The 69,476-nt window shown below is 32.0% G+C and overlaps 10 protein-coding genes across 22 annotated transcripts in view; 5 read left to right on the top strand and 5 right to left on the bottom strand.

Annotated features, from left to right (window-relative positions):
* LOC109796016 (uncharacterized) overlaps positions 1-5,097 on the bottom strand; it is an 11,785-nt gene extending 6,688 nt beyond the window's left edge. Inside the window, exons 1-6 of one of the 5 annotated variants that reach the window (XM_083060310.1) lie at positions 4,942-5,097; positions 3,800-4,211; positions 3,649-3,709; positions 3,130-3,373; positions 2,336-2,610; positions 1-46 (exon numbers count right to left, since the gene is read on the bottom strand). The exon at positions 1-46 is cut by the window's left edge and continues 107 nt beyond it. In XM_083060310.1, the coding sequence (XP_082916436.1) occupies positions 1-46; positions 2,336-2,610; positions 3,130-3,373; positions 3,649-3,709; positions 3,800-4,070 (897 nt within the window). In that variant the 5' untranslated portion in view covers positions 4,071-4,211; positions 4,942-5,097. Of the gene's footprint in view, positions 47-2,335; positions 2,611-3,129; positions 3,374-3,648; positions 4,212-4,941 lie in introns of all 5 variants that reach the window. The other 4 variants (XM_020355616.3, XM_020355617.3, XM_020355618.3 and 1 more) reach the window with 4 other exon arrangements.
* A 7,309-nt stretch (positions 5,098-12,406) lies between these two features.
* ACR12 (ACT domain-containing protein) lies at positions 12,407-19,203 on the top strand. Of its 2 annotated transcripts, none has more exons than XM_020355219.3 (10): positions 12,407-12,639; positions 13,557-13,611; positions 14,427-14,549; positions 15,211-15,305; positions 16,602-16,686; positions 16,853-16,912; positions 18,092-18,147; positions 18,299-18,404; positions 18,480-18,548; positions 18,851-19,203. In XM_020355219.3, exons 1-10 carry the CDS (start codon positions 12,509-12,511, stop codon positions 18,911-18,913), a joined length of 843 nt encoding a protein of 280 aa, XP_020210808.1. In that variant the 5' UTR covers positions 12,407-12,508; the 3' UTR covers positions 18,914-19,203. The 2 variants fall into 2 exon arrangements, with proteins under 2 accessions (XP_020210808.1, XP_020210807.1); XM_020355218.3 differs by having other exon boundaries at positions 12,407-12,645.
* Positions 19,204-20,331: 1,128 nt separating this feature from the next.
* LOC109797635 (uncharacterized) lies at positions 20,332-21,813 on the bottom strand. 2 transcript variants are annotated; one of them, XM_083060309.1, is made up of 2 exons: positions 21,551-21,813; positions 20,332-21,417 (listed from the first exon to the last, which is right to left on the bottom strand). In XM_083060309.1, exon 2 carries the CDS (start codon positions 21,410-21,412, stop codon positions 20,489-20,491), a length of 924 nt encoding a protein of 307 aa, XP_082916435.1. In that variant the 5' UTR covers positions 21,413-21,417; positions 21,551-21,813; the 3' UTR covers positions 20,332-20,488. The 2 variants fall into 2 exon arrangements, with proteins under 2 accessions (XP_082916435.1, XP_020213326.1); XM_020357737.3 differs by having other exon boundaries at positions 21,557-21,810.
* Positions 21,814-28,393: 6,580 nt separating this feature from the next.
* On the bottom strand, positions 28,394-39,436 carry TTN1 (ARM repeat superfamily protein). Of its 2 annotated transcripts, XM_020355893.3 has the most exons (17): positions 39,118-39,436; positions 38,496-39,043; positions 38,067-38,169; positions 37,654-37,830; positions 36,838-37,023; positions 35,299-35,415; positions 35,030-35,134; positions 34,164-34,334; positions 33,853-34,068; positions 33,435-33,633; positions 32,455-32,660; positions 32,109-32,333; positions 31,460-32,029; positions 31,108-31,377; positions 30,248-30,292; positions 29,217-29,402; positions 28,394-28,863 (listed from the first exon to the last, which is right to left on the bottom strand). In XM_020355893.3, exons 1-17 carry the CDS (start codon positions 39,295-39,297, stop codon positions 28,573-28,575), a joined length of 3,795 nt encoding a protein of 1,264 aa, XP_020211482.1. In that variant the 5' UTR covers positions 39,298-39,436; the 3' UTR covers positions 28,394-28,572. The 2 variants fall into 2 exon arrangements, with proteins under 2 accessions (XP_020211482.1, XP_020211483.1); XM_020355894.3 differs by lacking the exon at positions 36,838-37,023.
* A 1,392-nt stretch (positions 39,437-40,828) lies between these two features.
* LOC109797104 (uncharacterized) lies at positions 40,829-42,867 on the top strand. The gene is made up of 2 exons (XM_020357020.3): positions 40,829-41,449; positions 42,276-42,867. The coding sequence occupies exons 1-2, from the start codon at positions 40,912-40,914 to the stop codon at positions 42,452-42,454; spliced, it is 717 nt and encodes a 238-aa protein (XP_020212609.1). The 5' UTR covers positions 40,829-40,911; the 3' UTR covers positions 42,455-42,867.
* Positions 42,868-43,759: 892 nt separating this feature from the next.
* Positions 43,760-46,345, top strand: LOC109795673 (ferredoxin, root R-B1). 2 transcript variants are annotated; one of them, XM_020355161.2, is made up of 2 exons: positions 43,760-43,922; positions 45,663-46,345. In XM_020355161.2, the coding sequence occupies exon 2, from the start codon at positions 45,671-45,673 to the stop codon at positions 46,133-46,135; it is 465 nt and encodes a 154-aa protein (XP_020210750.1). In that variant the 5' UTR covers positions 43,760-43,922; positions 45,663-45,670; the 3' UTR covers positions 46,136-46,345. The 2 variants fall into 2 exon arrangements, with proteins under 2 accessions (XP_020210750.1, XP_020210751.1); XM_020355162.3 differs by lacking the exon at positions 43,760-43,922 and adding an exon at positions 43,992-44,267.
* A 3,146-nt stretch (positions 46,346-49,491) lies between these two features.
* On the top strand, positions 49,492-51,097 carry LOC109797839 (replication protein A 14 kDa subunit B). 2 transcript variants are annotated; one of them, XM_083060308.1, is made up of 4 exons: positions 49,492-49,646; positions 49,989-50,247; positions 50,426-50,445; positions 50,776-51,097. In XM_083060308.1, the coding sequence occupies exons 2-4, from the start codon at positions 49,992-49,994 to the stop codon at positions 50,806-50,808; spliced, it is 309 nt and encodes a 102-aa protein (XP_082916434.1). In that variant the 5' UTR covers positions 49,492-49,646; positions 49,989-49,991; the 3' UTR covers positions 50,809-51,097. The 2 variants fall into 2 exon arrangements, with proteins under 2 accessions (XP_082916434.1, XP_020213576.1); XM_020357987.3 differs by lacking the exon at positions 50,426-50,445 and having other exon boundaries at positions 49,493-49,646.
* Positions 51,098-53,353: 2,256 nt separating this feature from the next.
* Positions 53,354-55,622, top strand: LOC109797060 (uncharacterized). Of its 2 annotated transcripts, XR_014428030.1 has the most exons (4): positions 53,354-53,648; positions 54,828-55,190; positions 55,283-55,448; positions 55,560-55,622. XR_014428030.1 is itself a non-coding variant. In XM_029270755.2 (2 exons), exons 1-2 carry the CDS (start codon positions 53,555-53,557, stop codon positions 55,118-55,120), a joined length of 387 nt encoding a protein of 128 aa, XP_029126588.1. In that variant the 5' UTR covers positions 53,354-53,554; the 3' UTR covers positions 55,121-55,286. The 2 variants fall into 2 exon arrangements, 1 of the variants encoding a protein (XP_029126588.1); XM_029270755.2 differs by lacking the exon at positions 55,560-55,622 and having other exon boundaries at positions 54,828-55,286.
* Positions 55,623-55,637: 15 nt separating this feature from the next.
* On the bottom strand, positions 55,638-59,708 carry LOC109797059 (Polynucleotidyl transferase, ribonuclease H-like superfamily protein). Of its 3 annotated transcripts, XM_020356961.3 has the most exons (9): positions 59,426-59,706; positions 59,284-59,355; positions 58,955-59,078; positions 58,789-58,876; positions 58,360-58,497; positions 58,196-58,283; positions 57,990-58,110; positions 56,704-56,897; positions 55,638-55,929 (listed from the first exon to the last, which is right to left on the bottom strand). In XM_020356961.3, exons 1-8 carry the CDS (start codon positions 59,505-59,507, stop codon positions 56,717-56,719), a joined length of 894 nt encoding a protein of 297 aa, XP_020212550.1. In that variant the 5' UTR covers positions 59,508-59,706; the 3' UTR covers positions 55,638-55,929; positions 56,704-56,716. The 3 variants fall into 3 exon arrangements, with proteins under 3 accessions (XP_020212550.1, XP_020212549.1, XP_082916433.1); XM_020356960.3 differs by lacking the exon at positions 55,638-55,929 and having other exon boundaries at positions 56,512-56,897; positions 59,426-59,705; XM_083060307.1 differs by lacking the exon at positions 55,638-55,929 and having other exon boundaries at positions 56,754-56,910; positions 59,426-59,708.
* A 3,515-nt stretch (positions 59,709-63,223) lies between these two features.
* Positions 63,224-65,391, bottom strand: LOC109796866 (hemerythrin HHE cation-binding domain protein). The gene is made up of 3 exons (XM_020356696.3): positions 64,516-65,391; positions 64,219-64,373; positions 63,224-63,891 (listed from the first exon to the last, which is right to left on the bottom strand). Exons 1-3 carry the CDS (start codon positions 65,063-65,065, stop codon positions 63,637-63,639), a joined length of 960 nt encoding a protein of 319 aa, XP_020212285.1. The 5' UTR covers positions 65,066-65,391; the 3' UTR covers positions 63,224-63,636.
* Between the last annotated feature and the right edge of the window lie 4,085 nt (positions 65,392-69,476).

Genomic DNA, 69,476 nt, shown 5'->3' with positions numbered 1-69,476 from the left:
CAGGGAAGCACCATTGGGCTTGCTATTATTGCCAGAATATCCTGATCTGTGAGACAGAATGTTGCAAACAGTTTATTTTTTTGCTGTTTGTTAAGAGTAAATTGAGTGAGAAAATAAGCAAAAGCAGAAAATTAATGAGAGAATCTCAAGTGATATGTGAATTTCATTCACCAAATGAACACCAAACAGAGTCCTTATATTTACACATTCGTTTGAAGCCAAGTCTGGTGCAACAGACCGAGACTGTGAATCTGTGTAACAGAATCTGGTCAGTTGTAACAGATTAACAGACTGACATAACAGAATTGACTGTAACAGAAACTAAACCAACTAGTGTTGCTCATGTGTATGACATTCTCTAACACTGTTGTAGCCAAATGTACATTTTAAGATCATAAAACTCTTACATAGTTTTTGGTTGGAGGGTGGGGAGGAGGGATTTTTATAAACTTCTGTTGTTTGGTTCAATTTTTAGGAGGGGAGGGGAATAAAACTCCTCATCTAATTTTAGTTGGGTGACATCACACAGCAAACAACTCAGAAAAGTTGTAATAAAAATTAACTGCAGAAATGTCAATGGTTTCAAATAAGAGAATGCATGATGATGAGAGCATGACCAATAATAACTTGGCGGGAAGAAAAAAGGAAGATGAGTAAGTGATTCACTATGAATTAATATACTTTTTTCCCTATATATTAGCCATTGTGTGAGAAGGGTTTATTTCTTATCCTCCTCATTCATACTTATTTTCTTAAAAATTGGAGAAAAGGACCTGCAGGAAAGATACCACAACTAAAAAAGAGATGTAAATATACCTGCATGTTCTGACTTGATTATATATTGCCAACTCCCAATATATGGGATTGTTAGGGCAGATTATGGGTCTGTTTGCTTAAAACTTTTTTCCTATTAAATCGCTTCTTTCTAATAAAATAAACAATTTTTTACTATATATTGTGTTTGTCTAAACTTTTTTTTTTAAGAAACAGTTTTCTGCTTTTTTTAAGAAAAAATTATCTGCTTCTTAAAGAATCATGTTTTTTTAAAAGCACTTGTTTAGAAACACTTCTTTTTTAATTTTAAAGAAACGGACCCTATATGATGTGTAATTATGTTGATTAGAGTGACCACTCATATTTAAAACTCCTAATACAAATATATGTTTTGCGGCGCAACTCAAACATACATATCCATTCACTGGTTCTCCCTATCCCTCTCTTAATAGGGATCAAGTCACCATAGGCAACTCTTTGAGAATAGTTAGATGCCTAAGATCAGTCAACCATGAGATCAAAGCATTTTCATGTACACCCCATTGGTTGACATTAATAAAATTAGTAGCTATGCACCAAGAATACAAATGATATAAGGAAAGTTGTACGCATTGTCATCTTCAAAAAGAAAAAAAATAACATAACAAATGATTTTAAAAATGTCTAAATCCAAGGAAAGTTTAGAATTTAAAATATCTCTCTAAGTGCAAAATCAGACTCAGCAAAGCCCTAGTAGTAGCTAGTGTCTAACCATGTAGGTTGTTATTGTCTATTGCAACACTCATTCTAAATTCCTATTTTTGTAACACGATGAAAGTGATTTATCTACTCTAACTTGAGCAGACGTGTTGAAAGAGAAGCTATATCTTCTGTATTTATCACCATTTACTGAACATATATGCATGTTATCAGTATTGTACCATAATCTTACACTATAGGCAGCAGATAGCCTCTAAAGATACAATAAAATAACACTCACATGCTATACACTTGAGTAATGATTTTCAAAGAAATAAGGGTTCTCTCTCTAGATCCTTTTTCTCTTTCTACACAGTCCATGCCCTGAAAATTGAAAAATCCAATTATTCGTTCCCAAGCAAGATGCAGCAACCACAAAATAGATTGCATGCCATTTCCCAAATAATGAAAGGCGTAAAATGTACTAAGAAATGCTACAAATTACAGAAAACCAGTTATATACTATCATTAAATTCCCCTTAGAAATAAAATGTCCAGAAGCCAGTCCATCTCAAATATTACCCATTTTGTACCTTTCTACTCTTCTCCAATAAAGATATTTTTTATTTAGGAACTAATAACTGCAAAAACACATAATATTCTTTCAATATGATAAATTGACTTGACAAGTTGATATACACGCATAAACACAAAATATTCATATATTCAACATGATAAATTTACTTGATATGCATTAACATGTTCCATAACTGATTTTTACAGCTGATCAGAAGACTCAGAACTTCTTAAACCTCAGGAATCATCACTTTTTCTTGACAATATCAGAATTCAGATATCAATGCATTTCATAAATTTACGTTACCTCAAACCTTGGGCTTCAGAGACCTGCAGACCTGACTCATTAGCTAGCCTTAAAGGCGTAGCCTTTTTTAGCTCTCCTTCACCATCAATGGATCTGGCAACTGTACCCATGGAACGTTTTCTTCTAATTTTTCTATCCCATGTTTCTCCACCTGCAGGTAATTTTCGAATCTTCTCTTCAACAATATCACAACCTCTGCTACCATCCTTCATGTTGTCTCTATCCTTTCCAATGGCCAAAGACTGCCTTGCAAAGCTATTACTTAGTCCTTCAGCCTGGTATTTTTCCAACAAAATATATAGAGTAAATATGACTGTTTTGAAAAATGAAGTTATGATACGACAGAAGAATATGTAGTCATTAGGATTTAGGTAAAAAAATAAAATAAAATAAAAAAAGGAACATGGCAATGGCATAGTCAGTTTCCAAGAGATAAAAACCATTTGTAGTCAGCCATGTGTGTCCTTATTAAAATGACTAAGGTTGCAGCATTAAATATTCCAGTCTTCCACTCAGGTCAATCACCATAGTGTGTCATTCAGAGAAGCACACGCAACAAAAAGATATATATAGTTGTACAAGAATCATGAGAAGATTAACATCATGCTACCCTACCCAAATCTAATTCCTATGCACCAGAACAATTCCATTTTACTGTGATGTACAATTGGAATTCTATTCTCCTGATGAGTTTTACAATAAAAAGAAATGCAATAATACGTAATTGACATGTCATACAACCAGTGTTGCTACACAGGAAATGCAACAATTAATTAAAAACACCGGCTACAAACCCGTGTCTCAGCAACTGATGTGCGGATGCGCTTATTCAGAATGACATTCATAGGTCTGTCCTCTAGTCTTTGATTCACAAGCTCTGATGAGCTTCGATGAGTCTGATTTCCCATCTTTGAGAAGTGTGGTCCACCCGGCCTTTCATTCGGCAACAAATCATTCCGAAGTTGCTTCTTTAAGCTTACAGCCTCCCAACATTTGTTCAATTTGTCTAAGGATTCATCCAACCTTTTTGATCTATATCTGAGAGGAATCTTAAAACTTCAGAATAGTGGACTAATCAAGTGACAAACAAGTTCAGGAAATCAGTTTTTAAACAGTTCTGGACTATTTAGTCAAAATAAATTCCAAAAACAGGGGGAAAAACAATTAAAATGATAGGCATTCTGTTATATACGCTGAAAATGCAAGCTCTCTGTTACATAATTGATTAAAAATTATATTGAATGGGGAGAAAGATTAGATTGGTATGAATTGAAGAAAGAATTAATGGCATTGTATAAAGTTCCTCAAACTACCTAGCCCTGACAGAAGCCTCTTGAATACTTGCTTTGAAGCGTTTTAGTTCCTCTGTAGCCACTGGAGGGGGAGACTTCAGATTAGCAGTTCCAAAAGCATAATCTTCATGAGTATTTCCAGAAGATATCCCCAGAACTCGTCTTAACTCACCTGACCTAGTATATTTTTGATCTCCCATGGTTATTGGATCTAACATTAAGCATTGAGCAACAGAAGCCAAATCCCCTGCTGATGTAGAACTCCCCCGCGACAAATTAGCACCCGAAACAAACATCTGCCCCTCATTACCCTCACGGAAGCTGGCAGACCTCTCCAAAGTTCCATTTACCAAACTCTCTCTCTGCCCATTTGTAAAGCTCCCCCTGAAACCCAATTCCTCTGATTTAGCTGCACTTAAATCAAATCTAGTATTTCCCGCCATACGTCAATGTTAACTAAACCAACACATACATCGAGTATCTTCCACCATATTTTCTCTCAGCAACTCACACAGTAAAGGATCTCTTGACAGCAAGCCATTAAACCATAAAAAAGTACGAGTAATCAGATACTTGAAATGTATCTGCAATAAGTCAATAACCACGAACTATAATCAATACAGCATACAACTTCATGCAATCTCAACCCGCACTTAAGATGAGTGGGAGCATGTACACCTCAAAAAAAAAAAAAACGAGACCGAATACTTAATGCCACACCCACCCACGCTTCACCAGAATGGCCAAAAATTTCCACAACCCTTGCAGAAACAAACTGGTTTTTCTTACAAAATAAACTACATCACTGTACAAAAGCTGGGGAACCATAAAATATAAGCGGTTTTAACTTCGAGACACAATAGGAATTGGATGAAAATAAACCTTATTTGCTCAAATGATACATACATTATAATGCTATGCACCAACAGATAAACTAAAATTCCAGTAAACGAGTGCTATCGTGGTTCCTCGGCACACCAACGTTACTGAATATAACGCACATTGATGAAAACAAAGAAGCAAGAACAGTTCCAAGTTTGAACCAACGTAATGGAGCATGAGAAGACAACGGAATTCAGTTGAAAGTACGCGCGAGAAAAAGGTTTCGAAATTCAAAATTGTCAACCGAAAAGAAAACAAAATAAGCAGAAGCAAAGCGAGCGAAAAACATTTGCAACCTGAGAATCGAAATCCTAAAAATAAAAAAATAAAAAATAAAAAATTAGGGTTCGATAAAATGCAAAATTGGCACACTAAGGGGGAAGCAGATAAAGAATTGAAGGAAGAGAGAGTGAAAAAACGGCGAGAGAGTACCTGCATTGACCAGGGGATTGCGGAGGAGATCGAATTGTAGAGAGAGAAAGAGCATGAAGAAGAGAGGAGGTTGAGAGAGAGGCGTGGAGGAGAGAGAAAAGGTCCCGCAGGATTTATGAAATCAGGGCCCTTTATCCGATTTGGGGAATGCGGTCACCGTCAACTCCACTCCACGGTTGACAATCGTCTATCTCCCACAACTTATGTTGCCAAAATGTTTTATATTTACAAGTAAAATATTAGGTCCTTAACCTAAACAATTTTTAATATCGAATCATTAGCTTCGGTCAATTAATAAAAAAAATGTAGGATTTAGTCTCTTTTGTATTTTAAAAAATTAATCTGTTTAAATACAAGATTAGAAGTTCCACTTTGGTGATACTTAGTTAAATTAATAATAAGGTGTTTAGTTTAATTGATCAGACATGATATAACTTAATTGATTAGATAAGATATCTAAGGGATGTAAATTCTCTTTTACCAAGTTAAATTTTCATATATAAAAAAAATGCTATTGAATTAATAAGTTTTTTTTAAGTAACTTAATAAATTATATCAAATTTAAATCTTAGATATACAGTCGCATTAAATATGTAAATATAAATGAAGAATTTTATCAATTCAAATTAAATTGTAATGTTTTAAATAGATGACACATGTGGTATATATAAAAAAAAATGAATTTTTCAATGAAAATTATGATTTATATGTTTAATAGAAGCCAAAATTATACATATATTTAATAATAATATTGATAAACTAAAATTAATGATATCAATAATATTATTAGTATTATTAACATATTATGATAATTTAAAATTTAAAATAAATATAAAATGTACTAAAAATGTGATATAAATAATTTTAATTAAATTTTTAATTTATCTAAAAAAATCTAATAATATATATATACATATTATTTGTATAAATAAGTATTTTATTTAAATTAAAAAATTAAAAAATAAAATAATGGAGTTCTTTTAATACACGTGCTACAATAATGGTAATAAAAAGAGAGTAGAATCAATTTAAATTTTTGTATCAATATATTAAATATGATTTTATTTGAAAGGAAAGTTGTGATTATTAAATGAGAGATCGTAGAAATAAGTATGTATTAGCAAATAAAAGAAAGTTTCGATGATTAAATGATAAATGTAAAAAAGTGAAAATAAAAAAATAGTATTCACTTTATCTTATAATAATAAGTAAATATATATTATTTGACACATATATGAAAAGTACAGTATATATAATTAAAAAACAAAAAATATTATAAAATATCAATACACATGTAAAAAAATTTGACAAAAAGTATAAAATATTTAGTAATAAAAAATATAAGTATAATTTTTAATTTTCCTATATATATATATTACATACATACACGCGTTTGTATGTATAGTAGCATTCCAACCAGTTATGTTGGGACAATTTTATCTTTATATTTAAATATAGGAAATAATAGCATGATATCAAATAAAATAAAATTTTGAAGTAAAATATTTTTAATTATAGTAAAATTATTTATTTTAAATAAAATAAAAATGTAATACTAGTTTATTTTAAATTTAAGTATAAATTTTGTATTTAAGTCCATTTGAATTTAATAAATGAATTCAATTTAGGATTATCTTTTATTTTTAAATTATTCCAGAATATTTAAATTAATTTACAAATAAAAATTATTAAGCAGAAAATTTATTAAAAAAAAATAGAGTCAAATAAAAGTAACTAAAAAAGCAGTAGTTAATGACTAAAATATCTGATAAACCCTACGCTTTGAACTTTAAAATTTTATAAAACAAATAGAAAAAGATGATTTTAAAATAAAGATATTTATAGTTTATTTGTATTTTTCATTAAACGTGAAATTATTTTTTCTCTAAAAATATTAATATGAAAGGTGTGACTTTTTCCTAACAGCTTTAATATTAAAGTAATTTTAGGTAAATTGTTTATCCCTTAAATTAAGTTTAATTTTTCTCCTCTGCGCTTTCATAAAGAGTTGTCCTGTGTTTCATATTTTTATAGCGTTTTCATAAGATTTTCATTCAATTTACTATATTTTATATACAATTTTTATAAAGTTCAATTTTATGTATTATTAAAATAGAAAATTTTACATGATTAATTAATCAAATATCATCTTAAAATAATTTTTAAAGCATTACAAAACCTAGCAAATTCAACCTAGGTGACTATACGATATTAGATTTTAGGTAAATTGTTAATTTCAATGAAATAAAATGTGATTTAAGTAGAGTGACCTATTGGTATGAGTTAGAAACTTTAAAGTGACGCCTTATTAAATCAATGGTTTTTTAATTGTTCACGTATACATGACTTCTACGTGTAACCATTAACATTTTGTTACCAGAATAAAATAAAATAAAAACACTTTGGACAGTATACCGTAGAACCAAGTCAGAAAAAAAAATGGTCAATTTGATAAAAACACTGTGGAATGAACCCAAAAATGTGACCCGCAAGCCCTCATTAGGTTGTAAAAAGTAAAAAGTAGTAGATATTATAATTTTAACATTTTTTTTTAAGAAAAGGATATGTTCACGAGGTAATATAGTGTTTGATGCGTCAGCGAGTAATCATAATTGAATACGGTCTGGGAAAACTCAAAAATCCTACGATATTATTATTTTGATGGATAATTTAAATTGAGTAATTTAATTTTTAAATTTTTTTTTAAATATTTTAGGATAAAATATTTTTTTAGATGGAAAATTTATAGAAAAATTAAATAATTCTTTTGTAAAATCTCTCAAAATAATGGAGTTTCAAATTCTCAAAAAAGAAAAGGTAAGAATTTAGAATTTTTTATATATTTTTTTATCTCACTTATATATATTTTTTTATCTATTTCCTATTTCTTAATTATTGACTATTTAAAAATATTTTTTATTAAATATTATCTAATATTAATTTTTAAAATTATTTATTATTTAAAATTTGATAATATTTATTTTTATAAAACTTAATCTTAATATATATATAATCAACTTTACTCATAATGAAAATCAAATTATCATATTCAAACAAAGATTTTAAAATTAAAGAAATTTGAATTAATCTATCCAGACAAAACATCTGAAGAATGATGAAAATTGAAATATAAATAATACAAGTTTTAAGAATTTAAAATTTCTTAAATTTTTTAAATTCTTTATCAAAACACACCATAAATTTATCGAAATAATCAATAAATTGATTAACTTTTTTTAAGACATAAATCCAACAAATACGACAAACACTTGAATGAATAAGTTGTATATTAGATACTAGGTAAGCACAAATATGAAAGTGAGACAACCATGATTGAGAAATCTAATTATATAGTAAGATAGTTACATTTGTCTGAGTTACAAATTCCTCTCTATTCCAAGCTATAGTGAAACCATGCCAAATGAACCACAACTCTATCTTCGAAATGGAGCATTGCCCAAGTTTGGTGAAAAAGTCTAAGAGTTTTGAAAAGGCTTCTAAATTGGGGTATAAGCAAGTACAAGTAACTCACAAATCTGAACTATCCTACACCATCCCAATGAGTTTGAATTAATTGTTTTCAATGTTTGAGTCATACTCAATATAGTCCAATTAAAATTCGGTACTATACAAGTCAAATAATGAATTTTGTGTGTGTATATGTCTATCTCTCTCTCTATATATGATAATAAAAAGTTAGTGTGATCATTTATCTAGAATAATATACCTTGTTGCTCTTGTTCATTAATAAGTATTGTACTTTTTAGTTGATAACATTATAACAATATCATATTTATTTAAGATTTCATTTTGTATTGATATTGATTGTTTTAGTCAATAACGTGACAAATCAACAAATATATTTTAAATTTTAATTTGTATCATTATTTATTTTATTGATTGATAACAATATACAAATGATTTACATCTATTGTAAATTATTTTTAAAAAAATTTAAAATAATTTTTTTATCATGTTAACTCAATTAACCCAATCCTATCAAACAAGTTCATGATCCGGTTGAGTTTGATTGAATTCTAAAAAATAAAAATAATACACGAACTCGACTAAACCTAACTCGTTGAAGTTTGATCGGATCGAAAAACAAATTCATTTAAACATAATCTAACCCAACCTTTTTACACTCCTACTCCTATACAACATAAGGCCATTAAAAGCACTAGTCACTTTGGCCACAACGTTAGGAGGGGTATTACTATCTCCAAATATTAATAAAATGAAATACCAAATGATTTTTATTTGTTTTTTTTAAATTTACATATTTGATATATGCATTAAGAACTTTAAGTTCGATAATTGAATCGTTAAAATTTGATGTAAAACATGAGTTATTAAACGGAATAAGTCTAGGTAAACTTACTCATAGAGTAAACAATTTCATTCTCTTTAATATAATTTGAATATATTTATCATCATATTTACAATATTAACTTAACTATCTAATTTATTGTAAAAATATCAAAGTCATAATTACTTTATTAAAATATAATTATAATATCGTTTGGAGACTATAGTAACATTGAATTAAATTTCTAAGGGACCAAAGTGTCATTATGTTACAATTTCAAGGCTTACAATAATATTATGTTACACTTTTAAAAAATAAAATAAAAGTATTATAGTTTTATGTTGCGTGGTATATATATGTCACTAGACCCACCCAAGTCACTTCATATATAAACTATGTGTATACCATGTGACACTATTATGTACTAGACATTTTTGTTCAAGGAAATGAAACTTATTTAATGGAAATATTCAAATAAGTAACAAATTACAATTTTGATTTTTTTTAAAATTATATTAGAATTAGGGACTAATTTGAACAATATACAATAGGTGACTATTTACTTGTGTTAAAATTATTCAATGTTCTCATTACTAACTTTTTTAACCATTCATGAATATGTTTCTTTTAATCTTTTGTATATCATAAAATATTAATGCAGTCAAATAAATATTTTAAAATTTGTATTTTTAAGAAAAAATTAATAAATAATTACATTTTTTTAATAATTTTTTTTTATAAAAGTAAAATATTAATTTATAGAAATTATTAATTTTTATTTATAATTTTGCAGAAAATAATTGAAGAATATCCATTAAATTTATTAAATATTTGTACTTTTTTTATTCTTCTTATCTCATCCTTCTTTTTTCTTTTTATTTTTTCCCTCCCTGCTTCTTTCTACGCTATAATCAAATAACTATACCCACCCTTGAAGTCCTGTTTGATATGAGTGAAATGGCAAAGAAATCGAGTATATGGAGAAAAATAGATAAAAAATAATAATAAAAATTTGTTTGGTTGTAAAGAGATTTTTCAATTACTTTTTATTATTTATTTTTCTGCTAAAATGCGTGAAAGTTATAGTTGTTAAAATGAGTAGTTTGGTTTGTATGAACTAATTTACTTTGACTTACTTTAAAAATGGGTCAATTTGGTTCAATCTGTTGTTAATTTTCTTAAGATTTTCCTGGCCCGGCCCACTATGGGTTGGTGGGTTATACGGGTTAACCTACCAAACCAACAAAAAAAATTTAAAAAATTATCAACAAAATTTAAAATTTAGAATTAATTATAAATTAACATAATAATCATAAAATTGGTATCATTAATAGTCATAAGTCATAACTTATCATACAAAATTAAATACAAACTATGATGAAAGTCCAAAATAAAAAATTTCAATATCTCATTATACACAATTAACTATAATTCATAATCAAAATTTCAATTTAAAAAAAAAGTGGGCTGGTAGGTTGCTCGGCCTATCACGGGTTCAATCTGGGTAGACGGGTGAAAGTGGGTCGAGTTCAAATATACCCACTTACTATAATTTTTTTTATTTATTTTAACTCGACCCAACCCATTTTTAAGGTGGATCGAATTAGCTTACGGGTTACGGTTCATTCTGACGACTCTAGTAAAAATGTTATTAGAAAGTTATCATCAATGCATTATGTGATTTTTTTTATTATTTAAAATTGTTATAAAACGTACAATATGGTTTTTTTTCTCCATAAAACAACCGCAATTAATTTATTTTATTAAAAAAAATCATGTAAATCGACTTAAAAAGTATAATTGATTGAAACATAGTTGTATAGTAATAATTTTTTACTATAAAAATAGTTATATATACATATATTCAATTTCTCTTAAGTTAGGTAACCTAATTTTTATTTTATTTCTTATATATTTTGTAGATTTAGGATCCAGAGTCAACGAAATTTTAATGGATTCAATTTTTTTTTATTGGTATGATTCAAATATATAAAATTAAGAAGCATAAAATATAAGAATTTAGAATATTTATTTGTAACGAGTAAAAAATCAAATGTGTGAGTTGAGATATAAAAAATTAAGGGGGTTAAATGTTTTTTTTAGATATTTATGAATATATATTTTTTAAGTTGAGGGATGCATTTGTATAAGTTGACAATTTTATAGGTTTATCATCGTGTATTTTTTATTCACCTATTTCTTTTTTATTTTATTTTTCATCTATTTTCTTTATTTTTTTAACCAAATGGCTCCTTAACATTTTTTTAAATCAATCCACATTTAAAAACGGAAAATTGATTTTCATTTTTTAATCAAAACAAAAATATATTTTAAGTCTAAGAAAACACATAGTAGCTTCCTTCTATTGCATTTTGCTTTTATTAAGATCAGTAAGTATATGTTAACAAGTAGTTGTCGAATTTTAATTATTGTAAATACATATTATGATTCATAACATAACTCGGAGATTTTCGTCAGAGAAGGTAAAAATATTCGTATCCGTGAATATTTTCCAATGAAACCGATAATATATAACTTTAATAAAAATAATATTTTTTTAATCCTTTTAATCACTCTTAAATTATTATACAAATTACCTCACTTCCGGATTAATAATTCACTAATATATAATTACCCACCATCAGTGCCTTTTTCCCTACCGATAAATATCTACGGGTGAATAAAAGATGGATACTAAAATGGACATCACAATAATTTACCAAACAATAATACAATTTTCTCAATCAATTAACCCTTGGAAATAAAAAAAAAATATATTGAAAAGATAGTTATAATTTAAAAAAAAGCATTGGTTAATGGTGAAGGAATAATAATAGATCCGGATCCTCTGACTTTGAGATATTAAAGTTATGGTAACTTAACACATCTCAATCGTTGAATTTGTAATAATAGATCAGATTGTGACACGTGTACAAAATATATTTTAACTTAAATATACACGTGTCACAATCTGATCTACTATTACAAATCTAATGATTTAAATATGTAAAGTTACCCGAACTTTTCCCTCCAAAGTCAAGGATCTATTTTCCAATAATACATATGGTTCCGTTGGATCCGACGAACGGTCCCTCTCAAACTCGCGTCAGCAATGAGCACGTACCAACTGCTCTCACTATATTGTAATTTCAGTAGTGAGAAGCGAGAAGTGAGAAGCAATAAAAAAACAAAATCTTTGGTTTGCTTTGTTACTTTGAGCTCCATAATAACGTAATACACGCACCAACTTCCACTCTCATGGCTCTCACCAATGCTTTTCTCGCTCCCTCCTTCGCCCTCCACAGTGGTAGGGTTTCCGATCCGCGCTCCATTCCTCTCCTCGCTCCTCCCTTCCACGCCTTATTCCGCTCCCGAACCTCTTTCTCAAGGTCCAAGTGAGAATTCGTCTTCGCCGCACTTTTCTTTTTCCTATTTTATCTTCATTACTTTTTCAATCCAGTTATACCGATTTCTCAGGGACGGTTATAGCCATCTTTTCTCTTATTCCTTTGCGATTCCAGTGATGGAATGAAATTGGACTAGTACTGTTATCTTCAAAGAAATGAGTATAAAACGGATTTGTTAATTGACTTTTTTTTACTTCAATTAGAAGTTCGTTTTAAGTCCATTCTCAGAGGAACACAAATTTGAAGGAAAATGGATTCTTATGGAGTCAGTATTTAGTTGTGAGCTTATATTGTTATTGGATTGTGCCTGATTTTGTTCTGGATATTTCGGTTGACTTACTTGTGTTGTGTATAAATGCAGTATAAGTGTTTCGGGCGAGTAGTACAAGTGTCTGACTAATACTTAAAGTTGCATGGTTTCATCATTCATGTCCGTAGTTCTTTGTTTCTCATTGTCCGTTGATCTATTTTTCTGTTTGTTTTGGAAGAATTTCTATGCACCTCGTCAATGCCCCCCGTTCTTCAAATTCATATGCAGCTTTCAATTCGTGCTCTCTGTCAAATCCTGTAACAGTGAAAGTTTAAAGGACATTTACTCCTATTGATGGTAAACGCTAAATAGTATAGGTTTGGTAGCTCCAAAGTGGTTATCTCGATGCATTGTTGTGGTTGATCCCTTCCCTTATTCATTTCATTTGCATATGCTGAAAAATGGATGGTATTATTTGAGTGAGTCAAAGGTATTAAATCTGTTTTTTAAATCTTATTTGAGTGAGTCAAAGGTACCTCTAAAATTCTAGTTGCTTGTGAACCCAACTGCAACTTTAATATTCTTTAATGGAGTCACCATGATGTATCTATATGAATTGTCTCTTACTACTGGTTGAAATGTTATGCAGGAACGTTCTATATGCTTCTGCTTATGATTTGAATGCAGTTCATTCAGCTTCAGCGGTCAGTGATGTGCTTCTTGACACCATGTCATTCATGAATACCATTTTTTATTTTGCGCTTGAAAAGTAGGAGTAATAAGCATGGATTTGTTATTTGAGATTTAGAATCTTTGTTTATCCATACATTGCAAAATTTTGATCGATGAGGGACATAATTGCAAAAAAATAAAATAAAATTGAGGGACTATTGAAGGAGGAAAAAAATTAGTTTGGGGCTAAGGGTTCATTTGGAAGAGCTTTTTCACAATTTATTTGGACTAAACTTGTATCAAAAGCACTGTGTAAGTGTTTCAGAGAACTTATGATATGTTCACAAGCTGCTTATTATTTCAATAAGCTCTCCATAATAGCTTATGACAGATTATCTTTCCTGTAGTCTTCCCTTTATCAATCCTTCAATCAGTTGACATTTTGTTGGTCATAATCTTGTGATGATCATCTTTGTCTCATAAACATTTTATGTTATGTAGAATGTGATATGCAGGTCTGCAGCATTTTTTTTTCTGGGAAAATTTTGTCAAATGTGGATTATTAATATTTACTGGACTAGATGTACTACTGCAGTATGGTACAGTACCATTGCATCTGTAACACCTGTGTATTTTATAAATTAATGTTTTATTACATTCACCTTGTGTGTGTGCAGTGGTGTGTTTGTGCCGGTCTGATAGTGGCTTCTATAATTGACAAATGTATTTGCCAAGAATCTGAGCTTTTGTTAATTATTCCTTGCATATGTCCTCTGGATTTTGTATGCCATGCTTTTATGTACATATATTTTTTGAGATGTTTGATTGATTAATCCTTACTGTGCAGAAATCTGGTGACAATCCTGATGCTGTTCCTATGCCAATAGTTCTGATTGATCAAGACTCAGATTCTGAAGCAACAATTGTGCAGCTAAGCTTTGGTGATCGCCTTGGAGCACTTATTGACACGGTGAGTTTGGTTATTGGAAACTTAATTATGCAATCTCCAGTATATTTCAAACCAGTTGGATCTCTTTGATGGGTCATCTTTTAACTGTGATGTTGTTATTTAAGTGATGCCCTCACCATGTGTTTGTTAGAGAAGATTTATTCAATTCATGAAGGTCCTAAGGTTTTGCTTTATTTTATTACGTTTCCTCATTATACATCTTCGGATCTATTAAACCAAGTACACCTGATAAAGCAAATATAATTTGATGATAATTTATGTTGTCTTTGGAGTGGCTTTCTTTTGCCTTTCTTATCCTCCTTTTCTTCCTTATGTCATGGCTCCCTCAGTGAATGAGCCTCATTGGCTCATTTCTCCTTGTTATATAAAATTCACCTGAAAAGTACAGAGCAGTCTTTATAATCCATTATAGTTTAGTTTTTAAAGAAAGAAAAAAATTGGAAGTGTCATGAATGTGGGAAGGCTGACAATCAACAACTTGTAGTTTGAGATTATTATGTTGTAAAAGAGCATGTTCAGGTACCAGATCACTGTTCTTGCTATGTCACAAAAAGGCATCATTTATATAAAATTTTGTTATAGTCTTGAGCTTATTTTCTCTGCCTGCATCATTTTATAAATATTGTCAATAATTGATCTTTGTTTGTTCATATCAAGGCAGATGAAGGCATTAAAAGATTTGGGATTGGATGTTTTGAAGGGTACTGTCTCCACAGAGGGATTAGTCAAGCAAACGAAATTTTTCATTACACAGTCGTAAGTCTTCTTTGTCGTTTTCCTCCATTTTCTTTACCACTGTTCTTTCTTGAATACCATTTTCCGAAGAACATGGGTGAATTTGTTCTTAAACTGATAATTATTGTCATTCTTTGATAAATTAAGATATGGGCCAGTCTTTTTTGCCTTCAACTGAAGTTCCCCTTTATCTGTGAATCATTGTCATACTCTCTCCATGGAAATGTGCCTGGACTCAGGAGGATCATCCTGTAACTCACAATGGATCACTCCATGTTCTTATCCATACTTCAATACTTGTACTTGAGAAGAACTTTCCTCAGGTCCAGTCATTGGAAAGATTTCCTTGAGGTTAGATAGTTGGGAAGGTGCTTTCTTTTCCTTAGGTGGTCACATATCCCTAACTCGCCCTTATCTAGTTTCCCTTTGTATTATCTCTCTCTCCCTGTATTTTGGTGGCTGTGGCTCAAAGAATTGAGAAGCTTATGTGGGATACTTTTTAGTCTGTGGTTTAGTTGGGAAATTTGTTGTAGAACTTAACTGCTTTGACAGCCAACATGGCTTTTTCCTCCATGGAACAGTTCTCTATGACATCAAGTTATCCAAAGTGTTGTTAGCATTCTGATGGGAGGGATGGGAATTCTGTGGTTAATGCTTCGTATGGTAGCCCCTGGAAATATATATCTCAAGGTTATGCTTCTTTTAGATCTCATATTTCCTTGGCTTTGGGTGATGGTTTAAATTTTGGGAGGATCCTCCTTGATGCATTCCCTAGACTTTATTTTTTTCATTATATCTCTAGTTTGCCCAATGTTCCTGTAATTTAGTTTCATTCTTCATCTCACTCTGCTGCTTCCCAGATTTTTCACTTATTTAGAAATCTGCATGTCAGGGATTCTCTGAAATGCAGTTTCTTTTGGTGTTGCTAAATTCAATTATCTCTCTTAGAATTCAGATAAGAGGATATGTTCTTTTGATACTTGTGGTGTAAGTTGCACTTATTCTTCCACCATCAATAACTTTGTATAAAGTGTGATTTTTGTCGATCTAAATATTGAATTATAACTATATGTTACCTAGATTATTCATGCCAAGTATGGTAAAAATTGAACAATAATAAGATGATAAAATTATTCTTATTTTTCATATTTTCAAAAGTATATGTTATGCTAGTTTTGATGTACTTGAATGAGGTACCTTGAATATATGGAGCTAAGATATAACAATTCACTGATCATTGTTTGTCTATTTTGTTTTCACTACTTCATTAAAGAATTTTAGTCTTTACAAATTTATTTGTTGTTCATATTATCACAGAGATACTGGGCGCAAAGTTGAAGATCCTGATATGTTAGAAAGAATTCGACTTACCATTATTAACAATCTGTTGAAATATCACCCTGTAAGTTTTGTTGATACTTTCCTCTGGATTTCTGAGATGGTTACTTTATATATAAGCTTCCTTGTAATTAACAATTTCTTATAAACACAATTTTCCTGGTACTTTTTGCAACTCTTCAGTTTGCTTTTTTAGTTTTTCCTACTCACATTTTATAAAATTTGTGTAGGAATCCAGTGAACTACTAGCAATGGGTGAAGTGTTTGGCTTAAAGGCTCCGAAGAAGAAGGTGAATTGTACTCTTCCAGTTTTTCTTTCATTTTATTTTTGTTTCTTGTTTAAAATAAACATTACTTTTTTGAGGAAGACCTCCGTTTTGATATTTGTTTTCCTTTACCATTAAGGTTGGAAATATTTATAAAACATTTTCTAATTTATTTGGTAGTCCAAAGTTTTGTGTGCCTTGGTGAACTTTTAGGCCTCAAACTAAACTGTGACATTATATTTGAATTATTCAAGCATCCTTTGTTGGCATTTCATTTCCCAGTAGACGGCTCTGCCAAATTTGGTGTTAACATTTCTTCTGAAAAATAATTAGAATGTTGTTGTCGTTTTATTTTAAGGCAGTGAACAATGCTTTTTCTTTTCTCATTTGATTATTTGGTGATTTTTGTAGTTAAATTATTAAAACTATTGGGAGCTACCTCCTAATTTTGACCACCTAGAGACTGAACATTATACGGAACACAGACCAACTATGCTTATTTCTGTGTTTGTGTGCCTCTTTCAATTTGAAAAAGTGAGAATGCCTGCATTGGAAAAACATTTAGGTTTCTCTACTGCAATCTCGTCCAAGACATTACCTGATTACTTCTTTCAGTCTTGACTTATCAGATTCCTTGGCCACTATAGCTTTCTATATATGCGTTTCTATGTTTAATTATTTACAGACATTATTACTAGATGAACTATGTTGGGGCTGCAAAATTGGTATGCTGGAATGAAGAAGTTAAATAATATGTGACACTTAGGTTTTTGTCGACTTCTAGATCTTGTTTCTATCTTGATTTTTGGCGCATAGATTTTGTCACGTTGTAAATAGATTGGACTTGTACAAAAATATGCTTGGTTCTTTCTTTTTATATAGAAAAAGGGGTTTTGTCAACATTTGATGGGATAAAAATAGCTTTTATCACTAAATTTTTTTTATTAATTACTTAACAAAAGGAAAACATTAAATGCTTTTAAGATTTTTAAAAGATTAAATGTTTGTAGTTTTTCTGTTAGTTTCTGTTTTTATTCTCTAACGTGTTCTAACTCCTTAGGCCACTCTTTAAAACCCTAAAGAAAGCTTGGTACTATCAGATTTTGCATGTTACAAGTACTCAATTCAATGAAAGGATTTAATCGGTCCAATGCATAGTCTTAGTCTTGCGAATATCAACTTTAATGTTGCTGTTTTGTGCAGCTTGATGATCGTATCACAACTCATATACAAGTTAAGGAAGATGGGCCCAAGAGGAGGTTTGCATCTTATAACGAGAGGATATTGTAGTTTTTGAGCTTTTTATTACTTACATTGGACACCAAATCATGACTAATTAGCATCGTAAACAACCCAGTATGCAATAGGTGCATTATGTCATCTAATGCTTTTTAATTCAATATTTATCAGCTTGCTGTATATAGAGACAGCAGACAGGCCGGGATTGCTTGTTGAAATCATCAAAGTCATTGCAGATGTGAACATTGATGTTGAATCAGCTGAGATTGATACAGAAGTATCTTCCTCTTTATCTCTGTCCACCTATGTTTGCCTCAAGTAACCTTAAGTAACTTTATCCCCCTTTTCTCAGGGTTTGATTGCTAAGGATAAATTTCATGTCAGTTATGGCGGGGCAGCATTGAGCAGTTCGATGTCTCAGGTAATCCTTATCTTCAAAGAAACACAATTATAGTAGATGCTATCTATTTTGGGAATTAATTGTTTGTTTAATTATTGCATTGATTTTAAGTAAGGTCTTAAAAAACACTGAGACTGCAATTTTAACTGCAAATTATGTTGCATCAACTGCATTTGTGGGCAATTTTCTTCAATATAACTAGGACAAAATCACAATTTAGAATCTTGATTTTCAATAAGTTGCCTTGCCTTTTATCCCACACCAAGTCATTCTACTGAATTTAATTGCACAACAAACTCTTATTTGTGATTTTGAATGAACAGGTTTTGGTGAATTGTCTGCGTTATTACCTGCGGACGCCAGAGACAGATATTGATAGTTACTGAAGGAACGACTTTTACTTGTAAAATAAGCCAATCTAAGGGTTCTTGTACCAAATCGCCAGTGAGCTCGAGATCACCAAGAAGTCATATCTCAATTTTAAATATGGTAGCTTTACTGCTACCACATTATGAAATGAGTACGTGTTGCCTATGAAATGAATACCTGTAAACTAATTATGGAACGAATACGTGATGCCAATGGTATGTATGGATACCTTGAACTGACTGATCATCCGTTAAATCAGACGTGAAAGCTAAAAAATGGAAACATGAATTTTGCCTCATTTCCTACATGATTTCTGTGTTCATTATGATTTTATTCTATTTCCTACTTCACAAAACAATCTTCCCTCCCCTGTGGTTATCTTAACTGTGCTACAACATGTTTTTATATGGAAATTTTGTCAACTCAAGTTGCCTGGATAAAGAGAGTTGTTTGAAGACATCGATAATGACTACAATTTCAATATTGATATTGTTCTTTTCCTCTTTTTATTTTTATTGTAAAACATAGACATAGTGTTAGAAAAAACAAGAATTGGAGGCAACTTGACCTATTTGAATATTGTTTTAAAAAAATAAAAACCTGCTTAATAGCATCTGGTTTCATTTTTATTTTTTTTCTAGTTTTTCTTGTGAATGTCTCTTCATACCTTCCGCTCTACCATCTTCTTTCACCGTAGTTTTCAGCCAATGAATTGTAACGTAATCCACTCTGTTGTCCGCTCACTTCACCTTCATCTTTTTGTCACCTCTCTCTCTCTCTCTGTTTTCTCTTATCTTTCTTTCTTCATCTTTTCCATTCACCTGTTTATTCGTCTGAAGTTACTGCCAAACACCATTTAGCAGCCAACCATGACTCACCCTTCGTCGTCAAGAAAACTGGTCATTGTAAATGATGTAGACTAACTTCATAAAGTGGACTGCTGAATGAGATGGAGCATGACGAACTCTAGTGGAATGCGACCTGACATGCCGATGGCGATGTTGAGACCAAAGAACTTGAACTAAGTAAAAGAAGCAAGAATGTGGGAATGACATCATATTTATTAATGAAATGAACTTGTGGCTTTTAAATACCCTTTATACAATCCTAACCAAAAGCAAAATGGTACACATTTATATTACCAGGCATCATGGCTCAACCATCTCTTTTATCTCTACCGCTACTATTCATACCGATATAACTATCATTATCAATATTATCGACATGTCTACCATACAAACTCATTTAAATTAATTTAACCAAAAATAAACTAAAATCTAAAAACTGATTGTAAATACTTTCTAAAAAAATTTTTAAGTTAAAATTGAAAACCACCCGAATGTATCTTTAATTTGTCGATTTCCGTAGGTTTTAAGTAATAATAAAAGATACATTTGGTTAGTGAGCTTTAAATATTTACTTAGTGCTTTATCGATCAAGAGGAGAAAGATAAATTTAATTTTTATCCCATCTAATTACAAACTATGGTGTACAATATGTATTTTTTTTTAATTTTCATAATAATTATCTTAATAATTATAACAAAGAGTTTACTCCGACAGTGCCTTTACGTTTTACAAGGTGCTTTAAATCTACTCTTGCATGCTTTTCTTTTGCGATTCATCGTCGTCCATGTTATTTTCCAGATCGATAGTGCCTTTGGGTTTCACAAAGCCATCTTCTTCCCGGTAGTGTTCCTCCTTTACCAGCGAAACATACTCCACTTTTCCACCATATCTCCTCAACATAACCAAGTAGAAAGACATTGCAAAAACGGTGACTCCAATCACCAAGAAGCTGAATAGAATGTTCACCAATGAAACAGCACGATGAAGTGCCTCATCATCACTGCATTTCACCACATATTCCTCAGTCTCCTCAAGGTGCATGAAGCAACCTTTGGGTTGAAACCCTGGCGTCCAAAGCAGAAACCCCATTATCATAAGCCACACACCTTGGAACACTATGCTCACAGAACGCACGAAGCATACCAAGAAGCTCTTAGGAAAGCCAATTCCCATGAGGGTCGTAGCCAAAGAAACAGTGATCAAAAGTTGCAACAAAAGGTGGTATTGGCCTTCTGGTCCCACGTGGTCTCTAGAGTGAAGGTGGATGAGGAGAAACTGTTGAGTGAAAGCTATGGCTCCTAGAAAATGAGTTAGCTCGTGTTGTGCCATGGTGCACTTCATGTCAAGAACTATGGCGAAGATGGCGTAGACCAGGAAGGACATGGCCATGGAGGAGTGTTCGAAGTTGTGGAGATGAGTGGTGGGAATGGTTCCATCGGGGTCGAAGGGTTGGTGGTGAATGGGAGCGATGAAGAGTTCCATGGCAATGAAGATTGTGCAGCTTGCCATGATGAAGTGGAGCTCCATGTATCTTGATATTGTGGTGGGAAACCATAGGGTTGATGTGTAGGACTTGGAACCAAGTGCATGGAGCTTGGTGTGGTTGAACAAGTGCCATAGACCAATTACAAAGAACCCAAACCCCAAAAGTTGATGTCCCTCCAACATAGTGCCTGCATAGTTATATATGGTCAAGACATGCAATTAGGCTAAGGTTTGAATGAAAGTTTGAAGAAGGAAATAAAATTCATTATTTTGATTTTTGAGAATGAAAGTAATTTTGAACACTCCCAAATCCAAACATACACTTACTTGGCAGCTGGAGTTATAATTAGCTGGCGTTGTTGTCCACCAAAGGCAATAAGCAATGAATTCCTATGTGTAGTAACTATAAGAGAAAGGAAATGCACTAGTGTAGTGGGAGTTTATTGTTCTTAACTAGAGCTAAGAAGCGAATAATTAAGAAGCAGTAACACAACTGTTTTATGAAGGGCAAACGAAAAAAGATGTTATTTTATAGAGTTGTTATTTTGCAACTAGAATGAGTAGTGAATGAAGATGAAGCTGGTTATGATGAGGAATTGAGGAGTACGAGTGAGTGACTTGGGAAGGGAAAAGGGTTGGTTGGTGTGGGACGAGCGTGTTTCATAAGGAAAAACGTTTGGCATTTTACGCTAAGGAAGAAACAAGAGGCACTTCTAAATTAAGCTGCTTTTCCACTAAGGAAGTTTCACCCTAGCTAACCGCCATACACATAATCCATACTATATTAAGTATTAAATATTTTTATACATAAAGAGGCACTTCTAAATATTATTAAAAATAAAATAAAAAATATAATAGTACGAACAATCATTTAAAGTTGATTAATGATGACTATTATAATTATTTATTCTCTTTTTTAATAATTGAGAATATAATCATTTTCATAAATTATGAAGACGAAAAATGATTATAGAAAAAATATTTTCTATTTATATTAATATAGATATTATTATAAAATAAAATGTTGTATAAATAATATAAAGGAAATAACTTCTGACATATATCTTTTTTTTTTCAAAATTTTTCTATATATAAGTATTATTATAAAATAAGTTGATGCTAAATAATTACTAAAACTAAGTAAATATATGAAAATATAAAATTTATTAGCAAATAAACTAAATAAATTAATAAAATATATTAATTAATAGTTATTAAATTTAAAATTCAAGTAAATTAATAATAATACTAACTAATAAATTTACGTTTCATTAGTTAATAGGTATTGATATTTTTTTATACATATAGTTATTGATGTCAATAATATTAATTACTAATAATATGATATTTAAAATTTAAATGAATTTTTTTTCAAAAAAATTAAGCAAAAATACAAATTATAAAATTATTAATAAAATTATATTAAAAAATCACTTAATTCTAATGTAAATATATTAATGTATTAAAAAATATGTAAGTATATTGACAAAATTAATAGAATTAAAATATATATTATTTGTTATTATAAAATTTTATAATTTATATGATCACTTATCATTATTAGATTTCTATTTTTTATATTTACATTATTTAAAAAATGTAACTGACATTTAAGGGTGTATTGAATTAGAATTTCAATAAATTTTAAGATAATTAAGACTTTTCTTAAGAGTTTGTAAAAATTTGGTGATATTTAATTAAAGACAATCATGTTTTTTTTAAGAGTATGCTAAAATCTTATAACAATTAATTTTTTACTTAAAAAAATTGTTTGATATTTAAAAATATAAAGATTTATAGATTAATTTGAATAATAAATTTTATAAGACATTTTAGTATAAGTTATATGTAATTCACTCATAAAATAATCTTATTAAAATTTTTAAGATTTTGAATGACTTTTTTTCTTCTTTTACTTTTATTCTTTTTTTTTGTCTCTTAAATATTTTCTCTTGTCTTTCTTGCCTCTCTCTCAGCATTCTTTTTTTCTCTCAACTTCTCTCCCTTCTTTTATTCTTTATCTCATATTTTTATTCTTCTCTTTTATTTTTCTTCTTCTTCTTCATCTTATATTCTTTTTTTTTTCTCTTTTTCTCTCACCTTTCTTATTTCTCTTCCTCTTTCTCTCTCTTTTCTCTTTCTCTTTTTATTCATCTCTCTCATTTATCTCTTCTTCTTTTTCTTCTTCTCCTTTATTTTTTATCTATCAATTGATATATAATATATCAGTATTTTTTTAATTATTAAATATTTACAGTGATTTTTATATTATTAAATATTATCTATTGTTAAAATTTTTAAATTATTAAAATTAAATTTTTTAAATAAAATTTAATATTAAAATATAAATTTTTGAGACATATATTAAAAAAACTTTATAAGTCATGATAATGATCTTCAAAATGAAAAATAAACTTTTCAATTTATATCATACATCCTTAAGAAAAAATGTGATTGAAAAAATATTAAGTATTTTTTAAATCATACTTCATAATTTTTAAATCATGACTTCTATATATATTTAAATCAAAAGTTGAACTTGTATAGTATATAACATTACATAATTTTCTTTGCAAAGAATATCGATACATGAAAGAGAATATGTTAATGCATGAATGACTAGTATAAATTTATATATGTAAAACAATGTTAGTTAAAACAAAATTAAAGTGGATTATTTTTCAAAAGATAAAGATAATTATTTGTCAAAAAGATAAAAAAAATATATCGATTTTACTTTTCTTTATTATTTATGTTTTTTTTATTATTAAATCTTGTAATATTACAAATTCATGTTTTTATGTGAAATTCATAAATTCCCTAAAGTCTTATAATATAAATCTATCAAAATTTATTAAAATTTATTAAAATCTAAATTACAAAGTCTTGATTAAAATCTAAATTTTAAAAGTCTTTTAAAAAAATTTCTAAAAACCATGATATTTCTATGAAATCTTTTAAAATCTATTAAAATTCACAATACTTTTTTATGTTAAGAATTATCTTATGAAATCTCAATTAAATACACCCCTTTAGACCCTTTATTTAACTAGACTCAGTTATATATTATATATTATATATATATATATATATTCTAATATTATATTTATATATTCTTATCGTAACATATTCATATTCTTTCATTTTCAGTTTTTTTTATTATATATGATAATTATTTTTATTGTCTTTATTCCATGTAAACAAAAGTAAATATTCCTTTATTTTCAAATTACAAGAATTCTAAAAATCGTTTCGGTATTAAGACGTTGTTTCTTAATGGAAGGATTTTTGAATGTCACATAAGAATAAGAAGTATTATTATTATTTTATGTGAAGATAAGATAATTAATTAAAATTATTTAAATGTGTATTTATTTAATCTTCAATATAATTATTATTTTTAAGTACATATATTATATATATATATATATATATATATATATATAATTTAGTTCAACTTTAATCTATTAAAATGAATTTACCAAAAATTTATATTATATAATTTATCAAAATAATCCATAAATTGTATGAGTATCTATCTAGTTATAGAATTGTACCATTCTTGAAGTATAGAGAAACTTATGTGTATGTATATCAAGAAAAAGAAAAGAAAAGAGAAACCTATATATGTCTGGTTGGCAGGTAGAGATGGCAATGTGGATTTCTGATTCAAGTAGTAAAATAAAGGTCAAATGTAACAGAAGAAGCCAATGTTTGGTTGGGTGAGATTCATTAGGATTAAGATTTGCACCATTTTTTCAATAAAGTATAGACAATAAGGGAACAATATCGTCTCTTTCCCTTCAAGTAAAGTATAAAGCATGCATTAAAAAGAATTTACGTAAAATATAGGTAAATAATTTATTCAATGACAATGATAATGTAAAAAAAAAAATTGATTATATTATCTGATGACAAACTGTAATTTACGATAATTTTTTTTTAATTTTTGCAAAAATCATCTTAAAAGCCATATTTAGAGTGACTTTTGATTGGTTGTGAATGTAATTTTTTTTATTTATATTCACAATATATAACTTATCAAACTCGGAACTTATATATCCTAGCGGACAGAACCTATAACATAACTATTAAACTCTTAAAATATAACAATAGATTGGTACTTAATTTATTTGATATAGTGCCGATTAATTTAGAGATTTTAAATATTAAGTTAATTTATGTTTGTTTATAATTATAAATTATTTTAAATAATTTTATGATAAAATTTTCAAAATAAATTATGATTTTAATAATATATTTATATTATTTTCACCTCCCAAGTATTTTGAAAAGTTGAAAAAACGTATGATATATTTTTTTTTAAAAAGGAAATGACGTCTCTTTTAAGGAAAAAAAAAAGGCATAACAAGTCTAATATCACATGATTATAATAATATCTCGTGATTTTTTTAGTTAAATCAATAAATTTTACATTTATGAAGTAATTAAATAAAATAATTATACAAAGTTTACTCTTCAAAAAATGAAGCTCGCTGATCTGTATGACTGTATGGATGAATATATTTTCTCAAACGTGGATCTGAAGTTCTTAACATTGTAAATTTTCTGCTGTAAAAAAAATGTAATTTTTCCAAGAAAAAGGACATGAATAACTTATTTTAACCGGATAAATTGGTCAGAAAATGTTTTTTTTATTAGTAAGAAAATATCACAATAACCTTAATAAGATTCGAATATGCATCATCGACCTCGACACTAAACCAGCTTTAATGGATGCTGGTAAGGAAATGTTTAAATAAATTATAATATCACCTCACCACATGTGCGAGGTTTTTGAAAAAATATATACTCTTGAGATAATTAAAAAACTTTTCCTCATTTGATTGGTAATTAAATGTAGTATTTTTTTTATAGAAGAAATGTAGTATATTACTTAATAGCACGAAGGATATGTGTACTAATTTTTACGAAGGAAGTGCCATCTTTTTATTTTTTGACACATTCAAAATTGATTATAAATCTGAACGGCTTTTTGAAATTTACCAATACTTGAATTTTGTTATCATATATATCATTTAGCAGAACTCAAATTTGTATTGAGCTTTATTACAATAAATTATCTGGTTTTTTCTTTAACCTTAATATATGTGTAATAGAAGATTCTCTTTGCATTTTCTTTCAAGACAGACATTGCAACAGTTTGTAGGAACATGCCAAGTGGAGAAAATTTCTTAGAAATTTCGCAGGTTATAGTTTGTAGGTTAAGGCTTTATGCAGTATTCATATAAACGACGAAACTCTAAAAAACGTTAAAAGAAAATCTATAGTAATATTACCTAATTAAAATTAATTTACACGAGAATATGGATGATTATAACATTTCTCTTAGATTTATTATGAAAAATGTACACCACCACTATTCGCTACGCTACGCATCCATCTTCGTATAACAAACTTTAGTCTCGACACGATTTGCTTTTATATTTGGTTTCAGAATTTTCTTCCAAATGTTCCAATCCAATTTTTCCTAACCAAATCTGCTAACCTTATTCATATTAAGCTTGAATGCTAACGTGTCCATCCCTTAATAATCCCATCTTACACAGTGATATGTATGTAACACAACACGTGAAAAATAAGAAATAAGAAATTTAACAATTAAATCATGAATTCAAAATTGTGGAGAGAGGTAGCGTGAGATGCACGTGAGTTTTTTCCTTTCATTGCGAGGCAACCAAAAATTACATGTTTTGGGTCCTAAGTAATAAAAAAAGTTCCAACATCATCGAAAATGGGCAAGAGAGTCCAACGACATCTTTGAAAGGACTGCTGAGGGGGAATCTTCGTCTGGCTAAGTTTCAAGTTTCAACACGAGTGAGTGATTTATGACCCATTCAATTCAATACAAAAGCTATATATGCTACTTTACGTATTAGATGCGTCAAGTGCAATACTTGAACAAAATCACAAGGGATTGTAAAAATTTATGCAACAAACGCACAAAAATTTACACAAATACATTGTTCCAATATAAAAAATTTACCAACGCGAAGGCAATCTAGTTCAAACCAATACAAAAAAGAAACATTTTCAGGAAGCGAAACAATACATTGATCATAAATAATTACAAAATTGGACTGGTTCATACCTTGCCAAACCATTTCCTATTCATTAAATATCAAATATTGTCAATTCCTTACATTCATATATTTTGTAAGATTACATTACATCATTGGTACCTTAATCATTACCTAAACAACCTCCAAACTAAATAACCCACTACCCTTTATTGTTACAAGCACAAACACTAACACCAAGACATTCAAATAATGATGCCATTTGAAATCATGCCATTCAAAACCACGAAATCCATTGTCCAAGACGTAGCGGGACTTCCACGCTCCATTCATCTTCCTATTTTCCTCACAACACCTGAAGATAATGAGATGAGCCCCATTCGCATATGAAATAACACAAGCCACAAATTTCTTTTAGGATGAAATTCAGATTTTTATACTAGTTTTAGGGATTCACTCCACCATTGGCAAACCTAGTGTTTTTCTCATATATCCTCTAGCTTTTGTTAGTCGATAATGTGAAAGAAAGACTTTCGAACCCTCATTCACCGAAGCATGAAGTCCCGTGCAAGCATGGGGGAAATTAGGGACTCCGTGCAACACACCTGCGCATTCTACTTGTATTTTTTGTTTATGATGTGCTTATTTGTCCTAAATTTCATATGGGTTATTAAGGGATGAATAAGTGAGCATCTGATCAAGTATGATTGAATGCAGTCTAGAAGAACTTTTAAGAATTTTTTTTATTAAAAATAAAAAATATTTTTCAATAAAACCCTTAAAAATCTATATAAATTAGTATCCAAACATGTTCTAAGACTAAACATGAATAAAGTAAGCAGATTTCTTTAAAAAATGGATAGAATACTAACGGTGAGAATCGTTGTAAAATTACAAAATTTATCGCAAAACTTTAGTGTAAGAACCAAAATCACATGCAAAGAGATTAAAAGTACAATTACAGATTAGGAATTTCTAGAACAGCTCACAGGCCATGATTACTAATGAAATGACCACTACGGAGTGTTAACCGTGAATATGAATTTTGTGGGATCTACCACTTGTAGAACAAAAAAATAGACAGCATTAGCTACACAAAAAAAAAAAAAAAAAAAAAAACACCTTACAATACAAAGGCAAATCTTCGCCGTCAGTTCCACTGCTTAATAGTTAATCTAGTAAAATGCATAACATAAATTAGGGACGAGTATGATTGGAAATTGACCAATGCACATGAAAAATTCAAATAAACTATAGCAAGTTACATTATACAACAGCAAATCTTGGATTGGACCATAAATATTAGAACCCAGATGACTCGACTAATGAGGAATATGATGCATTTTCATCCAAGTCTTTAGGCTTCTTACTGATGGTTTTCCTTGATGTTCCATCACTATTATTGCCAAGAGGCCCCACCTCCAAACCTACAATCTCGTACAATTTTAATCTTTGGTGTTTAACTAAATGCATATCGCCATCCCAGCAAGTCTCAGAAATAATTTCAAGTGCTTTATCAATCTTGTCTTCAGCCACAAGATTCCCATTTTCCAATAGGACAAGGTACAGCTGTTCAGCTGAAGCTTTACGAATCTGATTAACATACAAAATGATATAAAATAAAATGAGACGTCACGAAGCAAGCAACACAAGTAATGACCTGTTTGTTTAATTAAAGAAAGTAATTTTATGATACAACTTTTTTTACAGTTTTTTTTATTACTTTTATCTTTTTGAGAAACACTAAAAAAGTTTCGTTTTAAAAAATTAAATAATTATCATAATTTTTTAAAAACATTTAGTCAATCAGATATATTTTTCTATAAACGATCTCTTAATTGTAAAAGAGACTATCTACTTTGCATGTGATTTTGTAGATAATCGAAAAACAAGATGCCAAGATGCCAAGCCGTGAATCTCATACTGACGAATATTCGGGAATTCACCTTGGGGTAACGATGACCAAGAAGGTTAAGAAGTTGAGAAAAGGCCCTCATATTGATGGGCTCCGGAACTGAAGCTACATAACTAAGTATTGCAATACCAGCATACAACTTGGAGAAGTCTTTTGATCCCTTCAATTCGAATGACAGAGTATCCAAAACAGCAGCACAAAAAGTTGGAGTTTGAGCCTGAAAGTATAATTCATTAATCAACATGTTCTCACCAAGCATTTTTAAACTGTAAAAATATGAATTATGATTAGTTTTTACTCTATTGCAATCTCTGGATTTTTTTTCTTATTCTCTTCAGTTCTTAATCCACTGTTATTCTTCTAGGTCAGCAGCTTATTGCTCTCTTGTATCTAGACTTTAGTTGATAAAGTTAAATTATGTATGTGTACTTGATTCAATTTCAGCTCACATGTTATTAAATCATTTTACTGCTTGATTCTCTTGGCACGATTTAATCACTGGTACCTATTATATATAATGCTCATAACTCCTCTACCAAAGAAAATTATATTGTCCTTTAGATATTCAATCTCTGTCCAAGTTACTAAAATTTTAGATATTATCCTTTCCTTTCACTATAAAGAAAAAGAAAAACTTTCGCCAAGCTCATGACAACTATATGCCAATGTATAACCATCATAATCATATGATTGCTACATGGTATTTCATAAACAGCAACAGAGGATGCACAGATAACCTTAACATGTGGTGGCTGAGTTGTGAGTTTTTTTTCATGAAGCCATTGTTTTCAGACATTTCAACATTATGCAAACCGTATTGGTTTTAATGTGCAAGCAACAAGCTCTACACATGTTGCACAAGAAAAGTAATTAAGGGAGGTTAAATGAACATATGGAGTTGCTATGTTGGGGTTCAAGATGTTTGCATCTCTAGCCAATAAATCAATATAAAGGGTTACTTGATCACCAAACTAATGCAGAAATAGATAATATGTATAAGGAGTACTAGAGAACCTACTTGAAAAGAAAAATGAAAAATAAAGAACAGAAACGCAGACTAACCTCCATATTAAAGAATATCTTTTTGCTGAACAGAATCTCAATGGTCTGGAGTGCAGAATAAGTTCATCAATATATTAGAGATTCATGGATAATATTCGGTGCAAACTGATTTGTGTAAATTGATTTACTTTTCATAACAGAGGAGGTAAGCAACAATCAATATATAAGCAACAAAAAATAAATATGCTGAACTTTTTTATGAAATTTTTTTAAGGATTGATGATAAATAGGGTGCTAACCAGGATTCTCCACGCTGGAAACATATAAATGGCTACAAATTCTAAGAATGAAAATCCTTCAACTAAAACCCATGGATCAGTCTAACTTGTAGCTAAGTGAATATGGTAAATTGTTGGGCCTTTACAGGTAATCTTTATGTTATATTCTAGTGTAAGTCTCTCGGTTTTGAGGCTGTTATAGTAGCCCAGTGTACTTCATTAGTACTACACCTGACTTGTTACAACAAATAAATATACACTTGAAACCAAACTAAAATGAAGATAGTGTACTCCAGCAACCTTTCTTCTCTTTCAGGTTCTCCCTCTCACTCTCCCTCTTTTTGAAATATTTTTGCATTGAATTGATACTTAACTATCAGACTCCTTCCTCCGCAATAATAAAAGAAATCCCAGTTCAAGATGTGAATACAAGAGTTCTAGTCAAGCTATTAAGCTTCTGGTTGCAACTGTTTGAGTCGCATGATTGGCTGTTGATTTTGAGAATTGAGCCAGTACTTTGTTCGCAAACAGATTTTAGGTTTTTCCTCAAGAAAGAAAAAATGGTATAAAATAGAATCAAATCTTTTGAAAGTTCAATTTCATGAAGCAAGATTATTAAGTTTTGTTTAAGAAATTTAATACCTTTATAGTGGGTACAATAACTCTGTCACATTTCTTGTATTGTTGGAGAACCCACAGGATGTCAACAGACAGCATGCATACCCTAGATGTTCTTGTATTAGGATCTTCAGATTCAACCCCTTCTAGATACTCTAAAAGTGCCAAGAGTGACACCCTCTTCAAAGAATCTTGCAACCCACCAACAGATATAACTAACCCTGATAGCACATTTCTGCTATAACATCCAAATTGAAGTAACTGTACAAAACGTGGGTAAGAATAGGAAGGAACCTGCAAGAAAACAGTATTATCTCTCAATAGAAAAATTCTATGCTACCAACCTCAAACTGATGAAATATCTATATAAACTTACAGCCCATTGTGCATCTGCTTTCTTAGGAATGATTTCTTCTAACTTTTCTCGGAAAGGTATATATGGAATATAAATCATCTGGTTGTACAAAATTCTGTAGAGAACGTTTGCTGCTGCTTCTCTCAGCTTATCCATCTTCTCCACAGCTTGCTTACAAATTCCTCCAACTAAATTGGTAGCAAGATTTTCATCAAATAGCTCTTGGTTGTTCTTAAGCTTGCTATCAGCTGAAGGATGTGCAATAGGTTCAATTTCATTTCCATCTGATCTTCCAGCGAAACAAACTGATTTGTCTATCTTACAAAGCATGTATGTACATTTTTCCAGGCCATCTAATGCAGCCTCACGAACCCAAGAACCAACATCACCTCTATTATCTACAGAATAGTCATCAAGAGCTTTAAATAAACTTGACATCACCTCGTTCTTAATGATAATAAACAGAGAAAAATCGTCCTCAATGAAAGAGGTAGCAGTATCTTCTCTCCCATTAATTAATGTTTCACACACTAATGGGAGCCCTTTAACAGCATTTACTCGTGCTTCAGCATCTCTGTCTTCAGGGTTTTCCTGCACATAGAAAAATCTTGTGTAACACAAGCATTGAACCCAAAATAGTATAATATACAGCATTTGCAACGTGGAGTACCTCAATTGTACAACAGCCACAAAGCTTCAAAATCACATTTCTCCACTGACTGGCCAATAACCCATATGGCAAAACACCTATTGCCAATGCAGATCCTCTCCTTACAGCTACGTTTGGATCAGTCAACATACTGAGGTACTTAGCTGTCACATCACTAGTTCCTTTATTGTCTGAAGCATGCAAGTATGCACAGATAAAGTGTTTCAAGCCTTTAACAGCAGCATTCTGTACATTAAATGAAGATATTGCTCGTCAGATATATAATGGCCAACTGGCATAAGTTGACAATGTTAAACAAAAAAAAAAAATATCATAACACAAATTGCTTGCATCAAAGGGATAGAACCTGTATCTGAGAATTAGGATGTCTCAAATTCTCATTGAGAGTATCAAGTAGGCTTCTTTTTATCTTCTCTGATAATGCCACTTTAAATATGGAGATGCATTCAATAAATCGGGAAACAGCTGCTCGCATTATCTCTCCTCCCTTTCCACGATAAAGTCGTGCTTTCTCAATAGCAGGAACAACACCAGCAAGAATTTTCTGTTTATCTGTTAATGACAATTTCAAGAATGCCACAGTTCAGCTAACACCATACGTATAATCAACTTCAACAAAGAGAGAGTTAATCATATGACCATTAGTTGGCAAGACACACTTGACTAGAACTTACTGTATATCAATCCTCAATCACAAGCCTCATATAATCCATCAATCCAAGACTTTCATTCATTTTCTTATCATGTTAAGGAATGAAGTCAAATTGTTCCAGCAATTTGATTTTTCAAGTTTCTTCCTGAAAGTATTTTTTTTTTTAAATAATTGATATTCTCCTTCAATCTCATATAAGTAAGAAAACAAGAGAAAAACAAATCAGTCAACTGGTCTGTGATAAATTTGCATGTCTCAGTAGTCATGAACTCACTTAAAAGTCAGTTGCAGCAACTTTACAAATGACCATATAAAGCCGAGAGAGAGAGAGAAAAAAAAAAAAAGAATGAGGAAATGTGTCTGATATTGGAGTCACCATTTTGAACAGTTAAATTTCTGAATTTATATGCATGAGATAAGACCAACATTCAAAGTGTGTATCAGACACACTTGAAATTCGGAAATCATCTCTTCAATTACTAAAAACAAGTTTAAATTATGGGCGAAGCATACAAGTGTGTATAAATAAAAACACATTAGCATAAAGACGAAAACAATTCAACAACAACTGCCTCCTTTTCGATGTTTGTTCTTTGATTTTGATAGAATAAACCTGTTCCACTTCCATTATTCACAGGCAATAGCATAATAATAAGTTGCAAGAAAGTATCAACCTGAGGGAAGAGTGAAACTGCATTGGTGTAAAGCTAAAACAAGTTCTCCTGTTGCCAACGTTGCACCATGGCGCATGCATAAATCAGATGAAAGAGTACAAGGAATTAACTTTTCCATGACAATGCTTGCAAAATACTGAGGGTCATATTTTACAAGAAAAGAAAGGGCCTCTGCAGCAAGTTCTCGCAAGCTTTTATCCTGAAGACATAATTTCCAAGTAATTTCACTCAAAATATATCAAGAAAAATGAGAAGCAGGAAACATCAAAAAGAATAACCATAAACTGTTTATAAATGCCAAAATATGAACGAATTTATGTCAAAAAGTATACAGTGACAAGGAACAATAAGACTAAGAGGGAATAAAAATTAAATATCAAAATTAAAAGGCTAGACATCCTCTTTATTATGAACATACCCAATGACAAATTTTTCTATCTAACAAGTCCTCCACAAATGGCAAAAGATATCCTTCATACTGAGCAATGGAAACGGCAACATGAAGATAAGAGTTTACTCGTGAAGAAAGTGAAAAATAATCTGCAGCATTCACTATGTCAATGCCATGTGGATAATTCCCTTGTCTTCCAACATTCTCCTGAAAAGCAGCAGCTGCTGCTCTTCTGCAGTTGACCTATGTATCACAGGTTTAGTTAGCCATTCTACTCATATGAAGTGAATATTCTAAAATAAAGCATGTCATGAGAAGGACTTAAAAGATATAAGGACCTCGCGGTCATAGCATGCCACTGTTAGGAGGTGTGGAGCAAACTCTTCTAAGATGCTCCTCATATCTGTATGATAATATGCACGTCCAAATGCCCAACATACATATGCAGCAGCATCACGCACATGAGACCCAACACTGTGTGGACCTCTTCGAACATCATAATGTAGAGCCTAACAAACAAAATTTATACTTATTATAACTGCTATGTAGCAAATGTATCTCTCATATAAGGTCTCAACTTGAGATTTTATTCACCATAAAACAACAATTAAATAAAATGTGAGATTTTATTCAGAATAAAAACAGAAAATGAATAAAATGTTTGGCACAATGGCAGAACTACCCAAAAATATATTCTTGTTATTAAATATATGCAGCAAAGAATAGATCTAGTTATATGAAAACAATGATTAGTAGTCTTACAAGGTCAACTGCAAGATGGAGACTAGAAAATACCAACCATAAATTATACTGCTAAGGAAGGATGTCTTAAGCTTCATATGCATTATAAAATAAAGATAATTAACATTTAAGTAAGGGAATATTTGCCTTCTTTATTTTCCACGATTCAGTATCTTTTTATCTTCTCCCTTTCCACTGTAGCCATTCCCTCTTTTTCTCAATCATATGCATCAGAAACCCACTTTATAACTTTTTAAGTGGCTAAGATAATCATGTCTCCTTTAATGTACTATGGGATGTCAAGGTTATCTTCAAGGTTCTTCTTTCTTGTTTCAAGTTTTGGTAAAACATAAATAAAGTACTTCAAACAACTAGATAGTTTTAAGCAGCTAAAATAGTTTTAAAAGTCACAAATCCAACATCCATAAATCTATGGATATAATCTATCCATTATAAACACCACCTTCACAATAACAGGAACAACTTTGGGAAGACTAGCAGGTAAGAGCAAGCCTCTACGAGCAAGTTCAGCCAAAGCTAAGCAGCCCCCATGCCATGAACCATCACCCTGAAAAGAGTGTTACATTTGAGCTATTACAGTGGTAACCAGACAAATAAATAGTTAAACGTAGTAAACCTCTCACACAGTAACTATAAACCTAGATGCATGTAAATTCAACAAGTGAATTATGGTGCTCAGGAACTTTAGCAAACAAAACTTTAGTATCATACCTCACCAGGTGAAAACAGCTCCAAAACAGATGATAAAACCTCCTCAGAAAGGGAAGATGTCAGATGTGAACTTATGCGCCCAATACCTTTTGCTGCAGACCAGCGGACGACAGTATCCTACAATCCAATAGGCAATAACAACATTAAATTCATTCATTAAAGTGATGAAAAATATTTAGAGAGAATAGGATGAAGAAAATATGATCAGCTCAAGTAGCAATTTGTGAATTCAGGTGATGTTTAAACAAGAGTATATCATGGGTAATGGCATGTTCTTTTATCAGCACAATTGACGATTCACTTGATCAACTTTCCCACAAAGCCCTCCTTGTCATGGGGGAGGGAGTGTTAAAAACAAAGAAAAACTCTTAAGGAATGACGTAATAGTAAAGATTTAGTTGAACAGAAATCGACAAACAATTAGATTACTGTATTCTCTTGACTCTAGTATACACAGAGGCCTGGACTTAAGATAACACGTTCTTCAACTAATAGCCTTTCTATATAACCTCTCTAACTCCTCATTTCCCTTATTTTCACTTCACTAGCTGATATTTTTCAACATGAAGGAAAAAAGACATCACAAGTGCACCAATTAAGTATAGTCCACATCAATTTTCAGACAGTAAGTCCTTAAATGAAAGGAGCTAAAAGCTTAAGCTGTTAAGCAAGATATCAATTGTGGTTGCTACAGCCTACAGGCTACAACTCTAGTACTATCTCATGTGAAAGGCAATCAGATTTTTGACATAGATGAAGTACATGATCAAATTCAAAATTATTTGTATGTGGTATTGAAACAAAAATTATTTAAACTGAAATACAAATATATAACAGGAACAGTTAGGTTTAAACCATGTCAACTGGGCTCTAGTATCAATCAAAGAATCAATCATCCTAACTCCTAAGAGATTATGTTATTGAGCAAGAGCCCTAGAAGCATTTTGATAGAGCAATGTTATTCACCCTACAACTAATACTACAGCATACAATGCAAATCAGACAAATACATGTTTCAGGATCTAAGGAAACCAGTATAACTACAGTGCCCAGCAGTAATATAAAGAATTAAGATTCAGCAAACAATCCATGAGCCATGTCTTTAGTCATTTAATAGACTTCTCTATTTTGGTAATTCAAACAGACAGCTGACTGATATCAAATAATGTTTGAGCTTTTCATATTCAACAGCATTCATCCAGTTCTGTTGTAGGATCAGTTGCATCACAAATTGCATAACTTTACATCTAAGGCAAATTCATACAAGACAGAATCTTGGTTTTAGATATTTTTAAAAGAACTATTTCATGATTTATGACAAATGAACAACATCAACAGAGTTATTACAACTTTCTGTAGCTCACAAGGTTCCTTTACATAAACCATTTACAAAGACATTAATTCAACTGTTTCATTTCAGATGTATCATCATTGGGACAGTTGAACATAATTTCATATTTTTCACCACCAGAACAGAGCAACATAGCATAAAGGTGAAACACAAAAATTCACTATAAGAATCTCACCCTTTAGACATACCATATCCCTCAAACCAGATAACAACATCTCAATAATCTCTTCAACATTTTCTGGAACTTCCATATCCTCATCTTCTTCCTTATCGGACAATTCATTTGAGTTGGAATCGTTTTCGTTCACACCCAAATTGGACAGATCAATTTTATTGGATGTATTCAAAGAAACATTTAGTTTGGAAACTCTTCCCTGCATGAAAGGTGTGTAGACATTAAGGAAAAAAATGGCGACATTGTGACAAACATGAAGCTTCTCCAATTGCTTATGATAAGTCAATAACTCATACACAAGTGTCCTTCCTAAAATGTCCTGCTAAAAGAAACTATAGTACCTAGATATTTGCAATCCAACACTGATGAAAACCAAAAACTGGAGTACAAATTTATGGCACCAATACGGTTTATCTTAGATCAAGGGACCAAACAACTTAATTGAGTTAATTCAAAGGAGTTTAATTTTAACACTTGGCACCACTAAGTTGACTTGGGTCAGTAAAATGGTAAAAATGATATTGTGCATAGCAGTTTAAATTTTCAAGCGGACAAATTATCCAGTGTGATACCATAGCCAAATTGCCTATGGGATCTTTGAGTTTTCCATTATCAATGAAGGCTCCAATTTCATACATTCAGTTCTGTTTTGAGTTCTACATTCTAGGCTTTCCTAATAAGCATTTGTTGTTTTGTTAGCACAACATATATTTCTGAATAATGCATATAAGTATAGTTAATTAACTACTGCTGCTTTATATGTCACCAGCTAAATCTTCAAGCATTTAATATTCAAGATCCCATCAAACTTGGATCAGGGAAAGCTAACCATATATCGCCATGAGGGCAATCGATGAGGGAGAGCGGTAAGCCCAATTCGTTGGGTTAACTTCATCAGATACTTGCGGAGCAAAGGACTTCGAGCTGCATCTGAGGACTTATACAACATTGAAGTGTCACTCCAAACAACAAGAATTGCATCGAGCAAGAGACTCCGACTACCTGCCTACTTACAGATTGATATTATAACAGTTAGAATCATTAAGGGTAATAAAGACAGATTTTAATAGGGATAAATGTATAGGATCCCTAAAAGTAAAGTAACACAATTATCCATAACACAAAATATCCCATTATTATGCATCATTCTCTCCCTCAAACATTTTGTAGAATTTTTTACACAAATGATGCAGAAAAACTATTTTCATTTAAAGGTGTAAATGAAAAAAGACAAAAACACACCTTGAAAATAGCAGCCAGTGCTTCAACAACACCAAGTAACTGGAAATGATGGAGTAAATCTTCAGCAACAGAGGACATGACCGTATGTGTCCACTCAACAAAGCTGAAGAAATTAGAAAAGTCAGTCTATACAGAAACAACAGGGTGATTTAGTCTTTAGCGTGATGATTAGTAAAACAAAAGCATTTTAATTGGCATGCACACAAGCCCGAATGTTGTGAACTAATGCCAATTAAAATGTAGACACTTTTAAGAGATCTAACAAGAACATTTCTTATATTTCTAAACACAATCCAGAAAACAAGGAATTAATTGATGAACCGAAGTAAACTTTGATTGAAATGAAAATTATCTTTACACAATATCTAAGGCAACCAGAGAAAAAAGTGAATTAACACTAAACAAGCTACAAAACACAATCAAATATACCTCGTAAAGGCTTTCGGCATATCTGGACGAGTAAGTAGCCTGGAGAGGACTAGTCCAGCCATAGTTCGCATTGGCCCAGCAGTTGAGAGGTAATCCTTACAGAACCCTAAAATTCTCAACACAAGAGGACTGAGTTCAAACTCAGTCAGATTCTCATTGCTGGCAATGCTGGTGTCAACAGTGGAAATGTCAAAAGGAACCAACACGAGTATATAAAGCCACAACAGCGTCACACATTTAGCTTCCATCTCTCCCGTGCTTTCCTGCCTCGACGATGTGACTGAGTTTGTGTGGTGACACTTCTCCGACAGAGACACGGCGAGTTCGAGATCGGAAACTTGATGCGGAAAGAACTTGATGACGGATTTGTATCCACAAACAGTTACTAACGTGTAGACAATGATGCATATCGGTTTGATTATTTCAAGAATTTCATCGGAAGCTACTCCGAGTTCAATTGTTCGTGAGCGAATAATGTTCATCAGAGGGGAAACTATCGTTTCGAGGTAGGGTTCTAGAAGTTGACCTTGCTCCTGATACTTGTCCAACTGCAAATGAATAGGGATAATTAATTTTCAATAAATAAATAAACATGATTGTTGTGGTTGAATGAGGAGAGTACAATGGATCTGATTCTGTGGACGGAGGAAGGATCGGAGACGCGGGCTTTGGAAACGATGTCGTCGAGGAGTGACTTGACGGTGTTCCATTCTTGGAGGAAGTACTTATGGAGCACACTCTCCTTGGAATCCAACTCGTCGTCCTCTTCATTCATCGTCACCGTCTCTTGATTCGCTGCCATTGCACTTGCCTTGAGGTCGATGGAATTTTGGCGGGATCTTCAATGCGAGTTTCGAAGAGAAAAGCGGTACTCGTCGGAGTCTCAAGTGCGAGTTCCAACTGAAAGAAGGTGATGAGTCGAGTCTAGACTATTTAAGTATTAACCGGTTTCGTATCGTGTTCAATACAGGTGCAAACATCGTTCTAGTTACTTGAAGTTATTTTTTATTTTTAAGTTTTAATTTTTTTATAAATTATAATTAGTTTCTAGTTTTATTTTTATCTTTTTAAAATTACTTTAAGAGTGTTTGTGTGATAATGTAGTAAAATGATATTCCCCCGCTTCCCCGATTTTCTAGTAAAATGATGTTCTAGTTACTTGGAATTTAACAAATACTTTTTTTTAAAATAAAAAATAGGAAAAAATATACTTTTTGTCCCTTATATTATTTATTAGTATCAATTTAGTCTCACTTTAATTAATTGAATCAATTTAATCCCACATCTTTAAAATATATCTCAATATTTGACCTTTCATTTTTTTCGTTTAACTATTTAACGGATGTGACATGTGTCATGTGTCACGTGTCATGCTATCATATCATGTAGCATGATATCACGACACGTGGCATGACATATAACATAGTAACATGACATGTGTCATGTCATCATGCAACGTAGCATGACATGTGTCATGTCATCATGCAATATGTCATGACACGTGTCAAATCTGTTAAGAGCAGTTCTAATGGGAGTTGCTTGTCCCATGAAGCAACTCAAGTCCGGTCTCCAGCCCGTCCTTAGGCGGGGCGGGCCAGCATCTCCAGCGTTTTACATTGACGGCCCGGCCCGGCCCGGCCCGTTTTTGGCGGGCTAATGGCAGGTCGGGCCAAAACGGGCCGGCTGGCCCGTTTTGCCATCCCTAGTTGCTTGTCCCATGAAGCAACTCAAGTCCGGTCTCTTGTCATTGAAAAACTCTGACGTGGCAACATGAGTTTATTGAAGAAGAGAGATAATTGCTTCCTGAAGCAACAGTTCCTTACCAGATTTTATTGAACATATTTGAGAACGTTTCGGAAATAATAATGATGAAAATTAATTTCGTATAATGTTTATGTATTTATTATTGTTTTATTTTTTTTAATATCTACTTATTGTGTATTTTCTTATAATTTATTTATTTTTCATCGTAGTGCAATTATCCTTTTTAATAAAAATTTAAATTTGATTCATAAATGATTAGAAAAAAAATTTAAAAGTTGAATTTCTTAAAATTTTTTATTATTGAAATAAATTTATATTTGAGTTACTTAATGCTGACATGACACACTAAGAATCACTTTTTTCATTTTTTTAATGTATGAAACAATTTAAATGAGTTATTTCTATTAGAAATGCCCTAAATATTTAAACAAAAGAAACAGAAGGTCAAACATGATGAAAATAAATTAATTTAATTAATTAAAATAAGATTAAATTGATATTAATAAATAATATAAGAGAAAAAAGAAATTGCATAAAAAATAATATTACAGATATATTTTCATGGAGAGAGATAAAAACCCCATTCCCCCGCATCCTCCACAGTTGTAGGTTTGGATTTTGATCGAAAGTCAGAGAAGAAGGAAATCTGAAAATGGGCGTAGGCATATCAGTGCTGATAGCCCTAAAAGCAACAAGTCTATTGGCATGCTTCGCGTACATAAGAAGGCTGGGTTTCACGCTCTTGTCCCTTCCCTTCCTCTACGCTTCCCTCATCTCCTTCCTCGTCTCGATCGCTTCTCACCCTTCAATTAACCTTCCCTTACTCCTCGGGAAAACCAGCGACGGAACCTTCCCCTTTCTCTCGCTCCTAATCTTCAGCCCTTACATCTACTTCGTTCGCATCTTCTCTCTGCTCCGGAGACTCCGAAGTAGGGAGGCTCCTTACTCGGAAGTTCACGATGGTATCTATGTTGGTGCCTGGCCGTCGTCGCCTCGCATGCTGCCACCTGGCGACCCTGCCATCGTCGATTGCACGTGCGAGTTCCCGCGTGTCTCTTCGGGCTTGCCCTACCGCTGCATTCCCACGTGGGACACCAGGTCGCCTCAGCCCGCTGATATTGAATCCGCTGTTAAGTGGGCCTGTCGCCAGAGAGACCTCAATAGGCCCATTTTCGTTCACTGTGCTTATGGTTAGTTTTCTTTTTTCGTTATTTTCTATGCCCTCTACTGTTGCTTCTTTATAATTGCCAATTACGATAGATTAAATTGAGAAACTAAACAGAATTGATCCAGAGGTATTGTGCATAGTTTTGAAAGGGAAGACTAGGAATGGAATGAAATATGTCATTTGAAGGCAAAACAGATACTCTCGTTAGCATCAAGCCACTGCCAAGTATGAATTTTGTAAGGTGTGAGAGTTATTAAAGATCAGTGGTTGTGGTTTATTATTGGGAGTATAGCCTATTCTTTAATGTGTTGAGTTTTAAGTGTTACCCATCCTTTTTTTAACTGGGTGTTTTCCACTTTGTGGTACTTCTTCATTATCATGATCACTACCTTAGCTGCAAACCCGCAGATATTGTTTACTTAGAAGCATAGATAAGCAATGAAAAAAATTGGGCATTGAGGGACTACTTTTACAGCTGCAATTTTATCAATGAGGTAATGAATACGTGGAGAGCATAACTCCAGAGATGAGGGAAGCATATCAAAAAGTGAAAGTACCATACCCTTCCTTGCATAGTCCCGTGCACTGACATAAAATGTAAGCATTTTGACTGACAAGAGGTTGTATTCTAATAGTTTGGAACTCCCACCGGTCAATGAGACAGCACTTGACTTACAGATAGCAAGGATTTATGCAACCTCTTGACTTTCATAATGAAATTGTTTCAGACCAATGTATAATGTGATATTGTTTAATTTCATGCCAGATTATTATGCTTTCATAAGAATCAAGATGATATGGCAATTGTCAAAAGTCAAAACAATTTAACTATTTTTCTGTGTGTAAAGGTCATGGAAGAAGTGTTGCTGTTATGTGTGCACTGTTAGTAGCACTAGGCATCACAGAGGATTGGAAGAATGCTGAGAAGCTGATCAAGCAAAAACGGCCTTACATCCGGATGAATGCTCTCCATCGCAAGGCCCTTGAAGAATGGTCCAGACACCGATTGTCTGCACCGAAGAAGTAGAGACACGAGTGTGGGTTCCTCCGGTTTATACGATTCTTTCAGTCTTCCATAGTATGATTGTTTCCCAAACAGGGAGTGGCAAATGAAGAAAAATCTTAAATATAGATTCTCCTCGTGCGTTTACTTTATCCAGTGAACCCAAAATCTAATATTTGGTTCCTAATTGTTCCGTAGTCAGCATCTTCTGCATTGATCATGTTGAAGATGATGCGTGGAATAGTGGGTTTACATATTATGAGAAGCTGGAACATCTATTTATAGACATCATTTCATTGTATAACATGAACAGGGATTCCTAGTGTAGGCCGCTGGTCAGTTCGACCCCTGCTTTACGTCAATTGTTGAACTGCCAGCGGCTACTGTGTATGCTTAATGTATTAAAAAAAAAAAATAGAGACACGAGTTAAGAAAAATGATTCATTAGTTTTACTAAAAAAGTTACGGTAAAAAAAAAAAAACAAATAGAACGAAACGAATCATTTTGTTGCCTAATGAATAAAAGTACAACTTGTTCCTAATATTTTGACACCTTTGGTGTTTTGAAGCATGTTGAGGTGAATTTAGTGATCCTAGCCTTAAAAAAAATTGCATCTTGTTATCTTGGTGGGAAATAAGTTGTTTATGATGAGATGTGTTTTGTTATATTGCATGCTTGGATTCTGATGAGTTTTAGATGGTTTGGGCCAATTCGTGAATTTGTCAAAGTGTATAATTTTCATTATCACATTGAGTGTGATGTATGTTAGAGGTTCTTTACCTAACGTTGGATCCGGAGTTAATAGGAGGTAAGTTATAATAATTATTTAAGATTCTTTTTTATTTATTAAAAAAAAGATAAATTTTTCTATTTTCATAGAATGACTTTAATATATCCTATTATATTCTCATTTATTTTTGCTTTATAATAAATTTATATTAATTGTAATGTATAAATTAATTAAAAGTTAGGTGAGATGTAAAGATATAATTGATAACCTAATAATTATATTGTCTTGAAATTTGAAAATAACAAATACATAAAAATAAAATTTTTCTAAAAATAAAAAGGAACTGATTGAGTATCACCCAAAATTAAAATGAAAAAAAAGCATAAATTTTAATTTTCTGAAGAATAGTGTATTGGGGTCTTATTGAAGTTGAACAGGCAGGCTGTCCCTGGAAAAGTGCAAATGGCACGTGATACAAGTAGATGGATCCACTTCAAAGTTATTTATGGGATTGTGACCAAAAAATTAACTAGGTTTCATTGGACTTATGCATATTGCAAAGGACACATGAAAACGTAGGCAAAATTGGACACTAGTTCCTGCGCCGACCTCACTTGTTGTCTCACCGAACGCTCAAAAGGTCACTTTCTTATATCAACCACGAGTCACGACTCACGACACAACCCACCTACCCTCTCCTTATATAACCTTCATTTTCATTCTCACTCCCTCAGACTTCTCTCTTTCTCACCCACTTTATCGTAAGTCTCCTTTTGCCAAATCTCTTTCATCATTTTTTATTTCGATTTCGATTCTTCTTCATAGTTCCTATGCATACATATCACATAGACTCTTCTTTTCTATGTTCTCTCTCTCTCTCTCTTTTTTGTGATAAAGTTTTGTTTTATTGGGGGGTCTCCTCTTCTGTCTGATACATACATGACAATTTTAATTTTATTGTTGTTTTGAATTGTTTTGGTTTGATCCACACCCTCTTTCCCATTTCCGTGGATTTATTGTTTTAATTGTTCATCAATTTTCAATATCTGTAGCTGGGAGGGGATTTAGATAGGGATCAATACGATGATAGGTGTAAGCGTTTTGAGGTACAGTGTTGATCAGAGGAATTGCATGTCCTTTTTATTCTCTTTGACTTGTTCAGTTAAAAGATTTATGATGAAAGATTGATTAACCATGAGGTGGTGATTATATACAGTCTATGTTACTGTATTGTACTCGTCTTGCAATTTCTTATTTTCTTCAACTTGCGTTCATCTCACGTGCACTTTATGCCCTAACAATAATTTTTGAGATGCATCTAGATTATATTTTCATACCTTAGGCAAACTACGTCTCTGTTATTGCACCATGTCTGGTAAAATCCTCGATCCGTGACCGTTATTTAGAAGCAATTTCTGACAATCTGAGTTGCCCTGTATCCTATAGTTGACCAAAAACAAAAAGAATTACTTGAACATTTGAAAAATCTATGACCTTGCCATTTTTACTGCATAATAGCCAATATTGCCGTCTTGTACCGGAGAAAATTTCCAATATATTGTCATTTGTTATATCCACATGTTGTCAATGTGATGCTCATTGTTAGTTCAATTTTTTTTTTCCTCTTATTATCTGGTTATTTAGTTAATATAACAATAAACTGAGTTATATTTTACATGTCATCTTGAGAAATCAAGGTTTGTACTTGAGTACGTAGAGTCATTTTGGTGGCAAATTCTTTGAGTTTTTTTCACTATTTTACAAGGAAGTCCAACCATGGTTGTAACTATTCTGATAGCTTTTGGATGAACTGTGTTCCATTTTTCTCCCTGTATTTGTACAGATTACTTTTACTTTGGTTTAAATTGAAAACACAAATTTTCTATTTAACTTCTAAAACAACTATTGTTTATTTGACACATTTCCTTGAGTGGTTTAACATCTTCCTCAACCTATCCCCTAAAGTCATTTTTTATCACCAAACTCTATTAAAAAAACAAAAAAACTGAAGTTGAAATAGTTAAGCTACCTTTATAGTAAACCAGGAAATTAAAGTTTTTAACTTGTACTAAAGTTGAGGAGGGTAGGTGCTGCAAAGAAAGCTGGAATAGTTAATTGAAAAAGGGGCCAAAGTATAGAGGGATATTGTGTAATTTATACTTTAATTTTTTGTCATTGTCTAGTGTAAAATGCCTGTGTTTGGACATATGTTACAAATGTAGTAAATCACGTCAATTTGCTAAAAGAACATGGAAGCTATAACTGATTGCTTCTCTGTAAACACAAAAAACATGTGACACGTGTGTAACCAGACAGGCTGAATATATGTTTGAGTGGTTGATGATTGTTGTGCAGGCCAAAAAAACAAATTTGTCTGGATAATTGAGTTACATTGTTTCACATGGTTGTGTTCCTGTTCATTTATGTTCTATATTAATGACTTTATAGTGGTTTTCTATGTGGTTAATCATACAAAACAATTTACCTATATCTGGATTCAGGTGTAAAAATGTCAGCTTTGAACATGTCCACTATGAGACTTCCACAAGCTTCCTTGTCTGGAACTGCACCTGCTAGGAGAACTTGTGCTCTTATCAAGACTCCATCATCTTTGAGCTCTGTGAAGAATGTGTCAAAAGCATTTGGATTGAAATCATCATCCTTTAGAGTGTCAGCAATGGCAGTATACAAAGTGAAACTGATTGGACCAGATGGTGTGGAGAATGAATTTGAAGCCCCTGATGACTCTTACATTCTGGATGCAGCTGAGAATGCTGGAGTGGAGCTGCCTTACTCATGCAGAGCTGGTGCATGCTCTACTTGTGCTGGCCAAGTGCTTTCAGGCTCTGTGGATCAGTCTGATCAATCCTTTCTTGATGATCAGCAAATAGAGAAGGGTTACCTTCTCACATGTGTCTCATACCCAAAGTCAGATTGTGTGATTCACACCCATAAGGAGGAAGATCTCTGCTAAGTCATGATGTATGCCTTTTGTTAGTTTTTCTAAGCTTGAACATGTGTCATGGTGGTGATGGTAGCTAGATTGTTGTGAAACTCTGTTGGTGTTTGTACAACAACTTGAATCATTCTAAATTTATGTGAAGCTTGAACCCTTTGATATGTAGCCATTAGATCGGTATTAATCAAGAATAAGGCTGCGCCCATATTTTTTAATGCTTAAAAACTGTGTTTGGATTATATTCGAAAAGTTTCCAAACTCTTATACCTATCTCCGTCCCCGATCCCATCCCCATGAGTATGGGATTTGGGCCTATATCTTCTCTCTCATCAAATATAGGGTATATTTACACTTGACTCGTATCCGTCCAAAAATTAGTTAAACATTTTTTTAGAAAAATATTAAAAAATAAAATTTTTAATATAAAGTAACAATTATAAAATTACATTAATTAAGTTTCATTTGACATGAATTTAAAATAGAGTAAGAATTATATAAATTTCAAGTAAATTTGTTTTAAAATAAATTAAGTTTTTAGAAATTTAAAACAGGTTAGGTATGGAGTAGATATGTGTATACACATCCCTATTCTCATATTTGATTTAATAAATCAAATTTGATTTAATAAATCAGATATTATCCATATTCGATCAAATCATATATTTTTAGTTAAAATCGAGACAGATTTGGGTATATTTTTGGTCAAAATCGGGACAGATTTAGATATTATCCATAGGTACAGATTTAATTATCATCGCTACTCATTTTATTGTTTCATCGTTATCATTTGTTCATGATGGGTTAGGTAAATATTTTTTTTTAAGTTAGTTTTTCTTTTAAGAAAAAAGTTACTTTTTCTGCTATTATTTATAAAAAAATTAAGGCCCTTAATTTTGTAAGTTTTTTTTAAAATGTTTGGCACAACTTTTCTTAAGAAAATAAAGGGCAATAAACTAGTTGAGAAAAAAAAAAAAAGCATAGGACATAAATTTCTTACGAATACTATTATTATGGAAACCAAGTTTGAATGCAAAGTATGATGATACCTTAAGATTTCTAAGTGACATGTAATAAGTGCATATTGGGCCTTTTTAATGCCTTTGTTGTTTTGTGTTATGGAAATGGAATCATATTAGTTCCAGGACTTATCGCCTTAGCATATATACTAATCTGTTGTCGTGTTACTTAGCCTCCAATACAGGGTACAATATGATCTTGATGCGTCATAAAAAGCATAGCATTCCCTTAAAGTGTATGCGTTAAGGTTCATTTTGGTCCAACGGGATCAAGCTAACTAAACTTAAATTAAAAAGATAGGCTCATGAGAATATGATTGATTTCTATGGGCTCTTCCTTTCTCTCTCTCTATAGTATGTGCTAACCCAAGTATGAGTAGCCCACAACTTAGACAAGTTTAACAAGATGTTTTATCATTAGAAGGTTAAAAAAGTGAAGAAAGAAAAGTTATAAAAAAAAAAAACACATTGTTTTTAAAATGTAAATCACTTAAAATATAGGTTCACGAGAAAATTAGGCATTAAGTGAGGTTATACTAACTATAATTATGTGATGAAATTTCTAAGAAAGTAAATTGATATTTTATGAAAAAGAGTCTGATTATGTTCATGCATAAGAACATTTTGGGAATTTTTTCGCTAAAAAATCTTTATTTATAATAAAAAAATTTAAAAATATTTCTAACTTACATTCAAATAAGTTTTAACATGAAAAAAATAAAATAAAAATTAGGTGATAAGAAGGCTTAAGCTCAAAACTATACAGCCACGGATTTAAGGGAAATAAATTTCAATGTTAGTCTCTAAACAGGCACTCAGAATAGATATGTAACCCCTAATTGCAAAGTGAACAACTGAACATGATAGTATTCTTATATTAATATATTTGTTTTCGAATTATATGCTGTTAAGCAATTTCTAGTTTAAATCTTTGAAATTTTATGACTTTACTTGACATCGTAGAAATTTATTTACTGTATATATGTCAAGTAGGTACAATTGTTAGTTAAATTATGTTAAAAATTAATATCGAGTTGAGATTGCGAGGTTAAACTCAACCTAATCAAGTTCATGAACACATTTAACTGAAAGGCATATCTAACTTTTGATAAAAATAAGAAATAGCGTGATTTAGATTTAGACATATCATAAAATGATACCTTATTTTTCTGCTTTTTTTTAAATCAAAAGAGAATAAAATATGGCCAATGAATATCAAAGAAAAAGTGTCGTAATTACTTGTGATTGATCTGATTTTTTCGACAAATCTTCCTTAAAGTAATTCTTTGGACACAGAGAATGCAAATTGCAATCAGTGAAATCATAGCGGCAACGGAGTAATAAAGTTTACTTTCGAAGAAAAATCAACAAAAGTAAAACGAATAAAAGAAGAATCAAGACTTAATCATTGAATTGTATATAATTAATTACACATATATATATATATGAGGAGGGTTCAAACGACACCGGTGTAACTTTTACTAAGTGTTACACCACTCAATAAATTTATATTAATTTTGAATTTTCAAAATCTAACCGTTAGATTGAAAGTTGATATCTCTTAGATCATATATATCAAATTTTATATTAATGTAAGATGATTTGATACTTCATTCTCATAAAACAAAATTGACGTAATATATAGATTTCAAAATATATTAAAATATGAACACTTTGATTACCTTCAAGTTGTTGTTCAATTTTAACAAAATTTGACATATATGATCTAAGAGATATGAACTTTCTATCTAACGGTTAGATTTACAAAATTCACATTTAATATAAAGTTATTGAGTGGTGTAACACTTAGTAAAAGTTACACCGGTGTCGTTTATTAGAGAGATCTCTCAATTTTATTCTACACTTTTTCATTTCGCTTGTTTCCAAAATTAAAGACATATTTTAACTAAATACACTCATAATTTGTAAAAAAAATTAACGATTTATTTAGTAAGAAGAAATATTAACAATTAATCCTAATATATTAAACATGATATTCTATATTATGTGAACGTTTTTAGAAGCAATTTTTTACGAGATTTTTTTAATTTTTTTTATCTAATTTAATTTTTATTTATCATAATTATTTATGAATTAAATTATTAAAATAAATTATTAATAATTAAAAAATTATTATGCTATAATAAAATATAAATTATATATTACTTAAAAAATATTATTTATATGCTTAAAAATGTGTATTTATACAAATTTTAAATATAATTCATATATTTAAATATAATATTTATTTATGTATATAATTTATTATAAATATTTAGTATGCACATTTTATATACTAGTTTATATAATAGCCTTTTTCAAAAAATAAAAAGAAATTAAATTGAGGGAGAAAATGGTAAACTCAAGTGTAGTGGTTTCCCGCCAAATGATTGAGGGATTCCCGCTCTTTTTCTCTTTTTTGCGCTTTCTCTTAGTTTCAAAGCGCAGTCACTCCCTTCCTAACTACGCAAACGCAAAGAGGGTTTCTTTCGTATCATTCAAACGCTAAGGTTTTTCTCTCCCTCTCCCATTGATTCATTCTTTTTTAGTTTTTTTTATTTATTTTTATTTGCCAAATGTTTTAGGTTAGTTGATCTATTACTGATAACAATCATATTCATTTTTTTGTGCACTCAAAGTGTTTGCGGAAATTCCTCTTAGACGATAATGTCACATTTTTGTTCTTTTTTCTTTTCCCCTGTTAACATGTTCAACGCTTACTTTAATATGTGCTGATTTGAAAAGTTGAAACCAGAATTTTTAGATGATGCAATCGTTAATTACCCAGTATGCAGGAAGTTAATTTCTTCAAGGTATGCTAGCAAAGGTTGATTCTTTTCATCTTGTTTCAGGCAATGGACACGTCAAACCCTGCTGTATTTGTAAATGGTGAGTTGATTCCGAATTTTATTGGGAAGAAAGTGCGGGCGGTGGTTCAGGTGAATCGGTGTGATGGTGGGGCTGCCACGGCCAAATCCACTGATGACTGTCAATTAACCATAAAAGGGTTGCCTCAAGTCCCTCTTATGAACTATATTGAAGTCATTGGCATTGCTGAAAGTAGCAACTCTATTGGTGCCGAAGTATGGACTGACTTTGGCAACACGTTTGGTACGATGCATTACAACATTATCTATTACTTTTCTTGCTTATTGTCTATTGATAGATTCAAAATTGAGAAAATAGGCTATGCATCCAATCACAAATCATTATTTATGTAAATTTCATTGGTTTTTACAATAATTACCTTAAAAGTTATTAATAATAGTTTATGATTGATTTACTGCAGGGAACGATTTTATTTTCAAGGTAATTATTGTAAAAATCAATGAACTTAACATGAATAATGATTTTTGATTGGTTGATGGTGTAAAATTATTTTAATGGAAGCACATGAGCATTAAACCCTTCAAAATTTCACATTTTCTCAAAATAGGAAAATAATCATATTAAGTAAATGTTTCTTCAAACCTATTTTTTGTTCTCAGTTAAGCCCCCAAATTAGATTTATTGGGCGATTGCTCTCTTCCTCTACCATTGACACAATAAAAACTAGAATCAGGAACTGTTTGGTATTTCTTATTTCTATCGTTCTGTTCCTAACTATGTATGTTGGTTTTGATCATGTCCTCTCTGTAGATACCGACTCTTACAATCAGTTGTGCCAACTAGCAAATGGTGAATTCAAAAGTCTGTTTCTCTAGGGCCATCAACGAATGCTTGGTCAGAAAACGGATGGGGTTTGAAGTTGCTGCTTTTCATGCTAAAGCTTCTGTTTCCATGTAAATGTAGGAACTATGTTTTTGAGTATATGGGGTTTCCAAAGGAGCAGAGCAAATGTGCTCTGTAGGAACTGTTACATGTTTTATAAATCCCATTTATCTTATTTCTTATGTTATGACTAGTTTAGCTTATGTCTGCATCTCCCTTAAATGAAAAGAGGTATAAGTTTCATTTAGAATATTTTGTTCTTCACGTAAATACCTTGCGTATTTTCCCTTCCAATTGTATGTGCATCGTAAGAAACTTTGCTACGTTCTTAATTATTCTCATATTTCTTCCGTGTTTACTGTGGCAAATGTACGCACGTTATTTAGTATGTGTTTAGATGGGCGTTTTTAAATTTATTTCAAATAATTATGAGTGTTCGTGATAGAAAGTCATGTTAATCAAATAAAGTTAGGAGTATATTTATTTTCATAATAACTTTTTCTTTTTTGTATTTACAAGGTTTGCAATCAAGATCTAACTTTTAGTATTACTCATATTAATAATGATCTGTCCTTACATGTAATTATTATATACAGTTACTTTTAATTTGTTTTTTCGATTTAAAATGGAGTTTATGATCTATACTATTATTTAATGTGTGAATTATTGAAGTAAAATTTTAATTGTAATTTGAGAGCAACATATAAAATATATCTGTTTTGATTATTAAGTTAACAATATTTCAGGATTATTGTAATAATATTAGTTACTTAAACATAAATTTGATTATTTTTAAAATTAATGTTGATATCATCGAATATAGCCATGCAACCCACCATAGCAAATTATGTAAGTTAATGAAATGATACTGTATTTACCATTGATCTAAAGTGTGTAATGTGTTAAATTCATTGTTTTACTTTATACATATTTTCACAGTATTTCTTAATTGCAACCATTAAAAAATTAGGCTAGAAATAAGTGAAATAAATGTACAAATAAAATTCACGGGAAAAATTGAATGATTCTTGCCACTTTTTATTCCCTTATGTGTTGTTTGAATATTGGTTGTTCTTTCCTTGTGATTAGCTGGAAAAGAAAATTATTTATCACGATCTCTTAATATTATTAATTTATATTATCTCTAGTCTTTTGGTATCTATTTAGGATATTCAAACATCAAAGCAATTGAAAATAACTTGTAACAATTAGTCATGTACAACTATCAAAATCACAATCTGATATCCGAGCTTGATTTGTATTCAGTCTTCTCACATGTTTATTTATTGAAATTTGTTCGATAGCTGTTCTTTGTTGAAGTATGTCCAACATGAATGCGACATTGAGTGATTCATACATCTTATGTCTATAGATCTACAATTACAGCTAAAAGCAGCTCATACATTTCACGTTAAAACAATTTTGGGACTAAATAAGATATAGCAAATGCCACAGTTAATCTGTCATTAATCATAGGACTAATTTAACGGTGAAATTCATTAGACTTAAATAATTTATTATTTATATTCTTTATGTGAATTTCATTTTGACACTATTTTATTCAACTTCATAATCTTTAAATGACTTTTTTTCCCCAATAATGCAACCTGTAAAGTGTGTTACATGGTTTATCTTTTTTCACCAAATGAATTGAACTTAACATAATCACATTTTGGTCAATCATTCCAAACATAGCCAATGGGTATTTTACTATCTTATATATGACTGCCACGTGCCACCTCATCGATCCCACTCTAATGATAAATGGAAGGGCAATGATGCTTCTTTAATTGTAAATTAAAAGTAAGGTACGCAACCTGGTTTGCTATGAGTAAAATTAATAATAGAACGAACTCTTATTCTAGTCATTCAAATGGTTAGTTATAGTTACTTTAATCTTTAAGTCTACAATATCTTTATTTTAGCCCTTTAAAAGATGAAAATATTTCATCTTTGAAAATGATCTATACAATACATCAGCACGTGTTTAAGAATATTTTTTAAAAGAAAATGTTTATTTATTTATTATTATTATCATAAGTTTTCTTAAAAGTTAATAAAAAATAATTATTTTTCTAAATTAAATTAAACTTGAATGTAATTAATTATCTTAATTGTTCAACTTGGAATTAACATCATGTAGAATTAACATCGCTAATGAAAAAGCTGATAAAATTACCAATTTAATTAAGAAAGACACTTTAAGATATTAAAGAGATTGTTTTAAATTTAAGGACCAAATGAAACTAAAAATTAAAATAAGATAGTAAAAATATATTTTAGCTACAAAAGTAATATGCTTTACTGTAATGAATTTCCGAGGTACTAAAAAGCATGGAGGTTAAACTTTCTAATCAGGGCTTTTAGTCCCTTTACCCACCCATAAAAAAACTCTAATCAGTCGTGAGATGTCGAACTAATTGCCAGTAGATTCGACATTTAATATTAAATATTTGGACCACTCACTATAGTTTCTTACATTATAAATATAAATTAAAGGCTTTACAGTAAGGCCACCTTCCGCTGAAGATAAGGCCAAACTTTCCTTTGTAAAATATTATTCTTAAATTCATTCTCACCTGAAACCAGCTCCGCCCGCACAATCCATTCCATGAGCATGAGCATGAGCCAGAAAGTGAGAAGATGATTTTCGTATAAAAGAAGAATCATCTTATCTCATCTCTATACATTACTATAGCTAAACATAATGGGTTTCAGAGTATTGGGATTTTCTCTTCTTATCTTCATTTATCTCATTAATCTTGCACCTGCATATCCTCTTCACAACAACTTGCCTTCAGGTACTATCCTAAGTTCTCTCTCTTTTAAATAACTTAAAAGTTCTAACTCAATTTTTATCTTGCCAATCTCTTTTTCTCCAATACTTTTTCTTCCCTATAGAAATAGATATGAAGTCATCTAATTATTCCCTACAGTTATGGCCATTTACTGCTTTCGTGGTCGTGGGAACCTGTTCAGTGTATGCTATAGCTATTACTTATCATGTTCATCTCACAGTAAACATACGATAAAAAAAAATAAATAAAAAAAAAGAGACAGTTGTAAGATATCAAGATTGCGGGAAATCAGCAGAATAATAATAATTATTATAATATAAGCTACACATGCATAAGTTTATTGTTCAATAGAATTATTATTTTATCAAAGTCAAGTTTTCTAATTGTCGAACTGACGAGTAACCATTTTTTCCGGTCCTGAACACTTTCCATAGTGTTTTTTTATGGTTTAATATAGTATCATTCAGATTCCATTACAGGCCTTTTTTCCTTAACCATACCGTCTTCTTTTCCTTAATCGTCGATCATTCCATGATGCACTAGTTTATTTTATTTTAGAGAAATAATTGTTTATTTTTTTTGTCAGTTTTCTAACAAAGCTATTGGGAAATAAGTTATTATTACTTTGGAAAAAAAAATAACTCAACGAAACATTCGAGTATATTGTTACCTTTCCACGGTTTATCGTTTCCCACTATTGGAAAATTCAGATGCTTAAGCCAATAACTATTTTTCTTGAAATTCTCTTGCAATACAAAGCATATGAACTTCAGATTCCTACCTTTAGTCGTTATCTTTCAGTGTTAGTTGTCTATTGGGGTATCCAATACCAAATTATGAACTCCGATAACGTGTGCTTTTGTGTCGTCTACAAGTCTTTAACAAGTGAAATATTGCAATGCTAAAGTGTATAGATTCATTACCTTTATTTGCTTACAGCAGCTGGTGTGAGGGTTTTATGTGAAGGGGTCATTTTGCACTCGATACTTTAGCATAAGATTGGAATATAGTTATTATTACAGAACTGATATTTACCAGCGAGATGCGTGTACAAGTCTTTGTAATAACCAACCACATCATTTTCTTATGCAACTTTCATTTGGGCAGAGCTTATAAGCAATTAGGGGAATTAACCTTGTTAATCTCTTTCTTAAGCATGTGGTAAGACTGTTTTTTTAATAGAATATGTGCAGAAGAGGAAGTTCGAAGAAAAGGAAATATATGGAATTAAGACAGACGGAGGTCATGGGAGTGCCCACGGTAGCAGTTCACACGGAAATGGAAATTCAGGATCACCTGACACACGAGGAGGAGGTGCAGCAGTGATACCTGTTTATGCAGCAGGTGCTGCAAAAAATCGCCAACATCAGACCCGTCACAGTGCTGCAAACTGCAACCTTAACAAAATCAAATTGTCGAATGTGCTTCTGTTCACCCAGATCTATTCTCTCGTGCTGTTATTTTTGTTGATATAGAAAGCACAAAAACAGTTCATTGTATATTATGTAACAACTGTCACTGGTTCTTTCGAAGAAGGGTTTTCTGGTGACCTAATTATGTATTTTGTTAAGTTTGAATTTGACACAATATGCAGAATGTACCAGATGCTGATGAATAAAACTTGATTCGCATTGCAGGGAATATGATAAATAATACTCTATCCTATTAAACACGTGTAAAGTCCATAAACTTCAGAGAATCTGTACTACAAAGAGAAGTTTACAGATGCAACGTGGGCAGAAGCGGCTAAGTTGACTCGTCTAACATGTCTATCTGCAATTGCAAGTCTGAAATGCATAAATGGTACAACCAATGATACAAAGCCTCCCTTGAATGTCCCTCCTCTTGAAAAAATGATTCATGACTAAAATAATCTCTTTTCAAATGTAACACTATCAATTTGCTTTTTGCCAGGTACTACTTTTGGTTGGAGTGACAATAAACAAAGCAAAAGAATAAATGAGCTGATTTTAATAACAGGATGCACGCATAAAACCAAAATCAATGTTCTGCAACATAGCTTATTCAAAATATATTATCATTTTCCATAATCATAAACATTGTTGGCAACTTGAGCTTAACCGTTTCAGACTGGGTACTCAGCGCTCGTTGTTTATGGTGATTTCAGTGAGACGTCCAAAGACCAAACAAAAAAAATTTATTCAATCAGAATCACTGTTTTCACTTCCTTGAAAACTCAAGATTTTAAACTTAGGGATGAAGCATGCAGGCCTGTTGGGGAGAACTGGTATCCCCCACCCCCCCGCCACGTTCAGATTCAAAGCTGGAAAATTATGAAGCACAGATACTTAGTACGATATAAATACGATATAAATACAATACAACATGTATATGGAAATACAATTTTTTTAAAAAAAAATTAAGGATGCGATATGTTAAAAAAATAATTATTATTATTATATAAATATAAAATATTGGGGGAAAAAAAAAGAGAAATGTCTTTGTAGAGTATGCATTTTTACTTTTAAAAGGTTTTTTCCGTCTAAAAATTTTAAAACTAAAAATAAAAATTTAAAATATTAATAAAACAAACTTTTGGGTAAAAAACAAGTTTCCAAGTGGTATTTATATGTTATAAAACCATATCCAACCATTATGAATTATATTGGAGTCGTATCAGAATCGTATCCAATATTTTGAAAAAATTATCAAATATTCCTTGGATACATATCCTAACATATTTGAGCCATATAGATGTCTGTTACAGGTACAATACCAATACTTTTCCATTTATGAAGTATCCAGGCTTTATAGCCGAAAACACTTGGTAATTCAACTACTCCCATTCAGATGTCGAAGGATTTGTCTGCGTGAGCTGATTAGAAGACATTTTAAACCATATACATAGAAATAAATGTTTAATAAGATGGCTTCAATTTCAAGTATACTAATCAAATTGAAACAATACCTAGGACACGTCTTAATAGACTGAGTATCATCCAAGAAAGTGTATATACAGGAAATGTTATCCGAAAGATGAAATTCGAATAATATATAATTTCACATAGATAATGCAAAGAGAGAGAGGGTACAGTACTTGAGCATCACTTCTAGAAATGAGTGAGGTGCTCTAGTTTCCGAGCCTGAAAAAACCTACAACGTCCTTTACCACTTGATTCTATTTCTTCACTTCTCTTCTTGGATGTGGTGAAACCAACATTGCTTAATTTCAACTGTCGCTTGCCATTACTATTACTGCTACCACCATCTTCATCCAAATTGTCAGATTCCCTGTAAACAATTACTGAAGAGAGATAAGCACAAACAACTCTTACATAAACCTTGGAATATAAAAACAGAGGAGGGAAAGGCGATTTGGTCCATATCCAGGGAGGGTGGCCTTGCAAGTGATTCAAATTTCATCCAAATTGTAGATATAATGTGTGCCAAGAAACCTTCTTTTCCAAAACAATGTCAAAGAGGGAAGCCAGGGGGGTTGGCTTTCAACATCGTTTACCCAGGGTCAGGAGTTAAAGAGTCTTCCCTCCCACTTCATAATTAAATTAAAGCACAAGGCATAAAGGACACGTCAATTATCCTTGCTTCAAGCTCAAAGCTTGTGTGAGGAGTTTTTTTAAAAGTATAAAACCACATGTAACACCTTAAACTTTTAGGAGATTGCTAATTTTTGTAGCAAGTAAAACTCGAACCACTTAAAGCACAAAAATATCTTCTATGAATGTGTTAGAATAAATGAAATGTCTTATCCTATTTTAGAATATCCTTTAAAATTAGTTTCCTCATTGCCTTGTCATCTTTTAAAATTGGTTACCATATTTCCTTATCTATTTCCCATTTGGTGCTCAAAGGGTTAAACTAATTATTTGGTCCCTACATGCACTTATTTAATAATCAATCCTTGTATGAAGAAAAAAAAAAGGTTTTAGTCCCTATAATAGCATATAAAGAATAAAACTGAAGTTTTTTAGGGACTAAAACTTAAGAAACATGGTAAGAACAGAGACCAATCTATACTAATAAGAGCTTATAGGGACAAAAACTAGGTTTTCTTAAATACAGGAACTGTTTCCTAAATACGTGTCACCAATAGGGACCGAATGATTAATTTAACCATGTTCAAGTTTTATGAACATATCATCACGCTGTAATACATCACATCATACCATTTTAATCCCAATTTCAGAATATTTAGCCTCCTTTATCATATATTCCTCCCTTTATAACTAAAACCCTGTAATTTCAACAGAGAATATGACACAGAATTGATGTAAGGAATGCATTATCATGTATTAAACAGAACAAACTTGGAATTGTGTGCCCTACAGTTACAGATTTGCCCAATGCTCAAGAAAGCAACCTTACCATAACACTTCAACAATATCTTTAAAATAAGTGTTGCAGGTTCCCCAACTAAATCGGACCAATGTGGGAAATCCAAAGATATGATGTTTGTGATTCTCTAGCCAAGACTTTGTTTGTGGATCTACACAGACATAACCAGATTTATTGTAAGTACAATGTTATTCGAGACATAGACACTGAATGAGATAGGATAGCAGCATTCTCACCTCCGGGATAACCAGAGCCAAAATTCCTCTGCATGTTTTCAGCAGTCTCATCAAGCACCCATTCTCTCAAAGCACGGTCCCTTGTGACCTAAAAGATTGGATTAAGGTTGCAAGTAGACTGTGGGGCTTAAAATCACTGGTAATTATAAGGGAAAGACAGGTACCTTAGCAACTATGCTTGCTCCACTGACAACCGGGTAAAGACTATCAGCCTTCTTTGCAACCACAAATTTGATAGAGGGATAAGCATTAGACAGCTTCACTTCATATTTCCCTGCATCTCCAACTGTATCTATATAAACCTGATAGGAACAAATTATGTGCTTCAAACCTCAGTAATTGAATTATCATGTGCTACTGCTTAATATCACACACCATATACCAGCAACAATAACAACAAACAAGATTTAAGAGACTCTCTTTTGGTACTTAGTTCCACTATTTTCAATGGAAGAAATTAAGCACACAGCACCCATTGATTTGAAAGTCATGAGTAAAAAGGTGGCATGGGCACCTGCTTTGATGAACCTCGAATAATATAGATGAATCAGCACACAGTTGACATTAAAACATAAGTTGGGCAAGGATTTTACCTCAGTTAGAAGCACTCCCATTTTCAGTACCCTATCAATGAGGCCCATGGCCGAGTTGTGTGAAATCTCGTTCAAGTTTATCTTATTCCTGTCAAAATTATAAGAAAAACACTCAGGTAATAGAAAACACAATGACACAAAAAAGAAGAAAGGTTTATTGATTTACTTCTTAAGCATTTTAGCGGAGAGTTCTCGTGGGTCAATGACATCAACATCCCATCCAATAGAATCATTGGTTTTTAAGGTTTCAAACAATTCTTCCCTCTTCTCTTCTTTTAGTGTCTTGGAATCTGCACCAACATCAAGTTTCAATGGCTGACACTAGGCATTGTTTCAGGTAAGCATTTGTATAGATAAACTTTAGTTTATAAAAAACTTTATTCTCATTTTCACTTCTTATTTTCTCATCCTATAAGTCTTTATAGAGAAATTTACCCAAACATGTCTTAATTAACTAATGCAATCTTTTCCAACAATAAGTAGGTGGTATGATACCTGCAAAACTCAATGTAGCTAGGGTCTTAAGGTAGGACTGAGCACAGTATAAGCAACCATAGACCATAGGCCCTGAAACAAATTGGAAAACATGATTAGAGGAAAAAGAGGAGCGGAAAAATAATGAGCGTTGAGGGATAACCTAAAACGGGGCCTCTTCCGGCTTCGTCGATTCCCATGGCGCAAGGCTTCGATGCCCATTGTGGAACAACTTTCGATCCCATTCTGCTTCCTCCTTAGTCCTTCGGCTACTTAAGAGAAACGCGCGTTTTATTGTGAATTCTGAATTCTGAATTCTGAATTCTGAAGAAAACTTTATTTTAAATTCCCGCCACACAAACTTGCACTGCTTCGGTGTGCTCTTGATTTTACGGGTTCTAATTAAGGAAAGCAACGAAATTAGGGCACGAGCTCTTCCCAACTATTTTCAGTTTTATAACGTTTGTATATACTTAGATGGATCCAGAGCCTATAATAATTACATACAAATAAATATTAAAAATTATAAATAATTATTTAAAAATAATATAATTTTTTATTTTATTTTATATTTTAAAGAATATAATAATTTACTAAAAAATAAAGATCAGAAGATGGTTATTAAAATATATCTCTTTTATAATATATATATATATATATATATATATATATATAATTTAAAAATTATTTATACTTTATTTTATTTATCCAAATTAATAAATAATTATAAATTTATTTTATACGTTAATTTATTTGAATTAATAAAATAAAATATCAAAAATTTTCAAATTCTTTAAAAAAAATTATAAATTTAATATATATATATATTAAGAACTTTTATTTTAATTATTAAATTGTTAAAATTTGATATTGAACATCTCCTCATATATATATATTACTGTAAAAATTTGTTTTAATTTTTTATTTTTAAAATACTTATTTTAGTTTTTTAATTTTAAATTTATATTAATGTTTTTCTTTTAAAATAGTATTCGTGATTTTCAGACACAATTTTATTCTTGTTTTTTATTAAGTTAAAAAATGAAATTTGTCTTCTCAAATTTATTTGCATATACAACTATGAAATTTATTTTATTTCCGATCAAAAAGGTAATAGAATTATGGTAAAAATCATGTAAAGAGAGAGTTCGAAAAAATATATATATAAAATTAGATTTTTCAATTATTCGTATGACTAACTTTAACATGTTTTTCATGATGTATACGGTTTTTTTTTAGTTACAAACATTCAGAGTTGCATTCTTTGAACATGTCAAAAATACTTAAAGTTGTGTTATAAAATCGAAAATAATTACTGTTTCAAATAAATAAATCAACTCAAATGTAAAAGTTAAATATCTAAAATGATTTTTTAAGAAAAATAAATACTACAATTAATTTTCACAATACAATAAAGACTACAAAAATATATTTTAATCTACTTTTTTTTTGTGCTTGGACAACTTTTGTAAAATTGGTTATAGTCAAAATTATTTTTAAAGTGGCGGATAACCATTTTAAATTGAGAACTCAACACTCGTTAAGATATACAAGTGATCTTAAAATTGTTTGTAGTTAGAAAAAGAAACTGCACTAAAAATAATTAATCATAATTATCGATAAAATTAGTAAATATTTTATCAATAATGTAGTTATAAAATAAAAATAATTAAATTAAGACTATTTACGTTTGAACGGTTCTTTTTGAAAGTAAAAATGCTATAAATATCTCTTATGACGAACCTTTTAATTTTTTACCTATTACATTCATTTAAAAATAATAATAATTGATTTTTTTAACATGGACTAACAGAGCCGTTGTTGCTTTCGGCTTTCATTTTTCTTGTATTGTAATTTTTGTTTCGGTATTATCATTACAAATATTGGTTTTATATTCAAAATTCTACTTCATTCACCCAATAGAATGAATACTAATGTAACTAGGCAAGATGACTTTTGGGCTAAACATATTTATATAATTAAAAAAGATAATTCTTGCTTAACATAATCTGTTATATTTAATTTTTTTATACATTTATTAAGAAATATTTAATATTAATATATTAAATTCAATATATCCTTATTTAATATCTTTAATAAGAACAATTATAAAGTAAGAATAACAATTATTAAATAAAAATATCTGTAAAAATAAAGTCAACAAATATTATTTAAAATATGTAAAACATAAAAATAAAAAAATAAAAAAAGTGTAAAACATAAAATAAAAAAAAAGTGTAAAACATAAAAAAAAAAAATTATAGACCAAGAGTAGTACAATATTAAAATGACATACAGATCCAATAAAGTATTTATTCATCGATCAAGAACAAGTAGTAGTTTAATATGTGTATTAAAGAGGTTAAATATTTGTTATATATAATTATATATATAAATAAATATTATATTTAAATATATCAATTGTATTATATTTAAAATTTATATAAATAAATATTTTTTAAACATGCAAATTATATTTGAGATTTATAATAAATAATTTATATTATGACACAAAATTATTTTTAATTGTTGGTAGTTTATTTTAAAATTTTAAAATTTTATTTTAGAAATAAATATAATAAATAAATATTGAAGTGGATAAACAGTTAAAATAATTTTAAAAAATTCTCTCTTTGAAGGAAAATACCAAAAACCATTATTAAAGAGAAATCGTTGTTGCACAATATAGTTATTTTCATATATTTATAAAAATTAACGATTCATATCAATATATGATTGGATGAGAACATAAAAATAAATAATAAAAGAATATACCGTGAATATATCCCATTTAAATTATTTTATTATTTTGTCAAACAAGAAACCATATTCATGTTAAGTAAATTGTGGATAATGAGTCTTGATCTAATTATATAGGTATCCTAATTCCTAAGTAAGAAGTCGGGTACAAGTATTTTTAGAATAAATATTGTAATGTGGTAACTAAACCTTACACATTATCATCCCTGATAAAATGAGTATCCTTCAAGCTTCTTCTGTCACCATCCTTATCCTTTTTTCTTTTTTTTTTCTCGATCCCATCTCATGACACTGCAACGAGTAAAACGACCCAAATTTTCATTATATGCACCATTTTCCCATCTTCCTAACTATAATCCACAATGGATGATAAAAACTTCAAACAAAAAGTAAGAAAGTAAAACGACACAAGTTACATCCGCGAAAGCATCGCAAAACATGAATACTTAATGATAAGTTCATCATTAGGGCAAAGGTAACAATCAAATTTAAAGAGTTTACAAATAATAGGTGAGTGTTTGGTAGTACTGAAGGTAGTGGTTAGAATGGTGCCAGTGATGGTGAAACTTTTTCGGTGGTAGCAATGTGTGATTCTAATAAAGATGAGTGTAGTGAAGGTAACAATAATGAGGTGATGATGGAACTGATAGATGATAAATTGTTAATAATGGTAGTGAGGTGGTTAAGATAGGGGGGAGTGGTGGAGTGTAGACACCACTGCAATGATAACAATAACAGGAAAATAAAAGGAGAAAAGTGGGGTGATGGGGAGATAAAAGAATTTGGTAGCAGTGTTGTATTGACAATGATACGGGTTGAAATAGGTGGCAGAATTACAATGGTTATGATGTTATGACCGGCAAAATGATGTACAATATTCATTGATAATAATGAATTTATTCTTCTGGTTACAAATATGATAGATCTAAATCCAACTATTTTCAAATGATTAGCTGCTGAATATACCTCATATACGCTCCACGAGTATACCATTCAAGTTTTACCTCAATTATTTGTATTTGTCAGGTTTTGAACAATGGATCCCAAAAAACCAAGAGACTTAGTTTTAATGCAGTAAGGAAGCTTGCTTTGCAATCTGATGCTTTAACAAGAGTGGGAATTTTGCAAGGGATACCACATGAGCTACCAGCTAATGGACAAACAAAATAACTTGGTTAAATAGTTTCAACAAACTGTGGAGTTACCAATCAAAATAGGCAAACTGGCATACTTAACTTACTTTTGTTTTGAATAAATTTGGGTGCTTATATTTGGATTTACATTATTTAGGAACATGTTCATGACAACCTTATCCAAACTATCATGAGGAAAAGGAAAAGGGAAAAGAAAAAGAAAAAGAAAATGTCCTGCTTTTCCAAATGCTATCCATGCTTTCTGTTTCCTTAATCAAAAGGCCAGGCCGACAGATTCAAGAAGAATGCCCCAGGTCACAAAAGCAGAACTATGAAAGCCTACAGATATGTTGGGGGTTACTTCCTTCCTTCAGAAGAACTGGCTCAAAAAAAAGAAAAAACAATTTTACATCTATTGACAAAGCAAGCCTGACAGTTCATCCATGTGTTGCACAATGATTGAACCCATTAACAAGATCTCTCACTTAACTATCATCTGGAGCATGGATTCCACTTTCTCTTTGTCCCTACACATGCTGATCAAGTCCAAGTACTTCATAGCATCACAAGGAGGTAGACCTTCAAGAAGAAACTTCAACAACCGACCGTGTGTTTCTCGCATCACTTCAAAGCACTGCTCCAGTGCACTCACTTCTTGCTCTTTGCTCAACTCCAACGCTTCCATCAGTGGAAGCAATTCCACCTCCTCTTCTGCAAAATGTTGTTTGCATTGCCCCTACAAAAAATTAACAATAAAATCATGCCCCAATAAAGACACACATACACATCCAGATCCCAAATTGATAATGAAAACACTAGTGACAGAAATAATTCAGTAAAAGAACCAGAGAAAATACAAAATACAAATCAACTACATGGATCACAATACAAATGGCGTGTTTAGTTCCACATATTATTGTTAATTCTCCTGTAAGACTATCCAATTAGACCTCCATAATTCCGAAACATGCCTAAAATCAAATAAAAAATAAAACATTCCAATTTAGAGCATGACAATTCACAAACAGAAATGCTATTCCAATTTCCTAGGAGCTGAACTTACCTGCAATGACTTGAACCGAGTAGAAAGACTGTACAAAGCCTCTTGATAATCAGGGCTACCGGAATCCAAAACCCCAACAGACTTTATAACTTCTCTGATGCCATTCATGAGAGGTAGGTCCCTAGCATGTTCCTCTTTTGCAGCTTTAGCAAGCCCTGGCAAAACACAAAAACTATATAACATACACCATGGCTTCAAAGGCAAGTAAAATTCCACATGGCCAAGGCCTACTAAACCATAACAAATAAAAAAATTGATCTTACAAAAACAAAACCATAGTTATAAAAAAAAAAAAACCTCGATCGGCGTTATCAAAAATAGGGAAGAGAAGGGTTTCTTCCATCCGCGCGTGTTCCATCATGAGCTCAAGCAGCTGGGAGTAGCTGCGGGCGAATTTCCTAATCTCCATCCGGGGAGTCCCGACGGAGGGATCAACGGTCTTCCTTCCTCCACGTGTGGTGAGATCCTCGGCCCACCTCAGCATGCGGTCCACGTGCCAGAGCATGGCGGTGTGCTGCACGCGCGCCAGGGACGCCAGCAACGGCGTCGTTTCGTCCTCCCTCTTCCCGAGCGAGGGCCCGGGGAAGCGCGCGTCGATGAAGCGCAGCAGCGTGTCGCGTGAGCCCGACACCACCTCGGACCCCACCTGGAGCGTAACCGCACCGTCCGGTTCCGAGGGAACGAAGTCCGTCGAAACCGCCTTCTGGAGAAGCGCGAAACGGATGTACGCCGCGACAATGCTCTTGGGCGACCCGTGCAGGCGGACGGTGGGGTACACTTTGGCCCCGTCTCGCGGTGGAACAATCTCCGCCGTTAGTTTCTCCGACTTCGTCCAACAGTTCCCCATAGCGTCTTAAACGGTTTCGTTTCGCTTCGTTGGGGATTAGATTAAGATACCGGTAGTAGTAGTAGTAGTAGAAGAAGCGTTGTTATTAGGATGGAGATGCTTAAACGAACTGAAAACGACACCGTAGTGTGGACTTTGGATTATAGGAGCTCCCACCGACCATGGGTTCGTTCGGCGTTTTGATAGATACGACTATTTGGGTTTGACCTGGGTTGGCTTTCAGGGGAAGCCATCAATGGATGTTGTTACGCTTAGTTCCCAAGAAACAAACCAAAATTCGTTGCTTCCTTTTCTACGTACGGGAAATCCTGCAAACTAATTTAATGTCAATATTTTTTACCATTAACTTACATCAGATGCAATCTCTAGCCTTTTTTTTTTTTAACGTTGGGTTGGATAAAATATTCGGTGTCAAGGAGAAGGATCTATTGAGTCATGAGTAGTATGTGAATGATGTTATTAAGTCAACTTTTTCTCGTATTTTTTTTAATTATTAAAAAAAAACACTTGAGTCAGAAATGAATAATTATTCAACTAAATTGTTGGTTTAAATGGTTTTTTTTTTGTTCGTCCATGGAGTATCCATGGCCGACAGCAGTGACTAATCTTCTCGCCTTCGAACCCCTGACTTTGCTTAAGCGTGGATCAACCCCTACCGCTGAACCACACGCTTGGGGTTGGTTTAAATGGTATTCTACTTTATTTTTTTAATAAAATTTTATGTTTAAATATTATGTGTAAAAAAATATGATTGAGAAACTTCATTAAAAATGGCTTATTAAATTTTTTAATTGATAAAAAAATAAATATTTAGTGCCAATAAAATGAATCATCTATGTTAAGGAATGAGGGGTTCATTGTTGATTTGTTGTCATCATGCGGCGAGGTCATTCAGCTTAGCTGATACTCGAGAGAGACGTGATCTTGTAAGCAACGTGGGTGTATTATTATAATATAGAAAATAAAAAATAAAAAGGCAGTTTGAGAGGAAACAAGAAAACTCGGTCAAATAAACTAATGCAAATACATTGGTCAATGCTAAGATATGTAAATAATTTTTCTGTTATGAAAAATTAATAGCTTTGAAATCTTGATTCAATAATTGAGAATGGAATATTTTTATAAAAAATATTCAAGTGCATAATAAAGTAGGTCAATCGGGTTTTTTTAAATAAATATATCTTAGTATTTATTAATTTCTTAGTTAAAACCTTCCTTTTATTTATTACCTTAGTTTTCATTTTTTAGAAACTATTTTGGTAAATTTAAAAATATATTTTGTTTTATTTTATTTTTAAAATATTTATAAAAGTTGTATATAAAAAATAATTACTCTACATTAGATACGATTTTAATGTTTGATATTCAAAATGTTGGTAAATTATTTCCTCGAAATAGCCGTCACATACACGGTCTTGTTGTGTTGTAATTCTCGGCCGTCGTGCCACTATTTAATGAGTCAACATTCTTCAACAATTTTTTTTTTTACTATTTATTTATTTATAAGGTTATTATATTCTCACGCTTAAATTTTTTTATTTGTTATTTTTATATTTTATATTACATCTGATCTTATTTATAAGATTTAATTTAAAATATTTATTTATTTGTGTACCTGTCTAGAGGGTACACCAAGTCTTCTCGTATTCTGAAGGCCGAACGAGTACTCCGATCCAACGCGAGTGAGGGGTTGGTACCTGCAAAAGGCACTCCAACGCTCAAGTCAGGACAAACACCAATATCCAGAGTAATTAATGAACAGTGACGTTACCTTTTGACCTGAGCTATTTATACTGACATTTATGGGCCTTGGACCTTATGGGCCGTATGATGTATTTACCATATTAGGTAATACACCTTAATTAAGTAATTATCCCTTAAGCATAGATTAACTATCGAGTGATGGACTTATTCAGGTGACCGATTGGCGATCGGCCACCTGACTCTGCCATTCGTTGGCCGATAGAGAGGTGGCCGAATGCCCCTACCTGTACACTGCCCCCCAGCCTTAATGGAAGGTGAGGCTTCCTTTGAGGGTAACAAAAGACAAGTGTTGGAGGAATGTGAACGGGTGCACCACTGTAACCGTTGGATCTGAAGGATCTAACGGTTACATATAATTTAAAACTTCGAATTTTCCCGCCTTTTTGAGCTTATAAATAGGTGGTGTGGTAGGGCCAGTCACACGCGTTGCTCTCTGCCGAATTGTGATAGCTAACGATTTCCTAAGCCGATCCAACGAACGATTGTGTTATTCCGAGCAAATTGGTAAGTTTTTTGTAGCCATGGTTACTACTTCTTTATCCTCTTCGGCAAGCAGCTCTCGGTCGTCGTCATCCGGGGGGTCCTCGTCCAGTGATTCGAGTTCTAAAGCATCGTCGTCTCCTGTGAATGCCGAAAGGCCAAATCGGAGTGGTTCTGCTTCGGGAGAGGCATCTACCAGTGGGAGTGAAGAGATTGAGAAAAAGCCAAAGCGAGTATCGAATCGCCAGCGATACGGTCCCTCCAAAATACCTGGATACGAATGGGTAAACGGGGAGGTTACTTCCTACGACTCCCGATACCGAGATACAGATATGATTACGAGACTATTGGACTACACCAACTGTCTGAACTTTGATGCTACTGAGAACCCATACCCAATTGGCGTTCGATCTGTCGGAACAATGCGTCCCCGAATCCCGACCTGGTTTGCCTTGATCAAAGCGGTGCTAGAATGGAGTCATTTTACATGTATGACTGCCTTCTTCGGGATCTTAAAGTGAAACTGCCGTTTGATGAGTTTACCATGGGAGTATTAAGGATATTGAATGTTGCACCGACGCAGTTGCATCCGAACAGTTGGGCACAGTTACAAGGTTTCAAACACTTGTGTAAGTGTGTCGGTATTAAGCTTTCTCCAATTCTTTTTCTGTATTTCTATTCGTCTCGGCCTACCATATTAGCGAAGTGGCACTCTCTGAGCCGAGTGAGTGATCGCTTATTATTGGATAGCTTCACTTCTTCATACAAAAATTTCAAGGCCGGATTTTTCCGAGTAACCATCAGGCCGAATGGGAGACGGTTTTTCTTTGATAAGGACGAAAAGCCTTTATTTCCGTTGTACTGGACGCGTACCCCTCGGCCTTATGACGTCGTTCCAAAGAAAATGCTGACAACCGAAGAGCGAACAGCTCTTAAGTTATTGCTTCGTCTACCCCGGCGTTTGCCAACTAGGTCTTTGATCAACGTGGTTGAATCCCCTCGTTGGTGGAATGACTTGATAGGTATGTTATTTGTCCGAATTAACCTGTAAACTTAATTCCTATTGATATTTTACATAATCCTTTTTGCAGGAATCATGGTTACCAGTGGTGCTAACGAGCTGGATATTCGTAGTTTGCTTGCCGCTCGGGTGAAGCAAGTTCGGCAATCCGGAGGGGTGGGGACTTCTACCGTCGCAGGCTCCCCTCGACCGGCCAATGATGACCGATTGCCTCCTCACCCTGAACGCAAAAAAAAGAAAGAAAAGAAAGGGAAAGATTCGGGTCGGGAGAATACAAAGAGGAAGAACGTCGAGGAACGTCAAGAGCAGGCTAAAAAGGCCAAATCTACGCCTATAGCTTCGCCGAACCGAACTGTGATTGTGGTGCCGCCACCTTTGATGTCTCGAGCCTTTCTGAGTGATGACACTCCGGCCGAGATGGTGATTCGGCCTGATATGGTGTCTCCATTCGGGCAGGAGTTTTTGGCCACTCTGGACACGAAGACCAAGTGGAGGCTTTTCTGCGAGGTACAATCTCGCTCGTTGGCTTTAGCGCACCATCTTGCCATGGAGCCTGTCGGCGAGATGGAGCATTTGAAGCGAAGTGTGGAGGAGGCCGAGAAGATCGCGGCCGAGGCGTTGGCGGCTAATGAACAAGTATTAGCTAAAAACCGGGAACTGGCAGCTGAACTGGATGCTTCTCGGCGAGAGATCGATACTCTGCGTCTGGACCTCCAGAAAGCAGCTAACGAGGAGCGTCGCCGTATGGAGGAAGCTCAAGCTGCCTATGACAATCTTAAAGAGCAAGCAAAAGAGAAGATTGTTGCTCAACATGAGGCTGGGTTTAAGCACGCCATTCGGCAGGCCAAACACTTCGGCCAATTTCCGGAGGATTTTGAGTTCGACATGACTCAAGATTTTTATCAAGGGTCTCTCATGTCGTTTGCTGATATGCCCGAAGGGGTGAATCCGGATGACGAGGAGCCGTTGGATGCCCCCCAAGCCACAGATGTTCATACTTCATCTGATGAGGAGGATGAAGAGGTTGTCAATCCCCGTCCCGAGGGGGAAACGGAGGCCCCGGCTCAGGATGATCCAATGAGCAACCCCGATGAGTAGTATTAGGACTATAACTTTGTAGCAAGGGGGCCGATAGAGCCTCCACTT

Source organism: Cajanus cajan, chromosome 7 (assembly GCF_000230855.2).
Source record: "Cajanus cajan strain Asha chromosome 7, NIPB_CcT2T_4, whole genome shotgun sequence".
Taxonomy (NCBI): Eukaryota; Viridiplantae; Streptophyta; class Magnoliopsida; order Fabales; family Fabaceae; genus Cajanus; species Cajanus cajan.
This window is presented reverse-complemented; position numbering and strand designations above follow the sequence as displayed.

Coding starts and splice junctions, on each gene's coding strand:
- LOC109797060 (XM_029270755.2), top strand. CDS start 53,555: ATGGGTTTCAGAGTATTGGGATTTTCTCTTCTTATCTTCATTTATCTC. Junction 53,649..54,827: donor TCACAACAACTTGCCTTCAG/GTACTATCCTAA, acceptor TTTTTTTAATAG/AATATGTGCAGAAGAGGAAG.
- LOC109797839 (XM_020357987.3), top strand. CDS start 49,992: ATGGACACGTCAAACCCTGCTGTATTTGTAAATGGTGAGTTGATTCCG. Junction 50,248..50,775: donor TGACTTTGGCAACACGTTTG/GTACGATGCATT, acceptor TCCTCTCTGTAG/ATACCGACTCTTACAATCAG.
- LOC109796866 (XM_020356696.3), bottom strand. CDS start 65,065: ATGGGGAACTGTTGGACGAAGTCGGAGAAACTAACGGCGGAGATTGTT. Junction 64,374..64,515: donor TTTTGATAACGCCGATCGAG/GTTTTTTTTTTT, acceptor GTGTTTTGCCAG/GGCTTGCTAAAGCTGCAAAA. Junction 63,892..64,218: donor CTCGGTTCAAGTCATTGCAG/GTAAGTTCAGCT, acceptor AATTTTTTGTAG/GGGCAATGCAAACAACATTT.
- LOC109795673 (XM_020355161.2), top strand. CDS start 45,671: ATGTCAGCTTTGAACATGTCCACTATGAGACTTCCACAAGCTTCCTTG.
- LOC109797059 (XM_020356961.3), bottom strand. CDS start 59,507: ATGGGATCGAAAGTTGTTCCACAATGGGCATCGAAGCCTTGCGCCATG. Junction 58,111..58,195: donor TGGCTCTGGTTATCCCGGAG/GTGAGAATGCTG, acceptor ATGTCTGTGTAG/ATCCACAAACAAAGTCTTGG. Junction 56,898..57,989: donor GATATTGTTGAAGTGTTATG/GTAAGGTTGCTT, acceptor AATTGTTTACAG/GGAATCTGACAATTTGGATG.
- TTN1 (XM_020355893.3), bottom strand. CDS start 39,297: ATGGCAGCGAATCAAGAGACGGTGACGATGAATGAAGAGGACGACGAG. Junction 37,831..38,066: donor CACTGGCTGCTATTTTCAAG/GTGTGTTTTTGT, acceptor ATCTGTAAGTAG/GCAGGTAGTCGGAGTCTCTT. Junction 29,403..30,247: donor AGATATTCTTTAATATGGAG/GTTAGTCTGCGT, acceptor TTATACTTTCAG/GCTCAAACTCCAACTTTTTG.
- LOC109797635 (XM_083060309.1), bottom strand. CDS start 21,412: ATGTTGGAGGGACATCAACTTTTGGGGTTTGGGTTCTTTGTAATTGGT.
- ACR12 (XM_020355218.3), top strand. CDS start 12,509: ATGGCTCTCACCAATGCTTTTCTCGCTCCCTCCTTCGCCCTCCACAGT. Junction 16,687..16,852: donor ATCTGTTGAAATATCACCCT/GTAAGTTTTGTT, acceptor AAATTTGTGTAG/GAATCCAGTGAACTACTAGC. Junction 18,549..18,850: donor TGAGCAGTTCGATGTCTCAG/GTAATCCTTATC, acceptor TTGAATGAACAG/GTTTTGGTGAATTGTCTGCG.
- LOC109797104 (XM_020357020.3), top strand. CDS start 40,912: ATGGGCGTAGGCATATCAGTGCTGATAGCCCTAAAAGCAACAAGTCTA. Junction 41,450..42,275: donor TTTCGTTCACTGTGCTTATG/GTTAGTTTTCTT, acceptor CTGTGTGTAAAG/GTCATGGAAGAAGTGTTGCT.